Genomic DNA, 72,089 nt, shown 5'->3' with positions numbered 1-72,089 from the left:
CACAATAATGAACCTTTTATTTTTTTTGATAACAAAAGCACTGAAAAAAGAATCATAATGTTTGCTACTGCAAACAATATAACTAAACTCCAACAATGCCAAACATGGATGATGGATGGCACCTTTACAATATGCCCAAAACCATTCTACCAGCTTTACACAATACACGGTCAATATCACAACACTTCCATACCTTTAATTTATGCACTATTACCTAACAAACAAAACACAACATATAATGAAATGCTAGGAAAACTAAAACAAGAATCAAATGATTTTTACCCTCAAAGAATTATCATAGACTTTGAGCAAGCCATGATAAATTGCATTCTAAAACTGTACCCCATACAGCTATCCAAGGATGTTACTTCCATCTAAACCAATGTATATGGAGACATTTACAAAAATCTTCACTAAGTGTAGAATATGCCACAAACATAAGTTTTGCACATCAAATAAAACTTCTAACAGCCCTAGCTTATGTACCAACCACAGATGTTGCAGAACATTACAGTCTTTTATTAGAAAGTCCATTCTACAAACAAAATGAAGTAAAGTGATCTCCCCTCTTAGATTATTTTGAGGATACCTGGGTGGGGAGACTACACAGATCAGGCCATAGACGTCAGCCCAAGTTCCAAATACCTTGGTGGAATGTATATGTAAGTACACTCAACCAACAAGCCAAAACTAACCACGCCGTCGAGGGCTGGCATAATGCATTCCTAACTTCTACTGGGAGAACAACTCCAACACTACAAAAACTACTAATTGCCATACAAAAGGAACAAAGTTTCCAAGAATTAAGAATGCAACAATCTGTCCTACAATTAAAACCAAAACAATCTAGACAAACTACTCAAATGTATAATTACCTACAACAACAGGTACAGCTATACCCATCCACAAGAGGACTTGAGTACTTAAATATAATAGCTCAAACTCTCTTCTAAACCCTTTCCAAAATATTAACCCACAATTCTACTAAAACAACTATCACAACATAAATAAACCACTTTATTAAATCACATATTTAATTATGTGGTCTAAAATATATAAATAATTTATATCTACATATATTTAGACAACATTATTAAACAAACCAAGTACACAACAACAATATTAAATATATAAGATTTGCCCACCCACAATTAAAATATTTAAATAAACTTACCTGTGTAGTTGCTCCAATGGGATAATAACATTCCTTCCAAATAAATCTAGGTAGTTCAAAATCCATAGGTATCAAAAAGAAATCCAAATAAAATGGAAAAATACAACTGTTTTTCGAAAAAAACGTCTACGCCAAAAAACGACTATCCATTAACCATAAAAATCCCGAAAAATATTAAAAAGGTAAATAACCGCTCCTGGAAACCCGAACAATAAAGGAAGTGTAAAATAAAGATTAGTAAATACAACTAATCCACACTTCCTTAAAAAAAAAGGTGTTTGAAAGAGACGAAAATATCTTCTCCGTAAAACCTACAAAAGAGAAACAAACATTCCCACCCACACACAAACACACATAATGCACCTAAAAACATCACTACAAACATTATTCAAACACTATAAAACTTTAACACACCTAAATAACAAAACACTAACAAAGCCACAAACACGGAACACAACGTAAATGATAAAACCGTATACAAACTATTACTAACACCCTAACTTCTAAAACATCACTCCATACACACTTATTACAACATTACTACTTCCACAAAACACTTAAAACTATTTAATAATAAAGAAAATAACTCTTACCTTCTCAAACGCGAAACAGCTCCCGACCGCGTCCTGGATTCTACCAAAATAACCCAAAACAACAGCGAGCGGTTACTAAATAAAAGACCCAAACAAACATAACAACTAAGAAAATCCCCAAAAATGCCCTAACTATTTATTTAACATTACACATTACTTTAAAAATTAGTAAAACATTAGAATAAAATACTCAAAAAGAATACCTTTTTTTTATATATGTGAAAATTATTTAACTTATAAAAATTAATATAATAAATAAAATATATTTATTAATATAATAATCAAACTGTATATATTACCCAAAAAATGTATGAACATGATATAATTAATATATTGTATCTACAACATACCAAAACTAAAAATAAAAAGAAATATTCTAAAATGTAAATAATTTCAATATTAATTATCTAATATAAATATTAATAATTAAAATATATTTATCATATATTTCAAAACATGCAATTTCTTATAAATCCAAATAAAGTCTAAAAATATTGAGAGTACACAATATAAATTTAAAAATATTAAACAGCTATAAAAATCACAATGGTTATTTTTTTTATTATTTTGTCTGTTCATATATTAATGTCCAAAATATACATTAAACAAATATATATCCATTATAAAAAAATTATTACAATAATACAAATGTTAAATATTAATTATGTTATTACATGTTTATTTCAATAATTTAATTATTATAATATGCGTAATAATAAACAATATTTTCTCTCTAATTAATATACATTCCAACAACTATAAAACAAATCTTTTTTTCCTTTCTACTATTTTATACAAAAATTTGGAATTTGCATTCTGATATAACTTCTATCTTTTATCCAAACAAAACTAAAATCTACAGATTTGTTGTAAATTAAAACAAATTAATTTAACTGTTCCTATTCAACTCTATATTTAATTCTAATATTTGCTATTTACCAAACTTAATTAACATACTACTCCCACTACATACTGAACTTAATTAATTTACTATTCTCACTCCAACCTATATTAAATTAGAGTAGTTGCTGGACACTGAACTGAATTAATTTACTATTCCCACTCCACTCTATATTTAATTAATATAAGTGCTGTACACTGAACTTAATTAATTTACTATTCTCACTCCAACCTATATTAAATTAGAGTAGGTGCTGGACACTGAACTGAATTAATTTACTATTCCCACTCCAGTCTATATTTAATTAAGATAAGTGCTGGACACTGAACTTAATTAATTTACTATTCTCACTCCAACCTATATTAAATTAGAGTAGGTGCTGGACACTGAACTGAATTAATTTACTATTCCCACTCCAGTCTATATTTAATTAAGATAAGTGCTGGACACTGAACTTAATTAATTAACTATTCTCACTCCAACCTATAATAAATTAGAGTAGGTGCTGGACATTGAACTGAATTAATTTACTATTCCCACTCCAGTCTATATTTAATTAATATAAGTGCTGGGCACTGAACTTAATTAATTTACTATTCTCACTCCAACCTATATTAAATTAGAGTAGGTGCTGGACACTGAACTGAATTAATTTACTATTCCCACTCCAGTCTATATTTAATTAATATAAGTGCTGGACACTGAACTTAATTAATTTACTATTCTCACTCCAACCTATATTAAATTAGAGTAGGTGCTGGACATTGAACTGAATTAATTTACTATTCCCACTCCAGTCTAGATTTAATTAAGATAAGTGCTGGAAACTGAAATTAATTAATTTACTATTCTCACTCCAACCTATATTTAATTAGAGTATGTGCTGGACACTGAAATTAATTAATTTACTATTCCCACTCCAGACTATCTTTAATTAATATAAGTGCTGGACACTGAACTTAATTAATTTACTATTCTCACTCCAACCTATATTAAATTAGAGTAGGTGCTGGACACTGAACTGAATTAATTTACTATTCCCACTCCAGTCTATATTTAATCAAGATAAGTGCTGGACACTGAACTTAATTAATTTACTATTCTCACTCCAACCTATATTAAATTAGAGTAGGTGCTGGACACTGAACTGAATTAATTAACTATTCCCACTCCAGTCTATATTTAATTAAGATAAGTGCTGGACACTGAACATAATTAATTTACTAGTCTCACTCCAACCTATATTTAATTAGAGTATGTGCTGGACACTGAACTTAATTAATTTACTATTCCCACTCCAGTCTATATTTAATGAAGATAAGTGCTGGACACTGAACTTAATTAATTTACTATTCTCACTCCAATCTATATTTAATTAGGGTAGGTGCTGGACACTGAACTGAATTAATTTACTATTCCCACTCCAGTCTATATGAAATTAAGATAAGTGCTGGACACTAAACTTAATTAATTTACTATTATCACTCCAATCTATATTTAATTAGGGTAGGTGCTGGACACTGAACTGAATTAATTTACTATTCCCACTCCAGTCTATATGAAATTAAGATAAGTGCTGGACACTAAACTTAATTAATTTACTATTCGCACTCCAATCTATATTTAATTAGGGTAGGTGCTGGACACTGAACTGAATTAATTTACTATTCCCACTCCAGTCTATATTAAATTAAGATAAGTGCTGGACACTGAACTTAATTAATTTACTATTCTCACTCAAATCTATATTTAACTATGGTAGTTGCAAAACACTAAACTTAATTAATTTAGTATTCCCACTCATAAATATATTAAATTACACTAGATCATGTATACTAATCTTAATTAATTTTATATTCCCACTCCAATATGTATTTAATTACAGTAATTGCAATACAAATATATAAATATAAATATATAACAAAACAATATGTTTTAATCATTATTAATAAATTAACATAAAAAATACCCACACTTATCCTCTACAAATCCAAATCCCCAATCTAAAATTTATCCCAAAATATTATATTATAATATATTATATTTTAATATAAATTACTCAATATTACTAATTTCAAATACATTTTTAAAACACTCCCCACCCTTAACCCCTATAAGCCAACATCCCAAGCCCCAAATAAATTTAAATTTGTACAATAAAAATCAAAATTTATACATAGTTTATATACAATATTACCAACATTTTACACATTTTTATCAAACTCCACACCCTTATCCCCATAACACAACATCTCACTCCTAAAATTCAATATAACATTCGAAATTTTATTATAATTTTCTAAATTTTGTATACAAATTATTCACACATAAATCACATTTTTTAAAACACTCCCCACCCTCATCCCCTATAACCCAACATCCCACTCCTAAAAGATAATATTAAAAATATATTTTTATTCCAAATTTCAAATAAAATGTTTTAAATATTCAAAATTGAAAACATTTTTTTACAACAATTCCCACCCTTATCCCCTATAACTCAACATCCCACTCCGATAATTATAACTAAATTTCTAAATTAAATTAAAAATTACAATTTTTTTTTATAAACAATTCAAAAATATATAAACATTTGCAAAACACTTCCCACCCTTATTCCCTATAACCCAACATCCCACTCCTAAAATTATTTTTAAATTTCTAAATTAAAATAAAAATTTCTACATTATTTTTTTGAAACATTCTAAAACATATAAACATTTTTAAAACACTTCCCACCCTTATCCCCTATAACCCAACAACCCGCTCCTAAAATTATTTCTAAAATTCTAAATTTAATTTACAATTTCTAAATTATATTTTTTTTAAATGTAACAATATATAAACATTTTTAAAACACTTCCCACCCTTATCCCCTATAAACCAACATCCCGCTCCTAAAATGATTTGTAAAATTCTAAAATTAATTTACAATTTCTAAATAATTTAAAAAAATAAATAATATATAAACATTTTTAAAACACTTCCTACCCTTATCCCCTATAACCCAACATCCCGCTCCTAAAAAAAAATTTAAAAATCTAAATTTATATTAAAATTTCTAACGAAATTTTTGTAAAAATTCAAAAATATATAAACATTTTTAAAACACTTCCCACCCTTATCCCCTGTAACCCAACATCCCGCTCCTAAAATTAAATATACCTTTAAAATTTGAATTAAAATTTACTAATTAAATTTTACAATATATTTAAAAAATAATTAACTGTTTTAAAACACTCCCCACCCTTATCCCCTATAACCCAACATCCCGCCCCTAAAACAAAAAAAATATTTCTCATATTATATACATTTTAACTATTTATACAAACAACTTCAAAATATTTACTAAACACACAATAACGATATTTTCACATGTCGATATTATTACTAACGATATTACTTACATCGACATATAATAAAAATAAAAAAATCGATATTTTGCACATCGATATTATCTATTTCGATATTTTGTACAGTAGATATTTTTGACTCGATATTTATGTCCCTCGATATTTAAAAGTCGATATATAGACTGCTCACCAGCAGGATGCGCTGGGGGCCTGTGCCTGGGAATCCAGCGACAGCTGAGGAGGTTTCATCGGCACGTGGTGGGCCCTCTTACACACACTCTGGTGGCGGAAGGTGAGCAAAGAGGCTTGTTTGCGCAGCGGCGGGCGGTTACCTTTGGGAGGTGGGAGTGGATGGTGTGCAGCAGCCTGTGTGCGCAGGGGCTGGCAGACACCTCTGGGCGGTGGGAGTGGACGGTGTGCAGTAGCCTGGGTGTGCAGGAGCGGGCAGACACCTCTAGGCGGTGGGAGTGGATGGGGTGCAGCAGCATGGGTGCGCAGGGGCTGGACAGCGATGAAGGCAAGTGCAGTTGTATATACTCTACCATTACTGATTCTATACTATGTTTCAGATGAGTGAGCTTGAGGGCTGCAGTATGTCCCGGCACATGGTTGGAGATACTCTGGTGGCGGAAAGGTGAGCTGTGAGGGTTTTGTCCGGAGTGTCGGCACTTACTCTCCCTCTCCATCTCTTCCTTTCTCTCTCTCACACTCTTTCTCTCTTTCTTTCTTCCTTTCTCTCTCACTCTTTCTCTCCCTCTTTCTCTCTCTCTCACTCTTTCTCTCTTTTTCTCTCTCTCTTCTTCTCTCTCTCACTCTTTCTCTATTTGTCTCTGTCTTCCTCTCTAACTCTTCTTTCTTTCTTTCTCTCCCTCTTCCTCTCTCTCACTCTTTCTCTCTTCCTCTCTCTCTCTCCTTTGATGGGCGCATGATGCACAATCTTATCTTGCTTTTTGTCTTGCAGGCTGTTATTCACAGATTGTCGACACCCCCCGACACGGGCCTCTCCCCATGTGGCAATGACTTGAGCTCCACTGAGTTAATACCACCAGAGCTGAGCGGGTGTGCAGCCTGCGATGATGCGTGACCTCGATACACCATCCTGGCAATCAAGACCCGATTTGAATTGTGAGCTCGGCTGGACCGCGTGTATGCCACACACTCCTCGGCGCGGTGCATTGATATGTTCTCAGCCATTGCGATATCAAGACCCAGATTCAAATGTGCAACCTTCACGTCATGGGCCCTCTTTGACACACGCCAGTGGCGGAAGGTGAGCAGAGACACTTGTTTGCGCAGTGGCGGGCAGTCACCTCTGGGCGGTTGGAGTGGATGGTGTGCAGCAGCCTGGTTCCGCAGGGGCGGGCAGACACCTCTGGGCGGTGGGAGTGGATGGTGTGCAGTAGCCTGGGTGCGCTGGGGCGGGCAGACACCTCTGGCTGTTGGGAGTGCATGGTGTGCAGCAGCCTGGGTGTGCAGGGGCAAGCAGACACCTGTGGGTGGCAGGAGTGGATGGGATGCAGAAACCTGGGTGTGCAGCGGCGGCACAATGATGCAGTTGTATGTATTCTGCCATTACTAATTCTATACTATGTTGTAGATGAGTGAGCTTGAGGGCTAGAGTATGTCCTGGCACATGGTTAGAGACACACCGGTGGCGGAAAGGTGAGCTGTGAGGATTTCTTCCGTAGTGTACTCGGCACTCACTCTCCCTCTCCATCTCTTCCTTTCTCTCTCTCTCACTCTTTCTCCTTTTTTCTCTCTCTTCCTCTCTCACTCTTTCTCTCTCTCTTCCTCTCTCTCTCACTCTTTCTCTCTTTCTCTTTCTCTCTCTCTCTCTCTCTCTCTCTCCTTTGATGGGCGCATGACACACAATCTTATCTTGCTTTTTGTCTTGCAGGCTGTGATTCACAGATTATCGAGGGATGACACGCCATGGCTGTACATACATTTCTTTTGTTGTTTTTGTTTAAATAAAATGTATTATATGTAAATCCATAGATGACTTATTCTCATTTGTCCAACCTCACATGCATCCAGTATGGCCCGCCCAGAGCACGCATCATCGCAGGCTGCGCACACCCTCACTGCTTCACGTGCCAATAACTCAGTGCACCACAAGTCATCGCCCCGTAGCCTTATTAAGGCAGAATTAATTAGACAAAAGACATTGCTACCAGTGCAGCCCGCCCGGACCATGCATCATCACAGGCTGCACACACGCTGAGTGCTTCAGGTAACACTAACTGTGCAGTTCAAGTCAACGCCGTGCCTTTGGGCCCTTTCTGACTGCTGCCTCCGGCCTACACTGCGGTCAGCAATCTTGATTCATTAATTTCACAATCCAGTAGACAAATAACTATAACGTAATCCATGTACAAAAGTGAATTTGCATCAAAATAAAAGTCAATGTCCTCCAAGTGTATCAAAACAATATCCTTTTAGTATCCTTGCTTCAAGAACTGGTTTTACATCAGTTATAGCTTTAGTACACTGACCAAATTCATCTTGCAAGTCCAAAGGAACACAGAATGGCAGTCTACACTGCGGACACCAGAGCTCACAGTTCGAATTTAGTTTTGATTTATTAATTGCAGAGTGACCTGTACTCTATGTCCTCGGATTTTGTCAAGAGTAAGTGACAAAAAGCATTCCTCGATGTCTGTGCTGACTACTGCCTTCGATCTACACTGCAGACAGCAGGGCTCACAATTCAGATTGAGTCGCGATTGCAGATTACACAGTCCATTAGGCAAGACACATTGCTCCCAGTGCGGCCCTCCCGCACCACGCATCATCGCTGCCTGCGCACACGCTGAATGCTTCTGATGCTCCTACCTCAGTGCATCACAACTCATAGACCCTTTATGATAGAATCGTTTGTGTATGATTTCAGATCTGCTGCCCCTACCTCAGTGCACCACAAGTCAAAGACCCTTTACAATAGAATCTTTTGTGTGTTATTTCACATTTGGTGCCCCTACCTTAGTGCAGCACAAGTCATCGACCCTTTATGATAGAAACTATGTGCGTGATTTGATGATTACTGTTGTACTTGTTACCAGCACCAACCATTCCCTGAGGGCTGGCTTACACTCACCCCACACGCATCCAGCACAGGCATCACTAGACATGTGACCCTGCTAATAAAAAGGGGCAGAGCGTGCCCGTACTCAGTTCCACTATCTATCTAACTGTGTCTGTGTGTCCACTATGTATGCATGATGCCCCTGGACCAAAACCACATTACATTGTGCTGTGGATAGAGCACGCAACCATGTTTTCTCTGTCAGTGTGGAAAACTTTGGCTTTGTTTGTTTCGGTCATTGTATAAGTACATGTGTATAGACTGGATCATTAGAGTACTGCAAGGAGAGTACATAGTGAATTTATAAGTGCTTGGGGATTTGCGGAGTGATTGGATAAGTACATATGTTGGCGCAGCCTAACCCCCAAATACGAGCTTGGCTCTAATTGGCTGCCCTGCCCTCCATGTGCCAAAAACTGAAATTTGGACTTAATTTGCATGGCCCTGTATTGCTACAGCTGCAACACTCCACTGAATATGCAATAAACATTTATATTCACACAGATGTGTCATGTCCACGTTCTTTCATGTGTGGAAGTATGGATGAATGCAAGGTCAGTGATTCCCCATACCTTCCATGTTGGCCATGTTGTGGGACTTTGGTCACAAGGTGACACATTGACGCTTGTGGGCCGGGTGGTGGCAGCACTACAACACAGACACCCGCATCAGTTGATTCCTCATACAGCCCAGGATAGAACCACACCCATAGCTCCGGAGTTATTCTTCACAGCCTCACGCAGGACTGGCATAAGCCTGGCCAGCCCAATCCCCTTACGATTACAGGGAGGGATGACAACGCTACATGGCTCAGGTTTTCATTGCAGTCATCTGCTGGTCACAGGTCTAGTATGCCACAGCCACTCCCTCACGGCTGGTTTACACACACACCACACCCATCAAGCACAGGCGTTACAGGACACGTGACCCTGCCAATAAAAAAGACCGGGCACACGTGCTCTACTCCATTTCCATTTCTGACTTGCTGGCACTGGATGCACTGTGGCCGGCACAGGCACACTGCCACAGGACGGTGACGTTCAGTGCACTGAGGTAGGGGCACCGTAAGTGCTGAGCGGGTGTGCAGCCTGCGATGATGCCCCGTCCCGGTGGTCCGGACAGGTCAGGTCTTGTGTGCCCTGCTGGACCGCAGTGTAGGCCTGAGCCATCGAACAGAGGAGGCCTACTGCCACGTGGCCTCGCTGGTCACAGAGTTAGTGGCACCGCAAGAGCTGAGCGGGTGTGCAACCTGCGTTGATGACGGGTGCACTGGTATGTCCTATGCCATGGTAAAATCAGGATTTAGCACCAAATGTGAGACTCGGTGGCCTGCGGAGCGGGGCTCCATGATGTGGATGGTGCCCTGTCCGCCGACCCCAGGCTTGGGGCTTGCAGCAGCACATGATGGGCCCTCTTTTCTACACACAGGTGGCGAAAGGTGAGCAGTGAGGCTTGAGGGATGGTGTGCAACAGCCTGGGTGCACAGGGGCAGGACAGCGATGAAGGCATGTGCAGTTGTATGTACTCTGCCATTACTGATTCTATACTATGTTTCAGATGAGTGAGCTTGAGGGCTGCAGTATGTCCCAGCACGTGGTTGGAGACACACCGGCAGCGGAAAGGTGAGCAGTGAGGCCTGGGTGCCCAGGGGCGGGCAGACACCTCTCAGCAGTGGGAGTGGATAGTGTGCAAACAGCCTGGGTGCGCAGGGGCGGGCAGACACCCCTCGTCGGCGGGAATTGATAGTGTGCAGCAGCCTTGGTGCGCAGGGGCGGGACAGCGATGAAGGCGTGTGCAGTCGTATGTACTCTACCATTACTAATTCTATACTATGTTTCAGATGAATGAGCTTGAGGGCTGCAGTATGTCCCAGCACGTGGTTGGAGACACACCGGTGGCGGAAAGGTGAGCTGTGAGGGTTTTGTCAGGAGTGTCGGCACTCACTCTCCCTCTCTATCTCTTTCTTCCTCTCTCTCTCACACTTTCTCACTTTCCCTGTTTTTCTCTCTCTCTCTCTTTCTCTCTTTCTCTCTTCCTCTCTCTCTCACTCTTTCTGTCTTTCTCTCTCTCTTTTGATGGGCCTATAACACACAATCTTATCCTACTTTTTGTCTTGCAGGCTGTGATTCACAGATTGTCAAAGGATGACACGCCATGGCTGTACCTCCTTTTATTTTGTTGTTTTGTATAAATAAAATGTTTTATATGTAAATCCATAGATGACTATGATTCTCATTTGTCCAACCTCACATGCATCTTGATTTTTATAACCGTGCAACATCAGCTGATTTATTAAGTTCCAGATTTCGGAAGGTTGCTATCACATTTGTTTGTGGGGGGTGGACGGGGGAGTCGTGACTCAAAACTTGTTTTTTTTTAAACGTTCATTTTCAATAATTTTCATTTTTTTTTTAAAGGGAAAGGGGGCCCCCCTCCCAGGCCACTTCTGGTCACGGGGACCCCATCCCCCAGGGCCTGGTCTCTCTGTTGGGACCCGTGGGGGAGCCCCAATGTACCCACGGTCCCGCCGGCTCCTTGACTCCTGCGGAAGCCGGCATTGCTTTTGGGCAACAGGAGCTGCTAACATGCAGCTTCCCTTGCCCAAAAGCAATTCTCCTTCCTTTATTGAAGCGAGATGAAGTTTTCCTTCTCTCGCTTCAACTAAGCAAACCACAACATGCTATCACAGGGTGGAAGCCATGCTCCCGCCCTGTCATAGCAAACAACAATGTCCTGGGGGGTGCACACCCCGGGACATTGCAGGAGCCGGCCCTGGGGGGTGGCAGTCCCCAGGGCCATCAAGCGCTCCAGGAAGGGGACCACACGGCCCCCCTCCCTCTATTTTTAAAGCCCCAGAGGGTGGCGATCCCGGGGACTTGGGGTGGCCTCGGAGGCCCCTGAACAATTACAAAACAAGCCCCGGGGCTGCGGGAGGGTCGTGTGACCTCCCGCACCTAATTTACATGGGATGTGGTGGTCCCCGGGGCTGCGGAGGCCCCCGCAATATAATTATAGGGGGCTCATTTAAATGAAGTGTGGGGCCCCCGCTTCATTTTTTAAAAAATGTTTTCGTCTGGATTCGCGCACCCAGCGCTCATTCTCACATTGTTTTCATTGAAAAAATACTTTTTTGGCCTGGGGGTCCTTGTGGGACCCCCGTGAGCAGGACTAGGGGGTCAGGTTGATTCTACCCTACCCCTATTCTTCTCTTTTAATCTTTTTTCGACTGTTTTCTTGTAACTCGGTTCTACCGAGTCACAGGATGCCTGCCAATACTTCCTGGTTTGGAGTGTTGGCAGCCAATCACAGTGAAGCTCGTGATCGTGGCACCCCATCACAGTGAAGCGCACGGTCGGGAGGGTGCGTGAACCCACCACTGCCCCAGATATTGAAACTTTTATTTTTTGAATTGCTCAGCAACCACTGAACGGATTTACACCATTTAAAAAAAGACGCTTTCTAAATCAAGCACTACATTTTTGCCAAATTTGGTGTCATTCCATTCAGCAGTTCGAGCTGTAGCCTTGCCTAAAGTTTCCTAAGGAAAAATGACTTTTTGACTTTTATTTTTTGAATTTCTCAGCAACTACTGAATGGATTTACACCATTTAAAAACAGGTCACTTTCTGAACCAAGCGCTACCATTTTGCCAAATTTGGTGCAATTCCGAGCAGCAGTTCTGGCTGTAGCCTGTAATACAATTTCCTATGGAAATTAACATGGAGAAAACCCTTTTTGGGACCCCCCCTCTTTTCTCAGCCCCTGCTCGACGAATCACCCCCAAACTTTCAGGATAGGAGCTGACCATTGTTTTTGAGAATTTCTTGAACGTTCATCAAATGACGCCAAAGTTATTAGCAAATCAAAAAATGCTTTTTCTATGGAAACTAGGTTCTAACTATAACTACCTACTGGCAACCGCCAGTAGGTAATATATATTTGTGTGTGTGTGTGTGTGTGTGTGCGTGTGTACGTGTGTGTATTCACTGAAAAAACCATAGGTTTCACACATGTTATAGTTACGAATTAGCATTTAAAAAACCTTGCAAATTCACTTAAAGAACCATAGGTTTCAGACATGTTATAGTTAGCTGGACATTTCACTCGTAAAAAACCAATGAAATTCCCCCGTTATAGTTACTGCAGGCAACTATAACTCACGCGACCGCAATCCTCTGTTGATGACGTCAGATATTACATCACTGTATTTAGACACTTATTTACCCATGTCTTCTTCCATTAATCTTTAGCTATACATATATTACAAATATTTATTTTTCAGAAAGACACATATGTCATCAGTGATGTAATATCTGACGTCATCAGCAGAGGATTGCGGTCGCGTGAGTTATAGTTGCCTGCAGTAACTATAACGGGGGAATTTCATTGGTTTTTTACGAGTGAAATGTCCAGCTAACTATAACATGTGTGAAACCTATGGTTTTTTAAGTGAATTTGCAAGGTTTTTTAAATGCTAATTCGTAACTATAACGTGTGTGAAACCTATGGTTTTTTCATTGAATTTGTACGTTTTTTTAAATGCTAAGTTATGTTTTTATTATTATTATTTTTTTCAGGTTTTACACCGTGCGCGCACCGTGCTCGCTCTGTGGGCACTCGGTGCGCTTTGCGCACCGAGCGCCCACGGTTCGCAGTGCACGCAGGGTGCACGCACCTCGCATTTAAATAAAAAAAAAACGTTTTTTTTCTCCCTTGGGGGTCCTTCTGTGACCCCCTGACCAAGGCTAGGGGGTCAGGAACTGTCCACTCGGCTCCCTTTTCACGTTCTCCACCTTTGTTTTTCACCCCCTCAGACTGCGAGAGACAAAATGGCGGCCGACACTTCCTGGTTTCGACCGATTCGAATGTTTACCGACATCTAACAACCAATCAGAATTGCGCTCGCGCACGGCAGGGTGCGCGCACAGTGCGCGCACGGTGCGCGTGTATAGATATTGATATGCTTTTAAATGCTATTTTCTCAGGAAATACTGAACAAATTTACACCAGACCTGCAAAAGGCACTTCCTTGACCTTATGGCTACCTCTCCAAATTCCACGTAATTCTGTTCAGCCGTTCGGGCTGTAGCTGTGACTAAAGGTCCTATGGAAAAATGCATGGGGAAAACGCGTTTTGGGACCCCCCTTTTACTCGGCGCCCGCTTGACGAATCACCCCGAGACTTTCAGGGTAGGAGCTGAACGGAGCGCCCCATTAGTTTTGAAAATTTCGCGAGGATTCGTCAACCGGCGCCAAAGTTATTCAAAATAGAATTTTGAGATTTCCTATGGAAACTAGGTTGTAACACAGTGGCGGTCGCATCCTAATTGGCGATGCGGGACCGCCGCACCACTGGCAGCCGGTCCCAGCACCGCTACCGCCCACCATCCTAATGGACCCCATTGTCTCTATATGCAGATAATGGAGATGTTTTTGTCAAAAGTTGTTACCTGGATTCTTGTCCAAACATATTTAATTAATCAGGGACCTTCTTTTTGTATTTCAATTGCGTATCACAACAATCCCACATTTTTCAGCGGTGTACCACAAGCACTGTGGCATACAATGATGACAATCATCAACAGCTACATTTAGATCATACATATTGAGGACTTGGCAAACTACCATGATTTCGCAGAACAAGAACAACATTGTGTTGGAGAATATAGTGGAACACATATTGCAAAAGGACCACCACATGACAGGGAACCAGCCCACTGGAGTATCCTATTGCAGTACAAGTTGACTTGGTACCGGAGTAGTACACCCAAATTCTGTTCCACACATTCCCAGGAACATTCAATGTCCACTGCATATATCAAAACAGCACCATATAACTCCTGATGCCACAACTCTGAAATGTCCAAATGACGATGACATGCTGAAGGCACCTACAGCTGACCAATACAAAGGGATTAGCTAGGAAACCATACATATGACACCAATCATAGTCCACTTCTGGAGTTTGTTGTACGTGGGTAAATGTTAACCACACAAAGCAACATCAACAATGTGGGAATTTGACAAGGGTTCACTGACCGAACATCGATGCTAAAAACATAATTGTTCTGAATATCGAAAAAACAAATATCGACTACAAAAATATCGACTCCAATACCTTCACAGGTGAGTACAAAAATATTGAATTAAACATATCAAAGTTAAAAATATAGATGTAACAAATAGTGTTTTAAAAATATGCATAAAATAAAATAATATATGTTAAATATATAAAATAATTTAATCTTTAACAAAATGATTTCAATGTAATATATATTTTAACTAAATATAAAAAATACTTAACCCCTTCGCTGCTAGGCCTTTTCCCCTCCTGTGCTAAGCCCTTTTTGGGCTATTTGAGGTAGTGCGCGCTTAGGCCCCTGTAACTTTTTGACCACATTAGGTATCCACGCCAAATTTGCGTCCTTTTCTTCCAACATCTTGGGGATTCTAAAGGTACCCAGGGTTTGTGGATTCTCCTAGAGGGGTCACAGAAATTAGTCAAAATACAGCAATTTTTTTTTTTTTTTGTGAAAAATGTGAAAAACGGGCTGCAAATGAAAGCTTCTGGGTTTTTCTCTGCAAATGGTATCAAAAAAGGGTTTGTGGGGCTGAAATCACAATTTCTCCAGCTTTTAGGGAATGACAGACTTTTGTTAGAAAACCAACATTTTTTACACAGTTTTGGCATTTTTCTGGGACATACCCTATTTTTGCTATTTTTTGTGCTTTCAACCTCCTTCCAGTTAACGGTAGAAAAGGGTAACAAAACAATAATGGATCCTGGAAAGCTATACATTTTTGAAAAGTAGACAAAATTCTGAATTCAGCAAGGGGTCATTTGCGTAGATCCATCAAGGTTTCTTTATAGAAATTTACAGGCAAATATAGGAGAAATTAAAAATTTGTTGAAAAAAGCAGCCTCTTGAGTCAACGTTTTTACCTGTAACTTCTTCGAATTATGACATCTCTTTGAAAGCAATGTACCGTTACATCCGGTAGACCTTCCTGGTTGTGGGGACATATAGGACTTGTAGGTTCATCAAGAGCCCAACGAACCCAGAGTAGAAAAATGAGCAGCATTTTGTAATGTTTTTTTTTTTTGGTCCGGGTATATAGCAATTATTGTGGGAAAATGTATACTTGGAAAAATCGGTATGAAAGTCACCTATGTATTTCTGAAATGGGAACAAATTACAGAGTTCAGAAACAGTGCATATTTGCACATTTTCGAAATTGGGAATACTCATATTTGCATGACAATTATTGGTCATTTTTCAAAATGACTTTTTTTTTACACAATGTCTTTCATTTGGAAGGGAGAAATGCATCAAAAATCAACAGGTAATAACAGTTGCTTTACAAATTTGAACTACCCTAAGTCTCCCGAGAAAAATGGTACCTCACTTGTGTGGGTAGGCATAGTGCCCACGACAGGAAGTGGCTCAAAACCTAAGGTGAACACACCACATTTTCACACTGAAAATTTACACTTTTTTTGCAAAGAGTCTAGCTGTAGTTTTTGAACCCTAGCCCTGCCGGCACCTAGGGAAACCTAGCAAACCTATACATTTTTGAAAACTAGACACCCAGGGGAATCCAGGATGGGGTGACTTGACTGCCTCCCACCATGGTCTGTTACCCAGAATCCCTTGCAAACGTAAAAAATTGACAAAAAAAACACATTTTCCCCACATTTCTGTGATGGAAAGTTCTGGAATCTGCGTGGATCCACAAATTTCCACCCACCCCGCGTTCCCCAAAGTCCTACGAGAAAAATGGTACCTCACTTGTGCGGGTCGGCCTAGTGCCCGCGACAGGAAACGGCGCAAAACGCAACGTGGTTTTGGAGTGAAAAATGACCCTTTTTTTGGCAAAGTGACTAGCTGTGGATTTTGTACCCTAGCCCTGCCGGCACCTAGGGAAACCTAGCAAACCTATACATTTCTGAAAACTAGACACCCAGGGGAATCCAGGATGGGGTGACTTGACTGCCTCCCACCATGGTCTGTTACCCAGAATCCCTTGCAAACGTAAAAAATTGACAAAAAAAACACATTTTCCCCACATTTCTGTGATGGAAAGTTCTGGAATCTGCGTGGATCCACAAATTTCCACCCACCCCGCGTTCCCCAAAGTCCTACGAGAAAAATGGTACCTCACTTGTGCGGGTCGGCCTAGTGCCCGCGACAGGAAACGGCGCAAAACGCAACGTGGTTTTGGAGTGAAAAATGACCCTTTTTTTGGCAAAGTGACTAGCTGTAGATTTTGTACCCTAGCCCTGCCGGCACCTAGGGAAACCTAGCAAACCTATACATTTCTGAAAACTAGACACCCAGGGGAATCCAGGATGGGGTGACTTGACTGCCTCCCACCATGGTCTGTTACCCAGAATCCCTTGCAAACGTAAAAAATTGACAAAAAAAACACATTTTCCCCACATTTCTGTGATGGAAAGTTCTGGAATCTGCGTGGATCCACAAATTTCCACCCACCCCGCGTTCCCCAAAGTCCTACGAGAAAAATGGTACCTCACTTGTGCGGGTCGGCCTAGTGCCCGCGACAGGAAACGGCGCAAAACGCAACGTGGTTTTGGAGTGAAAAATGACCCTTTTTTTGCCAAAGTGACTAGCTGTAGATTTTGTACCTTAGCCCTGCCGGCACCTAGGGAAACCTAGCAAACCTATACATTTCTGAAAACTAGACACCCAGGGGAATCCAGGATGGGGTGACTTGACTGCCTCCCACCATGGTCTGTTACCCAGAATCCTTTGTAAACGTAAAAAATTGAAAAAAAAACACATTTTCCCCACATTTCTGTGATGGAAAGTTCTGGAACCTGCGTGGATCCACAAATTTCCACCCACCCCACGATCCCCAAAGTCCTACGAGAAAAATGGTACCTCACTTGTGCGGGTCGGCCTAGTGCCCGCGACAGGAAACGGCGCAAAACGCAACGTGGTTTTGGAGTGAAAAATGACCCTTTTTTTGGCAAAGTGACTAGCTGTAGATTTTGTACCCTAGCCCTGCCGGCACCTAGGGAAACCTAGCAAACCTATACATTTCTGAAAACTAGACACCCAGGGGAATCCAGGATGGGGTGACTTGACTGCCTCCCACCATGGTCTGTTACCCAGAATCCCTAGCAAACGTAAACAATTGACAAAAAAAACACATTTTCCCCACATTTCTGTGATGGAAAGTTCTGGAATCTGCGTGGATCCACAAATTTCCACCCACCCCGCGTTCCCCAAAGTCCTACGAGAAAAATGGTACCTCACTTGTGCGGGTCGGCCTAGTGCCCGCGACAGGAAACGGCGCAAAACGCAACGTGGTTTTGGAGTGAAAAATGACCCTTTTTTTGGCAAAGTGATTAGCTGTAGATTTTGTACCCTAGCCCTGCCGGCACCTAGGGAAACCTAGCAAACCTATACATTTTTGAAAACTAGACACCCAGGGGAATCCAGGATGGGGTGACTTGACTGCCTCCCACCATGGTCTGTTACCCAGAATCCCTTGCAAACGTAAAAAATTGACAAAAAAAACACATTTTCCCCACATTTCTGTGATGGAAAGTTCTGGAATCTGCGTGGATCCACAAATTTCCACCCACCCCGCGTTCCCCAAAGTCCTACGAGAAAAATGGTACCTCACTTGTGCGGGTTGGCCTAGTGCCCGCGACAGGAAATGGCGCAAAACGCAACGTGGTTTTGGAGTGAAAAATGACCCTTTTTTTGGCAAAGTGACTAGCTGTAGATTTTGTACCCTAGCTCTGCCGGCACCTAGGGAAACCTAGCAAACCTATACATTTTTGAAAACTAGACACCCAGGGGAATCCAGGATGGGGTGACTTGACTGCCTCCCACCATGGTCTGTTACCCAGAATCCCTTGCAAACGTAAAAAATTGAAAAAAAATAACACATTTTCCCCACATTTCTGTGATGGAAAGTTCTGGAATCTGCGTGGATCCACAAATTTCCACCCACCCCGCGATCCCCAAAGTCCTACGAGAAAAATGGTACCTCACTTGTGCGGGTCGGCCTAGTGCCCGCGACAGGAAACTGCGCAAAACGCAACGTGGTTTTGGAGTGAAAAATGACCCTTTTTTTGGCAAAGTGACTAGCTGTAGATTTTGTACCCTAGCCCTGCCGGCACCTAGGGAAACCTAGCAAACCTATACATTTCTGAAAACTAGACACCCAGGGGAATCCAGGATGGGGTGACTTGACTGCCTCCCACCATGGTCTGTTACCCAGAATCCCTTGCAAACGTAAAAAATTGACAAAAAAAACACATTTTCCCCACATTTCTGTGATGGAAAGTTCTGGAATCTGCGTGGATCCACAAATTTCCACCCACCCCGCGTTCCCCAAAGTCCTACGAGAAAAATGGTACCTCACTTGTGCGGGTCGGCCTAGTGCCCGCGACAGGAAACGGCGCAAAACGCAACGTGGTTTTGGAGTGAAAAATGACCCTTTTTTTGGCAAAGTGACTAGCTGTAGATTTTGTACCCTAGCCCTGCCGGCACCTAGGGAAACCTAGCAAACCTATACATTTCTGAAAACTAGACACCCAGGGGAATCCAGGATGGGGTGACTTGACTGCCTCCCACCATGGTCTGTTACCCAGAATCCCTTGCAAACGTAAAAAATTGACAAAAAAAACACATTTTCCCCACATTTCTGTGATGGAAAGTTCTGGAATCTGCGTGGATCCACAAATTTCCACCCACCCCGCGTTCCCCAAAGTCCTACGAGAAAAATGGTACCTCACTTGTGCGGGTCGGCCTAGTGCCCGCGACAGGAAACGGCGCAAAACGCAACGTGGTTTTGGAGTGAAAAATGACCCTTTTTTTGGCAAAGTGACTAGCTGTAGATTTTGTACCCTAGCCCTGCCGGCACCTAGGGAAACCTAGCAAACCTATACATTTCTGAAAACTAGACACCCAGGGGAATCCAGGATGGGGTGACTTGACTGCCTCCCACCATGGTCTGTTACCCAGAATCCCTTGCAAACGTAAAAAATTGACAAAAAAAACACATTTTCCCCACATTTCTGTGATGGAAAGTTCTGGAATCTGCGTGGATCCACAAATTTCCACCCACCCCGCGTTCCCCAAAGTCCTACGAGAAAAATGGTACCTCACTTGTGCGGGTCGGCCTAGTGCCCGCGACAGGAAACGGCGCAAAATGCAACGTGGTTTTGGAGTGAAAAATGACCCTTTTTTTGCCAAAGTGACTAGCTGTAGATTTTGTACCTTAGCCCTGCCGGCACCTAGGGAAACCTAGCAAACCTATACATTTCTGAAAACTAGACACCCAGGGGAATCCAGGATGGGGTGACTTGACTGCCTCCCACCATGGTCTGTTACCCAGAATCCCTTGCAAACGTAAAAAATTGACAAAAAAAACACATTTTCCCCACATTTCTGTGATGGAAAGTTCTGGAATCTGCGTGGATCCACAAATTTCCACCCACCCCGCGTTCCCCAAAGTCCTACGAGAAAAATGGTACCTCACTTGTGCGGGTCGGCCTAGCGCCCGTGACAGGAAACGGCGCAAAACGCAACGTGGTTTTGGAGTGAAAAATGACCCTTTTTTTGGCAAAGTGACTAGCTGTAGATTTTGTACCCTAGCCCTGCCGGCACCTAGGGAAACCTAGCAAACCTATACATTTCTGAAAACTAGACACCCGGCGGTTTCCAGGGAGGTATGGCTTGCGTGGATCCCCCAACGTTTCCTTACCCAGAATCCCCTGCAAATCTCAATTTTTGCCCAAAAAATCACTTTTTTCACACATTTTGGGGTGGGAAAGTAGTGGCATCACCGGGCTCACACAAATTTACCACCACCCAGCGTTCCCCCAGGTCTCCCGGTAAAAATGGTGCCTCGCTTGTGTGGGAGGCCCAAGTACCCGCGGCAGGCAAGGGCCCCAAACGTAGTGAGGCGACCTCAAGATGGCCTATCGCCAAACCACCTGGTTTTGCAAGGGGGGTCACTTTGGTTTTTGGCCCGGTGCGCGGCGGCCATCTAGGGAAACCTACCAAACCCAGGCATTTTTGAAAACTAGACACCCGGCGGCTTCCAGGGAGGTATGGCTTGCGTGGATCCCCCAACGTTTCCTTACCCAGAATCCCCTGCAAACCTCAATTTTTGCTCAAAAAATCACTTTTTTCACACATTTTGGGGTGGGAAAGTAGTGGCATCACCGGGCTCACACAAATTTACCACCACCCAGCGTTCCCCCAGGTCTCCCGGTAAAAATGGTGCCTCACTTGTGTGGGAGGCCCAAGTACCCGCGGCAGGCAAGGGCCCCAAACGTAGTGAGGCGACCTCAAGATGGCCTATCGCCAAACCACCTGGTTTTGCAAGGGGGGTCACTTTGGTTTTTGGCCCGGTGCGCGGCGGCCATCTAGGGAAACCTACCAAACCCAGGCATTTTTGAAAACTAGACACCCGGCGGCTTCCAGGGAGGTATGGCTTGCGTGGATCCCCCAACGTTTCCTTACCCAGAATCCCCTGCAAACCTCAATTTTTGCTCAAAAAATCACTTTTTTCACACATTTTGGGGTGGGAAAGTAGTGGCATCACCGGGCTCACACAAATTTACCACCACCCAGCGTTCCCCCAGGTCTCCCGGTAAAAATGGTGCCTCACTTGTGTGGGAGGCCCAAGTACCCGCGGCAGGCAAGGGCCCCAAACGTAGTGAGGCGACCTCAAGATGGCCTATCGCCAAACCACCTGGTTTTGCAAGGGGGGTCACTTTGGTTTTTGGCCCGGTGCGCGGCGGCCATCTAGGGAAACCTACCAAACCCAGGCATTTTTGAAAACTAGACACCCGGCGGCTTCCAGGGAGGTATGGCTTGCGTGGATCCCCCAACGTTTCCTTTCCCAGAATCCCCTGCAAACCTCAATTTTTGCTCAAAAAATCACTTTTTTCACACATTTTGGGGTGGGAAAGTAGTGGCATCACCGGGCTCACACAAATTTACCACCACCCAGCGTTCCCCCAGGTCTCCCGGTAAAAATGGTGCCTCACTTGTGTGGGAGGCCCAAGTACCCGCGGCAGGCAAGGGCCCCAAACGTAGTGAGGCGACCTCAAGATGGCCTATCGCCAAACCACCTGGTTTTGCAAGGGGGGTCACTTTGGTTTTTGGCCCGGTGCGCGGCGGCCATCTAGGGAAACCTACCAAACCCAGGCATTTTTGAAAACTAGACACCCGGCGGCTTCCAGGGAGGTATGGCTTGCGTGGATCCCCCAACGTTTCCTTACCCAGAATCCCCTGCAAACCTCAATTTTTGCTCAAAAAATCACTTTTTTCACACATTTTGGGGTGGGAAAGTAGTGGCATCACCGGGCTCACACAAATTTACCACCACCCAGCGTTCCCCCAGGTCTCCCGGTAAAAATGGTGCCTCACTTGTGTGGGAGGCCCAAGTACCCGCGGCAGGCAAGGGCCCCAAACGTAGTGAGGCGACCTCAAGATGGCCTATCGCCAAACCACCTGGTTTTGCAAGGGGGGTCACTTTGGTTTTTGGCCCGGTGCGCGGCGGCCATCTAGGGAAACCTACCAAACCCAGGCATTTTTGAAAACTAGACATCCGGCGGCTTCCAGGGAGGTATGGCTTGCGTGGATCCCCCAACGTTTCCTTACCCAGAATCCCCTGCAAACCTCAATTTTTGCTCAAAAAATCACTTTTTTCACACATTTTGGGGTGGGAAAGTAGTGGCATCACCGGGCTCACACAAATTTACCACCACCCAGCGTTCCCCCAGGTCTCCCGGTAAAAATGGTGCCTGACTTGTGTGGGAGGCCCAAGTACCCGCGGCAGGCAAGGACAACAAACGTAGTGAGGCAACATCAACATTGCCTATCCCAAATGTCGCCTCACTACGTTTGGGGCCCTTGCCTGCCGCGGGTACTTGGGCCTCCCACACAAGTGAGGCACCATTTTTACCGGGAGACCTGGGGGAACGCTGGGTGGTGGTAAATTTGTGTGAGCCCGGTGATGCCACTACTTTCCCACCCCAAAATGTGTGAAAAAAGTGATTTTTTTGAGCAAAAATTGAGGTTTGCAGGGGATTCTGGGTAAGGAAACGTTGGGGGATCCACGCAAGCCATACCTCCCTGGAAGCCGCCGGATGTCTAGTTTTCAAAAATGCCTGGGTTTGGTAGGTTTCCCTAGATGGCCGCCGCGCACCGGGCCAAAAACCAAAGTGACCCCCCTTGCAAAACCAGGTGGTTTGGCGATAGGCCATCTTGAGGTCGCCTCACTACGTTTGGGGCCCTTGCCTGCCGCGGGTACTTGGGCCTCCCACACAAGTGAGGCACCATTTTTACCGGGAGACCTGGGGGAACGCTGGGTGGTGGTAAATTTGTGTGAGCCCGGTGATGCCACTACTTTCCCACCCCAAAATGTGTGAAAAAAGTGATTTTTTGAGCAAAAATTGAGGTTTGCAGGGGATTCTGGGTAAGGAAACGTTGGGGGATCCACGCAAGCCATACCTCCCTGGAAGCCGCCGGGTGTCTAGTTTTCAAAAATGCCTGGGTTTGGTAGGTTTCCCTAGATGGCCGCCGCGCACCGGGCCAAAAACCAAAGGGACCCCCCTTGCAAAACCAGGTGGTTTGGCGATAGGCCATCTTGAGGTCGCCTCACTACGTTTGGGGCCCTTGCCTGCCGCGGGTACTTGGGCCTCCCACACAAGTGAGGCACCATTTTTACCGGGAGACCTGGGGGAACGCTGGGTGGTGGTAAATTTGTGTGAGCCCGGTGATGCCACTACTTTCCCACCCCAAAATGTGTGAAAAAAGTGATTTTTTGAGCAAAAATTGAGGTTTGCAGGGGATTCTGGGTAAGGAAACGTTGGGGGATCCACGCAAGCCATACCTCCCTGGAAGCCGCCGGGTGTCTAGTTTTCAAAAATGCCTGGGTTTGGTAGGTTTCCCTAGATGGCCGCCGCGCACCGGGCCAAAAACCAAAGTGACCCCCCTTGCAAAACCAGGTGGTTTGGCGATAGGCCATCTTGAGGTCGCCTCACTACGTTTGGGGCCCTTGCCTGCCGCGGGTACTTGGGCCTCCCACACAAGTGAGGCACCATTTTTACCGGGAGACCTGGGGGAACGCTGGGTGGTGGTAAATTTGTGTGAGCCCGGTGATGCCACTACTTTCCCACCCCAAAATGTGTGAAAAAAGTGATTTTTTGAGCAAAAATTGAGGTTTGCAGGGGATTCTGGGTAAGGAAACGTTGGGGGATCCACGCAAGCCATACCTCCCTGGAAGCCGCCGGGTGTCTAGTTTTCAAAAATGCCTGGGTTTGGTAGGTTTCCCTAGATGGCCGCCGCGCACCGGGCCAAAAACCAAAGTGACCCCCCTTGCAAAACCAGGTGGTTTGGCGATAGGCCATCTTGAGGTCGCCTCACTACGTTTGGGGCCCTTGCCTGCCGCGGGTACTTGGGCCTCCCACACAAGTGAGGCACCATTTTTACCGGGAGACCTGGGGGAACGCTGGGTGGTGGTAAATTTGTGTGAGCCCGGTGATGCCACTACTTTCCCACCCCAAAATGTGTGAAAAAAGTGATTTTTTGAGCAAAAATTGAGGTTTGCAGGGGATTCTGGGTAAGGAAACGTTGGGGGATCCACGCAAGCCATACCTCCCTGGAAGCCGCCGGGTGTCTACTTTTCAGATATGCGTGGGTTGGAAAGGTTTCCCTAGATGGCCGCCGAGCCCTGGGCAAAAAACCAAAGTAACCCCCCTTGCAAAACCAGATTACCTATTGTTACTACAGCGTGAGAATTTGGGAATAATACTGCAAAGAAAATGTGGCAGACAATTTGAGGTTTACAGGACAATGGGGATAAAAAAAAATTCTCAAATCACTAGAGAGACATCACCATGAACTCCCAAAGGTTTTCGACAATATCTACAGTTGGTGGGTTATTCTTACATGGAAAGTGTACCTTGGCAGAGAAACAAAAAACAAAGATTCCTGCACAACCATCTATTCCTCAAACACACACACATACTGGTTGGATTTGGCACGAGGGCAAGTCATGGTTCAGTGTATTAAATTTTATTAACAAGAGATTTCACAAAAATGAAATGCACTGTCAATAATTAAATTCACAAAAAACCAAACCAATGACTTGCAGCTCGTGAGCTGTAAAGCCACGTCAAGGCACCAACCGCTTTACAGGCCATTCACACAACTTTCATACGTGATACAAACAAGACCATTCGCACCACCAGGTACAAAAGCAACACAGTACAAAAATCACCAAAAAGGGACAAGGTACACCCTGCTTCAGAAAGACAAATATTACTGCACAGTCATCTAACCCGCAAGCACACACACATACTGGTTGGATTTGGCACGAGGGTGAGTGATGGTTCAGTAGATAAAATTGTATTACCAAGTGATTTCACAAAACATGAAATGCACTGGTAATAATTGAAAGGGCAAGAAACTGAACCATTGACTCACAGCTCGTGAGCTGTAAAGCCACGACAAGGCACCAACCTCTTTACAGGCCATTCATACACCTTTCATACGTGTGAGACATACAAAACCATTCACACCGCCAGCCGCGGGCCCATCACATAACAAAACTCACACCAGCACACAGCGCCATTCAAGGGCCCATCACTTTCACACGCCCACAATCCAGACACAGCAACTACACAGGCTGAAGGATTGCGTGGAGTGGCACTCAGCTAGCAGTGTGTGTAGTGACCAGCAGAAAGTCACTACTCACACACAGCCAGCCAAGCACCAGTCGACACACACCGCTAGCCAAACGCCAGTCCACGCACACCGCTAGCCAAGCGCCAGTCCAGGCACACCGCCATCCAATCGCCAGTCCAGGCACACCGGCAGCCAATCGCCAATCCACCTACACCGCCAGCCAAGCTCCAGTCCACGGACACCACCAGACAAGCACCATTCCACGCACACCGCCAGCCAAGCTCCAGTCCACACACACCACCAGACAAGCTCCAGTCCACGGACACCACCAGCCAAGCTCCAGTCCACGGACACCACCAGCCAAACACCAGTCCGCACACACCACCAGTCCACACACACTGCCAGCCAAGTACCAGTCCACGCACAGCGCCAGCCAAGCACCATTCCACGCACACCACCAGCCAAGCACCATTCCACGCACACCGCCAGCCAAGCACCATTCCACGCACACCACCAGCCACACACCAGTCCACGCACACCGCCAGCCAAGCACCATTCCACGCACACCACCAGCCACGCACCAGTCCACGCACACCGCCAGTCCATGCACACCGCCAGTCCATGCACACCGTCAGCCAAGCACCATTCCACGCACACCACCAACCAAGTGCCAGTCCACACACACCAACAGCCAAGCGCAAGCCTACACACACCGCCATCACATTTTGGATTTTTTTAAAAAAAATAAAAACACAAACAAATTGCAAATAGATACAAATCTTCTAACAGAAAATCAGCAACTAAATACATTGCACTAACACCAACATTGAAACAGAATCAAATTATCCAAAGAATACAGACCAGGCAGTTCACTTTACCACTCAAGAATCCTCCCAAAAATTCTTTCGCGTGTGGTACGCTCTAAAACAAGCAGAGAGACACAGTGCAGGATGAGAGGGACAATCGGGGCAGTACATACGACTCTCCTTCCGCAAACCTCTTCGCCAACAGACTCTACATCTCCTACTGGGAAAATCTTTTGCGGGTGTGGGAGGAATGTGATCTGGAAAGTGGCGTTCTTTCAATCTAGCAACATCCTCCACCAGTCCAACTCTAGGAACACTTGCCTGTTCCACTACAACAAGGCTGCCTATTACAGACTCCTGAAACTTAACAAAAGTCATCTTTGACTCAGGGCAAGAATCCTGGAACACAACAAAAGCATTAAACATTGCCAAGTGGAAAAGATGGATAGCCAACTTCTTGTACCAAATGTAAGCCTTACGAAGAGCAGTGTAAGGTTCCAACCTCTGATCTACTCTGTCAACACCACCCATGTACCTATTATAGTCTAAAACACATACAGGTTTGCGCGCTTCAGCGACCTGACCCCAAACAGTCACAGGTGCAGTGCTTTCATCATGGATGGAAGTCAGCATGTAGACATCTCTCCTGTCTGTAAACTTCACAGCAAGAAGCTCCTGGCAACGCACCGCACTGCACTGTCCCCGCACAAGCTTTTGACAAACAAGTTCTTTCGGAAAACCTTTACGGTTACAGCGGACTGTGCCACAAGCAAAAGTGTCCACTTTGGCCAATTCCCTGAACAACCGTACACCAGTGTAGAAGTTATCTACATATAAATGGTGGCCTTTGTTAAAAAATCCTCTTCCAAGTTCCCAAACAATTTTCTCAGTCACTCCAAAAGTGGACGGACAACCAGGGAGGTTAAACCTAGATTCCTTACCGGTGTACACCCTGAAATTAGAGACATATCCAGTCCTACTGTCACACAGCATATACAGCTTTATTCCATAGCGTGCCCTCTTACTAGGAATGTATTGCCTAAAAACCAAGCGGCCCTTGAACAACACCAAAGACTCATCCACTGCAATTTCTCTACCAGGGGCATAAATCTCAGAAAATCGATCAACAAAGTGATCAAGGACAGGCCTAATCTTAAAAAGACGGTCACAATCAGGGTGATCTCGTGGCAACGCTAAACCATTATCTACAAAGTGCATCATCCGAAGCAGAAGCAAATACCTGTCACGAGTCATGACTGCCGGAAAAATAGACGTTGCCATCAAGGGACTGCTAGACCAATATGAAGCCAATGATGGCTTCCTTAGCAAGCCCATCAAAAAAGTTAAACCCAAGAACTTCTTCATCTCTTCAACATTTGTGGGAGTCCACCGGGTAGCTCTAGAGTGTGGCTTAAGACTGGCACTGTTGTCCCTCAAAAACTGTTCGGCATACAAATTAGTCTGCTCAACAATCTCTGCCAAAAACACATCGTCCATAAACAACTGAAAAAAATTTACAGGCAAAAAGTTCTCGGTATTCACTCTAGACCCTGGAACACCAGTAAACTCAGGAAATTCCGGCTGCACCATGCCAGGGGCAACCCAGAGGTCATCACTTTCAACGGGAAGACTTGCAGCCCCAGCCTGCAGCCCAGATGTCTCTTGCCGCACTACACCAACGGAAAGGCTTGCAGCCCCAGCCTGCAGCCCAGATGCCTCTTGCCGCACTACACCAACGGGAAGCCTTGCAGTCCCAGCCTGCAGCCCAGATGTCTCTTGCCGCACTACACCAACGGGAAGCCTTGCAGCCGCAGGCTGCAGCCCAGATGCCTCTTGCCGCACTATCGGCACATCAGTCTCCTCCTCTAACACAGGCACTTCATCCGCACTAAGAGTATCTTCATCATCCGATGACCCCATACGGAGAGAAAACTCACTGCCAGAATCGTCCCCTGCCCCCTCTCCCTCAGAAGCAGAGTCAGTCTCTGACCCAATATCAGAGGAAGACTCAAACAGCAAACCAACAACCTGCTGAGCAGTCATCCTGCGGCTATCCATTATACCTACTAAGATGGAAGACTGCACAAACAAGTCAACAACAACCAACAATGTGCAAACCAAGTAAGTAAAGAAATGTGTACCTTATATCAATAAGATCAATGTACTCAAAAACTATACAATCCAAAATCAAAAGAGACAGCTACACTCACCAGAAACAAACTCTGCAGTGACACAGCAAAGACCAACGATATCAAACTAGAAAGAAGAAAAAAAAACAAATTACTCACAAGACAACAAAATACACATCGTGCACCAATGCAAAAAGTTTTTGAAACTCAAAAACCAAACATACTGCTATTATTACACCATTTGCAAAAAAAAACAGGCAGAGAAATCAAACACATTTGCATTGTACAAAAAAACAGTCTCTTACCAAACTACACAAACAGCAAAACCACCAGAACCAAAACGTCACCGTGAACAGAAGAAAAGCCTTCACCTAGAACAAAAAAGTAAACAAAAAAAACATTACAATTGGAAATCTCAAAAAATATAACAATAAACATTATAACATGCCATGTCACTACCCAAATGGTCAATCGGTTTGTGTGCCAGGTCAGGCAGAAAACAGCAGGAAAAAAAAGGCTATTCAGTCCCGGGGCAGGTGAGCCAAATACATATAACAAATTGCACCCTGGAAGCGAGGGGTCACTTCTATTTCTAATTGAACTAATTCCCTGGTGTCTAGTGGGCTTTTCTGCCTCCAATGGGAGCAGAAACGGCAAAAAAATAAAACCGATCTGCCCACAGAGGGGGCAGAAAAGTCATCAAAACATTTAGGGGCCCAAGGAAGCGACCCTTGCCCAAGGGGTCGCTTCCTACAATAATATTTATATCCCTGGTGTCTAGTGGGCTTTTCTGCCCCCCCCCCAAGGAGCAGAAACGGACAGAAAGACAACCAATCTGCCCCCAGGGGGGGGCAGAAAAGTATTCTAAAAAATTAGGCCGCAAAGGAAGCGACCCTTGCCCAAGGGGTCGCTTCCTACATAAAGAAAAAGACATCCCTGGTGTCTAGTGGGCTTTTCTGCCCCCCCTGGGGGCAGAAACGGGCAGAAAGACGACCGATCTGCCCCCAGGGGGGGCAGAAAAGTCTCCTAATCACTTTACCACCCTAGGAAGCGACCCTTGCCCAAGGGGTCGCTTCCTACATAACGAAATAGACATCCCTGGTGTCTAGTGGGCTTTTCTGCCCCCCCTAGGGGCAGAAACGGGCAGAAAGAAGACCGATCTGCCCCCAGGGGGGGCAGAAAAGTCTTCAAATTATTTGGCCCCCCAAGGAAGCGACCCTTGCCTAAGGGGTCGCTTCCTACATAGCATAAACAATATCCCTGGTGTCTAGTGGGCTTTTCTGCCCCCCCTGGGGGCAGAAACGCGCAGAAAGCGGACCGATCTGCCCCCAGGGGGGGCAGAAAAGACTTCCACAAATTTTGCCCCCAAGGAAGCGACCCTTGCCCAAGGGGTCGCTTCCTACATAGTAAAAACAACATCCCTGGTGTCTAGTGGGCTTTTCTGCCCCCCCTGGGGGCAGAAACGCGCCGAAAGCGGGCCGATCTGCCCCCAGGGGGGGCAGAAAAGACTTTGCCAAATTTTCGTCCCCAAGGAAGCGACCCTTGCCTAAGGGGTCGCTTCCCAAACTCAAAATACAAAATCCCTGGTGTCTAGTGGGGCATCCCTACTCCACGATCGCGACGCTGTGCGCGATCGTGGAGCAGGAATGCCCTGTATTGAGACATCGGGGGAGAGGAAATACTCTTTCCTCTCCCCCGATGCCTCAATACTAGAGATTTCACCGCCGCGGCCCCCACCAGACGCCAAACACCTACCTCTGCTCCCCTTGGACGCGCTGGAAGAAATGGATTCCAGCGCGTCCAACGCTTCCTGATGACGCCGGCGCGCGCAGTGCGCGCTGACGTCATCAGAAAGCGTGGGGGGGCTCGGGGGGGGTCGGGGGTGGCAGCGGAAGCTCTTCCGCTGCCACCCCCGTAAAGGGGGGCAAGATCGAGGCACAAGGGGGGGAGCGCCAGCGCTTCCCCCGGGGGCTGTCCTCATGACGGAACGGTTCCGTCATGAGCACAGCCCAACCGATGCTCATGACGGAACCGTTCCGTCATGAGCATCGAAGGGGTTAATTAAAAAAATGTAAACACTCAAACATAATAATGTATACATATACATATATTTACTTTAACCCCTTCGATGTTCATGACGGAGCGGTTCCGTCATGAGCATCGGTTGGGCTGTGCTTATGACGGAACCCCTCTGTCATGAGCACAGCCCCTGGAGGAAGCGCTGGCGCTCCCCCCCTGGGGCATTGATTTTGCCCCCACAGAGGGGGATGGCACCGGAAGAGTTTCCGCTGCCACCCCCGAGCCCCCCCACGCTTCCCCATGACGTCAGCGCGCACAGTGCGCGCTGATGTCATCAGGAAGCGCTGGGACGCCTGGAAGCCATTTGCTTCCATGCGTCCCAGCGAGGAGCAGGTGAGTTTTCTTCTCTGCTGGGGCCACGGGGGCATGTTTGCACGTATTGAGGCATCGGGGGAAAGGAAAGAGTATTTCCTCTCCCCTGATGTCTCAATGCTGGGCATTCCTGCTTCACGATCGCGCACAGCGTCGCGATCGTGGAGCAGGGATGCCACACTAGACACCAGGGATGTCTTTTTCAGCAGTAAGGAAGTGACCCCTTGGGCAAGGGTCGCTTTCTGGGGGCAAAATAAATGTTAAGACTTTTCCGCCCCCCCCTGGGGGCAGATCGGTCGTGTTTGTATCCGTTTCTGCTCCCAGGGGGGGCAGAAAAGCCCACTAGACACCAGGGATGTCGGTTTCAGCATTAGGAAGCGACCCCTTGGGCAAGGGTCGCTTCCTTGGGGGCAAAATAAATGTTAAGACTTTTCTGCCCCCCCCCTGGGGGCAGATCGGTCGTCTTTCTACCCGTTTCTGCTCCCAGGGGGGGCAGAAAAGCCCACTAGATACCAGGGATGTCTGTTTTTAGAATTAAGGAAGCGATCCCTTGGGCAAGGGTCGCTTCCTGGGGGGCAAAATAAATATTAAGACTTTTCTGACCCCCCTGGGGGCAGATCGGTCGTCTTTGTATCCGTCTGCTCCCAGGGGGGGGCAGAAAAGCCCACTAGACACCAGGGATGTCTGTTTTCGCATTAAGGAAGCGACCCCTGGGGGCCCACATTTTTATTAAGACTTTTCTGCCCCCCCGGGGGCAGATCGGTCTTTTGTGTAGCCGTTTCTGGTCCCAGGGGGGGGGCAGAAAAGCCCACTAGACACCAGGAATTAGTTTAAATAAAAATGGAAGTGACCCCTTGGGCAAGGGCCGCTTCCAGGGGGCAATTTTTTAAAATATGTATTTTGCCCCCCCGCCCCGGGACAGATTAGCCTGTTTTTTTTCCCTGCTGTTTTCTGCCCCACCTGGCACACAACCCGATTTACAATTTGGGTAGTAACATAGCATGTTATAATGTTCATTGTTATATTTTTTGTGAATTGCAATTGTAATTTGTTTTTTTAAAAACTTTTTTGTTCTAGGTGAAGGCTTTTGCTCTTTCCAGTTTGCGGTTTCGTTACTGGTGGTTCTGTTGTTTGGTAAGAGACTTTTTTTTGTACCATGTAAATGTGTTTGATTTCTTTGCATGAATTTTTTTTGCAAATGGTGTAATAATAGCAGTATGTTTGGTTTTTGTGTGTCAAAAACTGTTTGCATTTGTGCTCGATGTGTATTTTGTTGTCGTGTGAGTAATTTTTTTTTTCTTCTTTCTAGTTGGATATCGTTGGTTTTTGCTGTGTCACTGCAGAGTAGGTTCTGGTGAGTGTAGCTGTCTCTTGTAATTGAATTCTATAGTTTTTGAGTACATTGATCTTTGTGATAAAGGTACACATTTCTTTACTTACTTGGTTTGCACATTGTTGGTTGTTGTTGACTTGTTTGTGCAGTCTTCTATCTTAGTAAGTATAATGGCTAGCCGCAGGATTACTGCTCAGCAGGTTCTTGGTTTGCTTTTTTAGTCTTCCTCTGACCATGGTTCAGAGACTGACTCTGCATCTGAGGCAGAGGAGGCAGGGGACGATTCTGGCAGTGAGTTTTCTCTCCATATGGAGTCATCGGATGATGAAGATACTCTTAGTGCGGATGAAGTGCCTGTGTTAGAGGAGGAGACTGATGTGCCGATAGTGCGGCAAGAGGCATCTGGGCTGCAGCCTGAGGCTGCAAGGCTTCCCGTTGGTGTAGTGCGGCAAGAGGCTTCTGGGCTGCAGCCTGTGGCTGCAAGGCTTCCCGTTGGTGTAGTGCGGCAAGAGGCATCTGGGCTGCAGGCTGGGGCTGCAAGGTTTCCTTTTGAAAGTGATGACCTCTGGGTTGCCCCTGGCATGGTGCAGCCGGCATTGCCAGACTTTACTGGTGTTCCAGAGGGTAAAGTGAATACTGACATTTTTTTGCCGATACATTTTTTTCAGTTGTTTATGGACGATGTGTTTTTGGCAGAGATTGTTGAGCAGACTCATTTGTATGCCGAACAGTTTTTGAGGGACAACTGTGCCAGTCTTATCCCACACTCTAGAGCTACCCGGTGGACTCCCGCAAATCTTGAAGAGATGAAGAAGTTCTTGGGTTTAACTTTATTGATGGGCTTGCTAAGGAAGCCATCAATGTCTTCATATTGGTCTACTAGTGCCTTGATGGCAACTGCTATTTTTCCGGCAGTCATGAGTCGTGACAGGTATTTGCTTCTGCTTCGGATGATGCATTTTGTTGATAATGGTTTAGCGTTGCCACGAGATCACCCTGAGTGTGACCGTCTTTTTAAGATTAGGCCAGTCCTTGATCACTTTGTTGATCGATTTTCTGAGATCTATGCTCCTGGGAAAGAAATTGCAGTGGATGAGTCTTTGGTGTTGTTCAAGGGCCGCTTGGTTTTTAGGCAATACATTCCTAGTAAGAGGGCACGCTATGGAATTAAGCTGTATATGCTGTGTGACAGTAGGACTGGATATGTCTCTAATTTCAGGGTGTACACCGGTAAGGAATCCAGGATTAACCCCCCTGGTTGTCTGTCCACTTTTGGAGTGACTGAAAAATTGTTTGGGAACTTGGTAGAGCATTTTGTAACAAAGGCCACCATTTATATGTAGATAACTTCTACACTGGTGTGCGGTTGTTCAGGGAATTGGCCAAAGTGGACACTGTTGCTTGTGGCACAATCCGCTCTAACCTTAAAGGTTTCCCAAAAGGACTTGTTTGTCAAAAGCTTGTGCGGGGACAGTGCAGTGCATTGCGTTGCGAGGAGCTTCTTGCTGTGAAGTTTTCAGACAGGAGAGATGTCTACATACTGACTACCATCCATGATGAAAGCACTGCACCTGTGACTGTTTGGGGTCAGGTCGCTGAAGTGCGCAAACCTGTGTGCATTTTAGACTATAATAGGCACATGGGTGGTGTTGACAGAGTAGTTCAGAGGTTGGAACCTTAGGCTGCTCTTCGTAAGGCTTACATTTGGTACAAGAAGTTGGCTATCCATCTTTTCCACTTGCCAATCTTTAATGCTTTTGTTGTGTTCCAGGATTCTTGCCCTGAGTCAAAGATGTATTTTGCTAAGTTTCAAGAGTCTGTAATAGGCAGTCTTGTTGTAGTGGAACAGGCAAGTGTTCCTAGAGTTGGAGTGGTGGAGGATGTTGCTAGATTGAGAGATCTCCACTTTCCTGATCACATTCCTCCCACACCCTCAAAAGATTTTCCCAGTAGGAGATGTAGAGTCTGTTGGCGAAGAGGTACGCGGAAGGAGATTCGTATGTACTGCCCCGACTGTCCTTCTAAACCCATACATTTCTGAAAACTAGACACCCGTCGGCCACGCTAGCCATACCTCCCTGGAAGCCGCCGGGTGTCTAGTTTTCAGAAATGTATAGGTTTGGTAGGTTTCCCTAGATAGCCGCCGAGCACCGGGCCAAAAACCCAAGTGACCCCCCTTGCAAAACCAGATGGTTTTGCGATAGGCCATTTTGATGTCGCCTCACTACGTTTTGGGCCCTTGCCTGTTGTGGGTACTTGGGCCTCCCACACAAGTGAGGCACCATTTTTACCGGGAGACCTGGGGGAACGCTGGGTGGTGGTAAATTTGTGTGATCCCGGTGATGCCACAACTTTCCCACACCAAAATGTGTGAAAAAAGTGATTTTTTCAGCAACAATTGAGGTTTGCAGGGGATTCTGGGTAAGGAAACGTTGGGGGATCCACGCAAGCCATACCTCCCTGGAAGCCGCCAGGTGTCTAGTTTTCAGAAATGTATGGGTTTGGTAGGTTTCCATAGATGGCCGCCGAGCACCGGGCCAAAAACCCAAGTGACCCCCCTTGCAAAACCAGGTGGCTTTGCGATAGGCCATTTTGATGTCGCCTCACTCACTACGTTTTAGGCCCTTGCCTGCCGCAGGTACTTGGGCCTCCCACACAAGTGAGGCACCATTTTTACCGGGAGACCTGGGGGAATGCTGGGCGGTGGTAAATTTGTGTGAGCCCGGTGATGCCACAACTTTCCCACACCAAAATGTGTGAAAAAATTGATTTTTTCAGCAAAAATTGAGGTTTGCAGGGGATTCTGGGTAAGGAAACGTTGGGGGATCCACGCAAGCCATACCTCCCTGAAAGTCGCCGGGTGTCTAGTTTTCAGAAATGTATGGGTTTGGTAGGTTTCCCTAGATGGCCGCCGAGCACCGAGCCAAAAACTCAAGTGACCCCCCTTGCAAAACCAGGTGGTTTTGCCACAGGCCATTTTGATGTCGCCTCACTACGTTTTGGGCCCTTGCCTGCCACGGGTACTTGGGCCTCCCACACAAGTGAGGTACCATTTTTACCGGGAAACCTGGGGGAATGCTGGGTGGTGGTAAATTTGTGTGAGCCCGGTGATGCCACAACTTTCCCACACCAAAATGTGTGAAAAAAGTGATTTTTTCAGCTAAAATTGAGGTTTGCAGGGGATTCTGGGTAAGGAAACGTTGGGGGATCCACACAAGCCAGATCTCCCTGGAAGCCGCCGGGTGTCTAGTTTTCAGAAATGTATGGGTTTGGTAGGTTTCCCTATGTGCCGGCAGAACTAGGGTTCAAAAACTACAGCTAGTCACTTTGCCAAAAAAGGGTCATTTTTCACTGCAAAATTGAGGTGTGACCACGTTGCGTTTTGTGCCGTTTCCTGTCACGGGCACTAGGCCGACACGCACAAGTGAGGTACCATTTTTCTTGTAGGACTTTGGGGAATGCGGGGTGGGTGGAAATTTGTGGATCCACGCAGATTCCAGAACTTTCCATCACCGAAATGTGGGTAAAATGTGTTTTTTTGTCATTTTTTTATGTTTGCAAGGGATTCTGGGTAACAGACCCTGGTGGGAGGAACTCAAGTCACCCCCTCCTGGATTCCCCTGGGTGTCTAGTTTTCAAACATATATAGGTTTGCTAGGTTTCCCTAGGTTCCGGCAGGGCTAGGGTTCAAAAACTACAGCTAGTCACTTTGCCAAAAAAGGGTCATTTTTCACTGCAAAATTGAGGTGTGACCACGTTGCGTTTTGTGCCGTTTCCTGTCGTGGGCACTAGGCTGACCCGCACAAGTGAGGTACCATTTTTCTCGTAGGGCTTTGGGGAATGCGGGGTGGGTGGAACTTTGTGGATCCACGCAGATTCCAGAACTTTCCATCACAGAAATGTGGGGAAAATGTGTTTTTATTGTAAATTTTTTAGGTTTGCAAGGGATTCTGGGTAACAGACCCTGGTGGGAAGCACTCAAGTCACCCCATCCTGGATTCCCCTGTGTGTCTAGTTTTCAAAAATATATAGGTTTGCTAGGTTTCCTTAGGTGCCGGCAGAGCTAGGGTTAAAAAACTACAGCTAGGCACTTTGCCAAAAAAGGGTCATTTTTCACTGCAAAATTGAGGTGTGACCACGTTGCGTTTTGCGCTGTTTCCTCTCGCGGGCACTATGCCGACCCGCACAGGTGAGGTACCATTTTTCTCGTAGGACTTTGGGGAACACGGGGTGGGTGGAAATTTGTGGATCCACGCAGATTCCAGAACTTTCCATCACAGAAATGTGGGGAAAATGTGGTTTTTTTGTCAATATTTTACATTTGCAAGGGATTCTGGGTAACAGACCCTGGTGGGAGGCACTCAAGTCACCCCATCCTGGATTTCCCTGGGTGTCTAGTTTTCAAAAATATATAGGTTTGCTAGGTTTCCTTAGGTGCCGGCAGAGCTAGGGTTAAAAAACTACAGCGAGGCACTTTGCCAAAAAAGGGTCATTTTTCACTGCAAAATTAAGGTGTGGCCACGTTGCGTTTTGCGCTGTTTCCTGTCACGGGCACTAGGCCGACCCGCACAAGTGAGGTACCATTTTTCTCCTAGGACTTTGGGGAACGCGAGTGGGTGAAAATTTGTGAATCCACACAGAGTCCAGAACTTTACATCACAGAAATGTGGGGAAAATGTGTTTTTTTGTCAATTTTTTACAATTGCAAGGGATTCTGGGTAACAGTCCCTGGTGGGAGGCAGTCAAGTCACCCCATCCTGGATTCCCCTGGGTGTCTAGTTTTCAAAAATATATAGGTTTGCTAGGTTTCCTTAGGTGCCGGCAGAGCTAGGGTTAAAAAAACTACAGCTAGGCACTTTGCTAAAAAATGGTCATTTTTCACTGCAAAATTGAGGTGTAACCACGTTGCGTTTTGCGCCGTTTCCTGTCGCGGGCACTAGGCCGACCCGCACAAGTGAGGTACCATTTTTCTTTTAGGACTTTGGGGAACACGGGGTGGTTGGAAATTTGTGGATCCACGCAGATTCCAGAACTTTCCATCACAGAAATGTGGGGAAAATGTGTTTTTGTGGTCAATTTTTAGATTTGCAAGGGATTCTGGGTAACAGATCATGGTGGGAGGCAGTCAAGTCACCCCATCCTGGATTCCCCTGTATAGGTTTGCTAGGTTTCCCTAGGTGCCGGCAGAGCTAGGGTTCAAAAACTACAGCTAGATTCTTCGCAAAAAATGTGTAAATTTTCAGTGTGAAAATGTGGTGTGTTCACCTTAGGTTTTGAGCCACTTCCTGTCGTGGGCACTATGCCTACCCACACAAGTGAGCTACCATTTTTATCGGGAGACTTAGGGTAGTTCAGATTTGTAAAGCAACTGTTATTACCTATTGATTTTTGATGCATTTCTCCCTTCCAAATGAAAGACATTGGTGCCGATTACGATCCGGCAAAAACCGGGTACGAACCGTCGGACGGAGGCTTTTTTCCGTCCGACTCGTACCCGGTCGTAAAACTTTACAAACATGCAAGTACGATTCGCACGGAAACACCATTTCCGTACAAAACACCGACCGACGAAAAGATACATACAAATGGGATCCGGGGAATGCGCCGACGTGACGTCGGGACGCTTTCAGGCCGCGTTTCACGACCCAGGAATTACGATTCGAACCGACAGCAGTCCGGACGGCAATATTTTTACGGCACCCAAAAAGTGCCGGAAAAGCGAAGTACGGCGCGAAACGACCAGAGTAGGTGGCCCGGTAAGCGCCGTACCCCCCCAGCCCCCGCATGTACGCGCCGTACCCCCCCAGCCCCCGCATGTACGCGCCGTACCCCCCCTGCCCCCGCATGTACGTGCCGTACCCCCCCCAGCCCCCGCATGTACGCGCCGTACCCCCCCCAGCCCCCGCATGTACGCGCCGTACCCCCCCCAGCCCCCGCATGTACGTGTCGAACCCCCCCGTGTATGTACACCCGAGTACGTGTCGAACCCCCCGTGTATGTACACCCGAGTACGTGTCGAACCCCCGTGTATGTACACCCGAGTACGTGTCGAACCCCCGTGTATGTACACCCGAGTACGTGTCGAACCCCCCCGTGTTTGTACACCCGTGTACGTTCGAGTCGTACCCCCACCCGTGTATGTACGGTGCATACCCCCAGTGCTACACGGGGGGGTTCGACACGTACTCGGGTGTACATACACGGGGGGGTTCGACACGTACTCGGGTGTACATACACGGGGGTACGGCGCGTACATGCGGGGGCTGGGGGGGTACGGCGCGTACATGCGGGGGCTGGGGGGGTACGGCGCGTACATGCGGGGGCTGGGGGGGTACGGCGCGTACATGCGGGGGCTGGGGGGGGTACGGCGCGTACATGTGGGGGCTGGGGGGGGTACGGCGCGTACATGCGGGGGCTGGGGGGAGGTACGGCGCGTACATGCGGGGCTGGGGGGGGGTACGGCACGTACCGGGCACCTGTTTGGACGTCTCCATGGTTGCTATTGGAGTTCGGTGCGGACGGTCTTTTAACCATACGGTTGTACATTCGGACGCCCGGGACGGATCGTGATTCCCCGGTCGGACTTCGCTTTTCACGTTTGTACGGTAAATCGGCCGAGGACGTGTCGGACACATTTTCCGACCCGAGGACGTGTGGGGAATAATTCCCAAGGCGGTTCGTATGGACTTTTTACCATGCGAATCGTGATTGCCAGTTTGTACGGCACTTGTACGATTCGTACGGTAAAAAGACCGGATACGAGTCGTACGGGAATTTTTTTTACCGGATCGTAATTGGCACCATTGTGTAAAAAAAAAGTCATTTTGAAAAATGACCAATAATTCTCATGCTAGTATGAGTATTCCCAATTTTGAAAATGTGCAAATATGCACTGTTTCTAAACTCTGTAATTTGTTCCCATTTCAGAAATACATAGGTGTCTTTCATACCAATTTTTCCCTGTATACATTTTCCCACAATAATTGCTATATACCCGGAACAAAAAGAAAAACCATTACAAAATGCTGCTCAGTTTTTTACTCTGGGTTCGTTGGGCTCTTGATGAACCTACAAGTCCTATATATCCCCACAACCAGGAAGGTCCAGCGGATGTAACGGTATATTGCTTTCAAAGAGATGTCATAATTAGAAGAAGTTACAGGTGAAAAACACAAAAGGCTGCTTTTTTCAACTAATTTTTAATTTTTCCTATATTTAACTGTTAGTTTCTATAAAGAAACCTTGATGGATCTACACAAATGACCCCTTGCTGAATTCAGAATTGTGTCTACATTTCAAAAATGTATAGCTTTCCAGGATCCATTATTACTTTTGTACCCATTTCAACCAATAACTGGAAGGCCGTTGATAGCTCAAAAAATAGGAAAAATAGGGTATGTCCCAGAAAAATGTCAAAACTGTGTAAAAAATGTTGGATTTCTGACAGAAATCTGTCATTCCCTAAAAGCTGCAGAAATGGTGATTTCAGCCCCACAAACCCTTTTTTGACATCATTTGCAGAGAAAAACCCAGACGCTTTCATTTGCAGCCAGTTTTTCCCATTTTTCACAAAAAAACCCAACATTTTTCTGTATTTTGACTAATTTCTGGGAACCCTCTAGGAGAATCCACAAACCCTGGGTACCTTTATAATCCCCATGATGTTGGAAGAAAAGGACGCAAATTTGGCGTGGATACCTAATGTGGTCAAAAAGTTACAGGGGCCTAAGCGCGCACTACCCCATATAGCCCAAAAAAGGCTTAGCACAGGAGGGGAAAAGGCCTAGCAGCGAAGGGGTTAAAATAATTTATTAATTATTATCTTTATTTCTATAATAAACTTTTAAATTATATAGAAATAAAATATATACATATATCAATAATTTAAAATAAAAAAATAACCATTCTATAAATAATTGAAACATTTAACTATTAAAAAAATTAAAATGTACATTTTTCAATACAATAAATACAGCAATAGGGAAAATGTTGGATAGCGGAATAATTAATTTACTATTCTAACTTCAGTGAGTGCAAAAGAAGGCAAAGTGTTGGATAGCGAAGGGGTAAAAATTACTATTCCTACTTCATTGAGTGCAACAGTAAGGAAAGTATTGGATAGCAGAGGGGTAAAAATTACTATTCCAACTGCAGTGAGTACAAGAGTAGGGAAAGTGCTGGATAGTGGAGGTGTAAAGATTACTATTCCTACTCCAGTGAGTGCAATAGTAGGGAAAGTATTGGATAGCGGAGGGGTAACAATTACTATTCCCACTCCGAAGAGTGAAACAGTAGGGAATATTTTGGATAGTGGAGGGGTAAAAATTACTATTCCCACTCCAATGAGGGCAACAGTGGGAAAAGTGCTGAATAGCGGAGGGGTAAAAATTACTATTCCCACTCCTGTGAGTGCAACAGTAGGGAAAGTGTTGGATAGCAGAGAAAATAAATTGCTAATAACATTTAAACAATTTATTTCCATAATTGACATAATTAACAGTGAATTTAAAAAATATTATTAATAAAAATAAATAATAAACATTAATTTAATACATTCTTTAACACTATAATATACACAACACACACCTGAAATAAATTACACAATCACCATAATTAATTACTAATTAATTAATTTAAGTTAATTAACATTAATTAACAACTAATTAATTCACCAATTAAAAATAAATTACTTCCCACCCTTCCCGTCATTTATGCTTATGAACTCTACAACACACACCTGAAATTAATTACACAATTACCATCTTTAATTACTAAATAATTAATTAAAATTAATTAAAACTAATTTATTCATCAATTACAAATAAATTACTTCCCACTCTTCTCACACCATTTTAACCTATAAACACCACAACACACACCTACAATTAATTACACAATTAGCATAATTAATTGCCAACTAATTAATTAAAATTAATTAACAACTAATTATTAAATAATTAATAATACAATTATTTACACATTTAACACTATAACATCTCAATTCAACTACCAATAATAAATACAAAATATTCAATACATTTAATATAAATTACTTCCCACCCTTTTCCCCTATAAACCCACAACCCACTACGGAACTAAAAATGTAAAATTCAAATTAAAAAAATAATAACTATTAAAAATAATAAATACATTTCATATAACTAAATTACTTCCCACCATATTCCCCTATAAACCCACAATCCGCTACGGAACTAAAAATGCAAAATGCAAATAAAAAAAAATAATAACGACTACAATTTTTACACATATAATAAAAATATAAACAATTCTTATACAAAAAATACATATATCACACACATATAAAATATACACTAAAATACATAACATTAATAAAAAATTGATATTTTTAACATCTATATTTTTGCAAACGATATTAAACACTTTGATATTTTTTAAATCGATATTACATACTTAAAATCGATATTCTTGACCACGAGAATTTGTCTGTCGATATTCTTGACCCATGATATTTTTGACATGATATTTGTGCAATTCGTTATTTTTAAACTCAATATTCTGTCTCTGCACCTTTGACAAGACCTTCCTCCACAAACAGCCATGCAGAGTTTCACACAGCTCTACATACCTAACAAGTATCCAGGAACGTCCTCCTCCCAGCATCACAGCAACAGTCACTGTAACGGTCAAAGCCATGACATCTCGCAGCATACTTACACTTATTAGAATAAGTTGTTAATGAGCTCTTAACGCATACCAAATCATTCCTTTTTACCACTTTCATCATCACTTGACATTTCAGGATCCTCACCCGGTGGCTCCTGCTGGTCTCTATCCTCTGCGATGAGAGGGATGTTCTGTCTCAGTGCAAGATTGTGCAGCATGCAGCAGGTGACAGTGATCTGACACACCTTCCTGGGTAAGTAGAGGAGGGCTCCCCCAGTCATGTCCAGACATCTGAATATGGCCTTCAGGAGCCCAAAAGCCAGCTCCACTGCCCTCCTTCTGCTACCATGGGTCTCAGTGAAGCAGACTCCCTGTGGCATTATTGGATTCCTCAGCGGTGTCCACAACCATGGGCGGTTGGGATACACTGAGTCTCCTACATGGAAAACACACATATGTGCAATAATGAATAACACATTTGCAGAAGATGTGACCAAACATCACATCTACAAAGGTTGAACACATCATACTCACCAACAAGCCAGGCCCTCTCCAGTAGTAGTTGTGACATCAACTGGGCTATGGTGCTGTTCACATAACAAGATTAATGAGAAGATCCTGGGAATCTGGCGTATATGTATGAGATCAATAAATCTGCTAAACATACCTCTCGCACGTTGATAGAATGGAAGTGCTTCCTGTTTCTATAGACCTGTTCACTGATTTGCGGTGGTATTAAGGCAATACGTGTGCCATCAGTAGCTCCAACAACATGTGGGATTCAACCTAATACATAAAAGTAACCCTTAACATTGGCCAAATCTTCACGTCAGGGGAACAGAATGTAGCTGTCCATGTTGTCTCATCAGTGCTAAAAGCACATCACGTACCACCCCACTGAACATAGGTTGTGACATTCCAGCAGATACAGCCACAATGTGCTTTAAAGAACCAGTGACTAAGAAATTCAGTGCTGCCACAAGTTTCACTGTTGGTGTCAGAGATGTGGGATAGTTACTTCGGGAATGTAAATGAGGCTCTAATTGGTCACAAAGATCTTGTATTGTCTGCCTATTGAGACAGAACTTCCTGATGATGTCTCTTTCTTCTATAATTTGTAGGTCTGGAAATGGCTGGAATACTAGTCTGTCATCTCCTCCCTCTGCCAGGGTACCTATGTGTGGAGTATAGACACATATGGATTTTGGTCACAGTGTCAACACTAACATATTCCAAGACACAGTAAAAAATCATGTGAACAAACAGTACTGCATGTCTGAGCAAGACACAGCATTTCACATTATAATTGCATGAAAGACAAATTCATACATAGCAACTTATGTAAGAGGAAAGTGGAAAAGATGCCTGAAGATTATCTGAGTCATGCATTTCCCCCATTGATCATTGTTGTGGGAGAGCCCATTCCTGGCAGAAGACAGCCTAGAGAATGACATTGACATACCTGATATCTAAAGAAGCCACCCGGGTGAATCTGATCCATTCCCATCATTACAAGTTCTACCTATCATCACCAAACTGGACTCAACATGTGTCTGTCACAGCACTGTGCACATAATACAAACTTAATTTGTATGGTGGGAATCATGATGTTGTGGAGTCTGCACTGCACATATAACTACCATCACCGCCAGTGTGCACTGCACCACGGTAGTCGTGTGTTCATGCACAGTCATGTACAACACTGACATTTGAATTATGCTATAGGCAGAGGAGTGTTGTCACATGTCAGGTGATATGTTCCAACATATATATGTAGTGGAGGAGCCACAAGTAGAATTTTGCTTTACAGTGTGATTATCAACACTGACATGGTGGATGCCTGACCACACATATGGGACATGCAGGATCGCTAACCTCCAGCAGATTCAAACCTGGCGCTAGGCAGCATCAACCATAGTGGTCATAGCCATAGGCTAAAATTGAAAAATGCGAGCGTCACAGTTCAATTACAGTGGCTGTCTACACAGAAGACTGCCTATGTGGATGCCTGACCTCACTCATGGGACATGCTCATTTCCCAACCACCGGCTGATTTGAACCACGCAGTAGGCAGATTTTACCACGTCTGTCACAGCCATAGGCTAAATTTCTAAAATGCGGCTGTTGTGGTTTAATGGTTGTGGCCGTCCACACAGAAGACTGTCTATGTGAATGGCTGACCTCACTTATGGAACATGCTCATTCGCCGATTGCTCGCTAATTTCAATCACGTGGTAGGTGGATTCAACCAAGGAGGAAACAGCCATAGGCCAAAGTTGGAAAATATGACTGCCATGGTCCAATGGCTGCGGCTGCCTACACAGAATATCACCTATGTGATGTATTTGTACATTGCGGTTTGGAAATTAGATCACTTACCTCCAGACACTGCTGCTTACAACACCGCCTCATTTTCAGCTACTGTTTACCACCTCTGTGAGCTGTCTTATCACGCTCCAAAAGGAGCAGAGCCCCTGCCTATACTTCAGAGGAGCTGGAGACCCTGGTGAACCAGGTCATTCTCCTGTATCGCCAGCTCTATGGTTCACCAGAGGAGCAGATGAGTACTGCTAATACAGTATATACTCTACAACATTTGTCCTATCCAAACCCATGGGCCTCAATGTGGCTCAGAGTTCCAGACTGTCATCAGAGTTTTGTAACTCAGATAGTGTTGCCTCAACATAGGACAATTATGTCATGTTTCATGTGGTACTGTACTCTGCGCAATGACATCATCATGGTGATGTGTATACAATCCTTAATCCTACACCTGTTGTATGCACATATCTATACATGGATCAATCTACTGTTGCCAATGACGATTTTGCAAGTCATTTTCTGGCAGATGTGCTAACAAATGTATAGGCCTTACACCCTAACTTGTGTATGTTTCCTGTGAGTAGCACATGAGGATGATGTGAGAGATATGCACGGTCCCAAAATTCATTCAACACAAATGAGGCTTCACTATCCTGTTGTCAGTGAGATATCATCACCTCACAGACCCCTTCACAGTGAACCACAACGTAATGTCATATATAGGATGCCCACTAGATGTACGTTTATATATTGAAAATGTGGGCATATGAATGGTAATGTGGTCACAGTATGCTCAGCATGCAGAGTCCAAAAGCTGTCAATGATTTGTACCCTGCATGGTCCATGGCCCAGGCTGTAGCAGTTTTGTTGCCAATGTAACAGATGCACATAGTACTCTCCCTGTATCTCTTCTTATCTTCAGATGTGGCCTGAATCAGTTTAACAGGACCATGAGCTGGCCTATGTGCAGCTATTATTTCTACATATGGTATGATGAATGGTGAGACCTCCAGACCCAAGAATACTGTCCGTAGACACATGTTGTCAGTGTGTAATATTGTCTTGGGACATGTCTCTTACTCCCACATGTCTGCTATGTTTCTGTTATAGGAGTGATGCTACCAATGTACAGGAACATTGCTCATGTGATACATGTTAACTGCAGATAGTTGAGAACATCTGCAGTGTATTTATGAAGTGAATCACCTGCAGTGCAATAGAGTGCAATCATGCAGTATCTACAACGGCATGTTGATGCTGTCCCATACATACTATCACATATGGCATACAATGTGTACCGTGATGCTTGGACTTGCCACACAAACACATGCAGACTTAGTATGATGTCCAAATGAGTAAATTACATGTCCACTGATCCTCAAAGTAGGAGTTATCAGTTACACACATAGCAGCTGTTTGATTGTGACCTCAACATTTGAATGCGGCCAATGCAATTGTAGCAGTGATGTGCTGGACTGTTGGAATCAAGAAATTTGTCCAGACTGCTCAGGTTTCTGTCCAGTGCTGCACTATTACAGCAGCTTTCAGGAAGACACAATGGTGTGCTGTGTTACATGGTGACACCTTTCAGAGCATATGTGGTGTGTGCCAGGGCTATGTGATGCCAGTGGTGTGGCATAGTCAGTATGGGCATGATAAGTATGGAGGGTAGAACTTAGAGGACTTTAACAGTGTACTGTTATGGTTATTCTAGTGCTCAGAATGTGTGCTTCAAACATGTAATGTGTCTACGTTTGTTGGATGGTATGCTAGGTCTGTACTACATCTATATCACCCTAGCAGATGACCTATATTTTGCATGTTCACCAAGTCTCTTCATCTATTGCATTCATACAGGTCAATGCCCATCAGAAGGTGTCCTTATGGAAAGCCATCTCCCGGAAGGTACAGCCCCTGTTGGTCTCTTGTTTGTGCCGTGTTTACCGCAGGAAAAGGTGGGAGGACCTGAGAGGCTGGACCTGGAAGATCTTGGAGGTCCACCTGGGGCTGTCCTCCCAACACAGAAGGGTCACACACCGTACCATAACCCCCTAATAGCCCATATACTCGCAGTGGCATACCTGAACTTTGGTGAGCAGTTGAGAGCCCAACAGCAGGTAGGCAGGGATGAGCATTGGCTTGAGTGAGTTATTCTGCATGAGAATCAATCATTTGTTACAGGCAGCTTTTCCCCCATCAAGCTTGAAGGTGACTCATGTCCCACACAATGGGAGAGTTGTTGCATGTGTAGGTCTGGCAGTAGGTGCATGGTGATAACCGTTGACTATTGTCCATGTGGGCCAGAACTAAGCAGGGTCCTGTCAAATGCCAGTTTCCAGAGTTGAACAGCCATATGGCTGCCTAATGTCACAGATGACCTACATTATCTTTTGCTGTCATGTGTGACAGTGGTGCCAAACATGCCACTTGTCATCCTTGTATCTGGAGCGATGCTTCTTCACTACTGTGTCTCATGTGATGGTGGATCACTTACTTGTGGCATGGCACACAATGCACCCTGGATACAGACACTGAGCACTACTTCCCCCAAGTGGGGAATGTACAGTATTATGAGGTGGCAAACTTTTTTTGCCTACATGCTGGCATGTATACTTTTTCGTGTTGTACTCTCACATGTACAACTATTCTAAACTTGATCTAAGGGTCTACAAGGTTTTTAATATGCATCCATCATATTTGTATATATTGGCCACTGTGTGCACATGACAATATAATTCTGTGATGGGTATACAGAGTAGGTGTAACCACAAACTGGGATGTGTATATATGTGTAGGTGAGTCACACATTCCCAGTGACATTGATGGATGTCATTAGCCAGGTCACAATGGTGAGGCAAGGACACACATGGTTGGAACTCTTCCACTACTTTCAGGCAATGTGACTTTGCATGCCATTGAGAAGGCTGTTTTCAGTCAGGTGGGATGCACATGTGCATTTGTGGAGGGTCATTCTATGGCTGGTGATATGCACCAAGGAGTGATATGCTGACATGTTGTGTTCATATGTGTCTGTCAGCACTGAGTACTACATTGTTATTTGTGTTTGCGAAACATGGAAAGTACAGTGGATTCCCTTCCCTTGTTGACAGGATTAAAACCTCTTTATGGACTGGATATCTTCGTAGTCTCATATACTTACAGTGTTCTAATGGCTTTGAGATTTGCAATGTAAAATATGTGTGCTCACGTGAACCAATTTTGATTGGGGATGTTCCTAGGCAGACACATGTCTATATGTTATTTGTGTTGAAATTGCACCCCAGTTGGAGCAACATTGTCTTCATTCTACTCTTCTGTACTACATGTGACACCTACCTAAGCCACTCATGCGCAGCTTTCAACTGTTATTTGGCAGTGGACAGATTTGAAAGTGTCACTTGGGAAGTGTGTACAGTGTGGAATGGGCACATCAATGTCACATTCTCCTTGACAATCACATATTGGTGCAACTCAACTGTAGCAGGTGCTTAGCAGTTCTACATGTTGTTGGTTAGGGGTACCTGACCATTTACTGATTGCATGGCCTTGCGTGGATAGGTTGTAAAACATTCCATGTGGACATCCAATTTGCTGACAACAGGTAACTCTGGAATGCTACAGGGCCTAGGTTGACAGGGTGATGATATATTCTGCTACACAGATGAGGGTGGATGTGGGACAAGGTCACACATGCAGTTGTAGCAGACTGTGGTTAGAACACCAATGTGTGTGACTGTGCACAGGTCATGTCACTTTCATACATTGGCTTATGTCATCCTTGTACATTTTGTGATTGGTGCGATTGTGTAAAGTGTTGCCCAGTGTGTTCACTCAATTGCAATGACCCTATTTCTACAATTCTTTCAGCATCAACCGAGGGGAATGAAGGAGACAGGGCTGAGACCATTGGGGAAGCAACTGGCCACAGTGGTTCCCGTTGCACCAGTGACACAGAGGAAATTAGTAGCACAGAGGTTGATGAGAGTGCCATGGAGGAGCCAGACGACTATTAGACATCTTCCTCAACGGAGTCAAGCTCCAGTGGTCACTCCCTGGTGGTGGTGGACTCCCCTGGGCCTGTGTCCACAACATCCATGTCTGCCACCCCGGTTCCATCTCCATCCTCTCTGGGGCTCCACATCCAGTTGTCTAGGTCTGCTCCCCTAAGATGGGGTAGTCTCCTTTGCCCAAGGCACCTCACCCTCTGCCCCTGTCTTCCCTGCTGCCCTAAGTGTGGAAGCAATTCCCTGTAACTAACGGGCAGTTTATCCTACCTGGCATTGCTGTTTCCTGGTTGCTCTTCTGGATTCACGCTAGTGCTCGCTACCTCCAGCGTCTCTCTGCCGCCGCCGCACTTCCAGCCCTCGCGGCCGCTGTGTGCACCGAGACTACAGCCCCCAGGAACCCTTGCGGGGGAATCCCGCCAACGTCATCGCTATTGCGCACAGAGGCGCATAAATCAACAGCTAGCCTCGGCAGAGCGGGTGTTCCCTGTAACTAACGGGCAGTTTATCCTACCTGGCATTGCTGTTTCCTGGTTGCTCTTCTGGATTCACGCTAGTGCTCGCTACCTCCAGCGTCTCTCTGCCGCCGCCGCACTTCCAGCCCTCGCGGCCGCTGTGTGCACCGAGACTACAGCCCCCAGGAACCCTTGCGGGGGAATCCCGCCAACGTCATCGCTATTGCGCACAGAGGCGCATAAATCAACAGCTAGCCTCGGCAGAGCGGGTGTTCCCTGTAACTAACGGGCAGTTTATCCTACCTGGCATTGCTGTTTCCTGGTTGCTCTTCTGGATTCACGCTAGTGCTCGCTACCTCCAGCGTCTCTCTGCCGCCGCCGCACTTCCAGCCCTCGTGGCCGCTGTGTGCACCGAGACTACAGCCCCCAGGAACCCTTGCGGGGGAATCCCGCCAACGTCATCGCTATTGCGCACAGAGGCGCATAAATCAACAGCTAGCCCACGCGTCGCGGGATCGCGCGCGGGTCGGCGCCGGGCGAAGCCCGGGCAAAGGGCGGGCCCTCTGTGGCCCTCAGTGGCCGAGGTCGGCCGGGCAGGGCCCTGTTATTTTCAAATTGATGTTGTATCGTATGTACACTTCGGACAGCTACTGAAGGCAAGAAACCGGTGAGAGTGATACAACTACTGACTGGTCGCATATATATTCTACTCTGACTGTTGATTCTCAGTATATCGTTGGCTTATTTATTCGTTTATTGGTAGTTCTTGTTTTATTCTTTTATCCTTATATAAAATGACAGCAAAAAAACTACGCTCTGGAAGAGTCTTAGGGGGGAGGTCATGCATCAAAACTAGATCCAACCCCATGAGGAATAAATGTGTACATAGCTTACAATTGAAGGGACAGATGCAGCTGTTTAAATTATGGGAAAAACCAGAGAACAAACATAAGGAAGTTCCAGTTATCAATGACAATGAAATAATAACTATGACGGAACCGCCGTTAGAGGTAGTTTCCGATACTAACTTTATGTTAACAACAGAAAAAGTCTCTTCCACCCCATTCCTGACTAAAGATGTAGACATCCCAGTATGTTTCTCTAAAGAAGACAATTCACTCCCTATGAAAGCAGATTCGAATGGTTCTCAGTTTAACACTCTTAAGGATACAGAAGATCAGGTGGAGGATATAAAAGAAATCTCTATCCCGTCTAGTATTGATCTAGAGTTGTGTGGTCGCTATATGAGTGAGAGAATTTTGAAACAGCCTGATCCTAGTATTTCCTTAAATGGAGCAACACCTTCAGGATTACAATTATATAGTAGTACTCCTTCTATTACATCTAATGACATTCTTTCATTGCAGAGTGATTTGAAATCTCCGCAATTTAATCTATCAGGTATTTGCTCTCTCACTGCACCCGAATATATAAAAAATGAAAAGCCAATCTCTCACTCCCTGATAGCACTTGAACATTTACTGACCTCTATATTAGGTTTATTGGGTAAATTTGTTGGGAGTACTGACTGTATTTTGAACTCAGTTACTGAAATATTGAAAGTACTAACTGTTAAAAATGCTGTGAACGGGTCTATTTTCCCTATTTTCCCTATCGAACCCGTTGTCCAGAATACTCTCGATAGTAACATTCCATTAAAAAAAAAATGTGTACCAGTGGGGATGTCAGTAAAAGTAGACATTCATGAGCCCTCAACGACTTCTCCACCACTCTCTTCAAATTTGAGGAAAGAGTTGAAACCGACTCTGAAGGAAGAACAATTGGCAGTAGTTAATTCAACCCCTGGAAACGAACTTTTTCCAATTTTTATTCAGGATAAAAAAGAACCTGAAGGCACCGTAGTGATTACGGGGACAGTAATAGAAAAAAGCAGAAAGAATAAAGGGAAAAATAGGAAACCAGTTCGCAAATATAAGAAGAAAAGACAGAGGCAAATTATTTTTCAAAAGCATGAAAATACAGAAGTCCTTGATGTTATAAAAACTCCAGAAAGTTTATTATTGGAGACTTCCTCTATAGAGGTTGCTGGTGGTCTCACTAACCCTATACTCGATGGTCACCTTGATATCAGCACTAGGGATGGGGGAGTCCTATGTTCCGAGGTTGGTGGCATAGAGCCTTCTGTACTAAGGGATGAAGTTATAAATAACATACCTACGGTAATAAGGGTACTTAATCCATCGGCATCTATTTTCTGCCCTTTAGCGAATGTGACCACAAATTTAACTACTGTATCACTAAAAACTTCTAACCAATGTGTGGATACCTTGTCACTGGAGTTTCTCCCCTTATTTGACTCAGACCTTAATATGAACAGATCATGGTTGCTGAATTCCTTTAAGGACATTGAAAGCTTAAAACTTATTTTGTCAAGCGATATTGATTTGGTTTCAATAATAGGGTTTGAAAATGGTCCGCGCATAAGGGTAAAATTTTGTTAAAAAATAATAGCGAATCTTGTCCTTCAACAAGCGGAAACATTCCAACGTAGAGGGATTGATGTGTTACCCTTTTTTAATAACGGAAGGCATACGTTTTTTAGAAAAGGAGTTTCAGAGCTGGGTTGTCGGCAAGAAGACCCGACCATCCATATTAAAGAGCTAAAGATACGGGTCTCTAGAGGAAAGCGTACGGTCTCTCAGGTACTTCCTCCCCCTGAAAGTTTTGTTACTTCCTTAACAGAAGATAATCAACACTGGAACTGGCTCCCAGGAATTCTTTCTAGTAATACAGCGAATAATTTAAGACCGCTTCTATATCTTTAACAGACAATTAAAAATCATATCCTGGAATGCAGCAGGATTACATAATTCTTCTCAGAAGTTTGATTTTCTATTCTCTTTGAATGCAGATGTGTTATGTATTCAGGAAACATGGTGCAAAGATTCCCTTTATGGAGGGAAAGATTATTTTGTATTTGAGGCCGCCGCCTTACCTTCAAAAAAAGGGCATGCGAAGGGAAGAATAGCCTGTTTTTTATCAAATTCATTACAATGGCAATTTTCCCATTATAAGGATAATAGTAATCTTTTTCAAGCAATAACTATTAACAATCTTGCATCCACAGGTAGACGGACTTCTCTCGTAATTTTAAATGCATATATTCCACCTGAAGATATCTTTAATCCCGTTTTGAAGCAAATGTTTTCTTATGTAAAACAATTACTAGAGTTGGATCACCCCCCATATATTTTACTTATGGGTGACCTAAATAGTAAAGTGTCCACCTCTAGTATAGATATGTTTAGAAGTAAATTTAAGGAAGAAGCATATAACATACCCCAAGCAATCTTTCCTAGTAAAATAAAAACTAATAAAAGAGGAAAGATATTACTTGAAGAACTCAGTCTTTTTGAGGGGTTAATTGTAAATGGTAGGATGCCTTCTGACACCCCAGCTAAGTTTACACACAGTTCTTATAGGGGTGAATCTATCTTGGACTATGTAATCACAGATTATGATTCATTTTCTTATGTTCAGGACTTGATGATCTCTCAATCCTGCTTGAGCGATCATAATGTGATTAATATAATAGTCTCATTACAACCCCCAGATACTGAATCCTGGTCTATAATTAATAAAGGTGTTTCTATTCATTGTAAGTCTGGAAGGTGTTTCTGGGACCCTTCCTCTATGAAAGATGTACAAAAAATTCTTGCCCAAACCTTACTCGATTTAGATGATTGGCAGGGTAGGGAATTTTTGTATTTTGACATTTTTAAGGAAAAGCTTACGAGAACTAGGAAAGTAAGAAAACCTAAGAAGTTACACCTCCCTTCTAGTTTATTACTTCCCCTAAATAAGGAAATAAACAAACTTGTAAGGCAACAGTACCATAGTAGAACTAAGGAAAAAGACCATAAGATAGCCCTATTAAGAAGAAGGAGAGCTAGACTTAGAATGAAATTAAAAAGAGAAAAAGAAGACTCTCTCTGGATTAGGTTAAGAGAGGCATCGGCCTTCAATAATTCTAGAGAATTTTGGTCCCTAATAGGGAAAGGATGTGGGGTAAGAACTTCCCCTATCTCTATTGCTGAAGATGTCTGGACATCATTTTTACTTAGTTTGTATGCTCCTAACAGCGTAGAGGGTGACAGCTGGGTCCCAGCCCTGAATAGTCAGCCTGATATAGAGCTTCCGACTGAGAAAACCATTGCTTCAGTGATAAAGAGTATGAGTGCTTCTGGAGCTATGGGTCCGGATGAGCTGCCCATGTCTATAATAAAGCAAGACGTTACTTCCTGGAGTAAGATTCTCCTTCCAGTATTTCATGCCTGCTTTCTTTCGAGATCAGTCCCTAATTCTTGGAGGGGAAGTATATTAATCCCGATTTTCAAAAAGGGAGAGAGGGAAAATCCGGGGAATTATCGTCTAATAGCTCTATTGGACTCTATAGGGAAAATTTTTGCTAAATGTCTTTTGATTTTAATTTCTGAATGGATGGAACTAAATGATATCTTACCCTTGGAACAAACTGGTTTCCGTAAAGAGCATGGTACACTTGATAATTTAACAGCATTACAGGTGATTGTAGACAAATACGTACGTGTTCGTGGTGGTGGAATATATGCGGCATTCATTGATTTCTCCACAGCGTTCGATAAGGTGGACCGTCCAACGCTGTGGAGAAAGCTCGCTACTTTAGGCATGCCGTTACAATTACTTGAACTTGTAAAATCCCTTCACTCGAACACGTGGTGTAAGGTACTACAAGGCGGAGAAAGAGGTTTGTCTCAACCCATTCCTTCTCCTAATGGGCTGAAACAAGGGTGCATACTGGCCCCTATATTGTTTTCTCTTTATACGGCAGACCTTCCTTCTTCCATCTCAGTGTGCGATGGGATAGCCCCGATGATTGGAGGATCATCAGTATCAATGCTAATGTACGCAGATGATATCCTCATACTAGACTTAACCCCGAAGGGCTTATCTAACCGCTTACATGCATTAAATCAATTCGCAGAAGCAAATTACATGAAGATTAACGCTTCGAAAAGTAAAATCATGTGCATTTTTGGAAAGAAAAAATGTAGGTCTGAAAATTATAGATGGGCCATAGGCGGACATAGTTTAGAGGTGGTTAAAACCTATACCTTCTTAGGTAAAATAATCTCCGCAAACCTCAGTGAGAAACCCCATACAGACCATAATGCGCGTAAAGCATTGGCTCATGGTATGGGGCTTTGCTCCTTGTATAAGGCTACAGGGAAGAGACATTTTACATTATTTTTGGAGGTATTTAGGGCAAAGATTCCCGCAACCCTACTGTGCGGGTTAGAATTAGTGGAGTTAAAACATTGGGGATTTTTACATAGAATGGAAGGAAAGATATTAAGAAGAATTACTTCTATTAACACAGCTTGTTCTATATCCTCATGTAGACTGGAATTCGGACTCCGAAGTTGTTGGGTACAGGGGCTGATTGCCCTTGTAAGGTGGGTAGCTTGCTTAGCTAGAGGTAAAAAGAATTCCTTACGGGAAGCCATTAAAAATGAGCTTCTGGGCAATTTTAACGAGTTTTCCCTGTTAATAAAAAACTTTAGAAAAGCAGTAACTCTGTTAGAGCTGGATGTAAGCACTTTGTTCTTACTTACTCCCTCTGAACTAAAGTCTAAATTAAAAAGTGCATCTTGGGAACTCAGTTATAAATTGGATATGATTGCCCAACAAGGAAAAACGGAAAGGCAATTTCTTTTAAATTCATACTTACCAAAGCTGGCACAACAATACCTTACATGGAATATCCCCCACAGAGTCCGTAGGTTATGGTACCTTTTAAGACATGATTTGCTCCCACTAAATACCCTTTTAGCTAAATGGTACGCGGTATCATCGATGTGTAATCTTTGTCATAATGCGATACAGGATCGTAACCACGTATTGTTTATTTGTCCCGCTTTACGCTCTTTGCGTTATAAATGGTTGAAACCTATTTGTTTACAATTAGGAATTTTAAATGTAAATACCTTCTTCCATGCACTTTATTGTCCGCCAAATGAAATGTTCTGTTTTAAAGTTTTTAACGTTTTTAAAGGTTTCTTAGATATTTATTAAATGATATATAGAGAAATATTAGACAATTGTTTGACCAGTGAATATGATGTATTACTCTCTAATCCGTTCTCTTGTGATTTTATTGTAAGGATTGTTGTATAATTGTGTGTTTATTTTATGTGGCCCTCTTAAGAGAGCCAAAACATAATAAACTTAAAACTTGAACTTGTGGAAGCAATTGTCATCCTGAGGCAGGATGTGGCTCAGGCTGCAGTGCTGAATGCCATCCAGTTGCAAAGCCCCCAGCTTATGCAGGTGGTATCGTACCTCGAAGGCATTCAGTCTGACATGGCTGCCCTAAAGAGATCTTTTCAGGCTCTGGCTTCCACAATCATGGCAGCCTTCCAACAGTTCCACCTTTCTACCCCACTTACTGCCTCTTTCCCATCTACAACCAGGGGTGGGTGGAGCATGTGGAGCTGAACCCTTGTGGAATTCTGCGGAGTTATAAAATTGGTACATGTTAATGAATGCTGAGAGTAAACGTAGATTGAACTGTGGTTTTTAGCAAAAGAGAACATTGGGGAGAGCATGTGAAGCAGCAATGGTGATAGCTGGTGGCTGCGGGGTTCTACTCTGAAGGCCGGCAGCTGAGCTGAGCAGATATTTTTGCAGCAAGCGCTAACAATCATTAATGCTTACCAAATAAATTATTACATTAGTGCAGCGGCACGGTTTCTCCAGGCAGACTTTTCCGCACTGGGACAGATTATGGGGCAAGCAGGCTGATAAAATGAAAAGACTCAGAGTCATATTTACTTTATTCGGCTAATTGTAGCCAATCAAAGTACATAAAACAAACAAAACAGATCAAATCTGCAATCGATAAAAACCATAAAATGATTATTATCATTCTTCATAGAGTCCTGCTCCACTCAAAATTCATTATCCACAATAGGACAAAAGAACACTCCTTCAAATAATGCCACAGTTCATACAAAAATGGAAATACAGACCACTAACACATAATTAGGCCTGGGAATAAATAAATAAATAGAATAAATACATAAAACGCAGTTAGCCCAGCATTAGTCTTATCCAACATTACATATAAAAAAGCATAAAAATACATTTTTACGTAACAGGATTCAAAGCCCTGTCCACAGGGAGATTCATAGCTAGCCTATTCCTACACCTGATTGCACCTATTATAAAACTTGCTACCCCAAAACAGACCATAGGTGAGGCCAGCATTTGTAAATATACCAACGTCGGCCTAACTTGCTCAAAGTTACATCCCCTAAGCAAGGGAATAATACATTTTCTGCGCAAGGAGTTGTAATATGCGCAGAAAAATATAATATGAAGAGTATTCTGGTCTGAGAAATTGTTGCAAGGACAAGGATTTAATGTTCCTTCTTTGAAATACCCTTTGTGGAATGCAAGGATCCAGCGAACCATGTTCATCCTAAATCTTATCAAAATAAAAAGATGGTATGGTTTATTTATATAGGATAAATATGGTTGTGTCTGCCGACCCAGGCTCAATATAGCAAAACTTCTCACCATGGGTTTTTTCAGCTCATTCTCCTCCCTTAGTACTCTTCGTCTATCTAAGAACTCCTGCTTAAAGTCTCTAATGGCCGGTTTACTCAGAGCCGGAGGACTCAAAAATAAGTCGGGACGGCCAAGAATTTCCATCTGGTCCTTAATGTATCTAAGCCACGGAATGTCTAACATCTTTTCCAGGGTAAGACAATCTCCAATGACTAATTGATTAAGAGTTGGGGTAGCTTGTGCCCAAATTCTCAGCCAACGCAATAACGGGGCAATCGCAATTTGGTCAGAAATAAAATCTGCTCCTAATTCCTCGTATATATTAAAAACTGGCGTAGAAGCAGGGATCGAAAGCAATCTACGGAAGAAAATATTTTCGACCCCCTGAATTTCTCTGACATCTGTATAACCCCAGCTGTCACTCCCATAAGTCGCCATAGGGAGACACTTAGCATTATAGATTTTTATAAGCGCGGGGATTGGTTTTGAGCCTATTCTTTTTGCAAAGTCTAGAGTGGCCCCAGATGCTCTGGCTAATGCATTCTTCGTGTGTGCACGCTGCCTGCACCATGAGCGCTGGTCATCAGAAAGCACCCCTAGGTATGGAAACACGGGGACTTTTACTAGCTCAAGACCCTTGTAATAGAATTTAACCTTCCTTGCCCTTTTTGACCCTATGGACATAGCATGTGATTTTTTTAAATTGGTAATTAAATCTAAAGACTCCATAAAATTTGTAAAACAGTTTAAAAGGGTTTGCAGACCCCTTGCAGTCCTGGCCACCAACACCGCGTCATCAGCATACAGGAATGCGGGGAGCATTTTGGAGCCGGCTCTGGGGATATCTTTACAGCAGGAAATTAGGGAATCTTCTAGAAAAGACTCACTTTAGCACTGCTTTCTTCTTAGAGCAGATCAGTCCCCCGGTGCTCTCCCCATGGCCTGTGCTATCGATCACAGCCTCAGAGACACCAGTGACACTGCCTCCCTGCGTCTCACATTATTCACGGCTCATGCCATTCTCCCTTGTCCCACTCACCCGTTCCTCACTCTCTCACCTTGAAGATGGCATACCTCATGGAGACAGCACCGTGGGGAGAGAGAGAACCGGTGCTTCCACGTAATGCTCACTGAGCCCTGTGGAGCACATGAGCTTTCGTCTGGGGTGGTAGTTACGATGCCACCTATGGGGGAATCATTGTCCAGGGTTAGCCCAGATGCCATTCCAGAACCCAGAATCCTGCTACCTCACCGTCACTCAGCAACCTTGCGAGTCTCTCTCCAGCTGCACCTCGAGAAGGGAGGTTGACATCACTACCGTATGCAGTCGCGATGAGCGAGAAAAGAAAGGAAACATAGAGTGACATGATAGAATTTAACTCGTGGCCCCATAGTTTACATGTTGGATGTAGGCAAATGTCATGGACATACTTTCTAGACTGGTAAAAAAAACACCCCCACACCGGTAAACTCCACCACGCAGCGGAGTTGGAGTTTTTTGCTGAACTCAGCGCTCCAAATGGAGCGCAGAGTGGGCAAACTCTGCTAACTCCGCCCAAGGAGTGGAGTTTACTGCCCAGGGTTATCCACAACCCCTATTCCCATACCTGCCAAAGTACACACAAACATAAGCATGCCTCCACCACAACATCCACACACAGCATACAACAACATAAACTTAAGAAATAAGACAGGCACACACCCGCTCACCAGGCACTCTACCCCATCACCACTGCATCAAGTGGCATACACCCAGGCACCACACCCACAACAGCAGACACAGCCACTATAGGCAGACATCCCATACCCTGGCACCACACCCGTACCACCAGACACAGCCACTACAGACATCCAATATCCAGGCACTGCACCCACACCAACAGATACAGCTGCCACACACATCGCACACCCAGGCACCACACCCACACCACCAGACACATGCACTACAGACATCACACACCCAGGCACCAGACACACACTACCAGAAACAGCCACTACAGACTTCACACACCCAGGCACTACATCCACACCACCAACATCACAACCTTCTACCTCCAACAACTAATCACTTTCCTTACCTCCTCCCCAGTCTTCCAAAGAATTTACCCTTTTTGCCCTTGAGCTCTTCATTGCCAGTGCTGCTCCCATCCCAAACCCAAAAGATCTTCTTTCTCACCCTTGCCCTACGCGTTCCTTTCCATGTGCTCCTCAAAAACACCTGCCCTCACATTAAACCCCTTCCTACCACACAAGGCCGAAAAAAAGGAAAATCATCAATCCAGAAACACACCCACCGCCTCCCAAGACCCAAAGGACCTCTTCTCCACCCCACTACAGATCTTCCAAGGACACCAAAAACCCTTAAAAACCAGCTATCCCCTCCTTATGCCCATCACTACTCTTCTTGTGTACCATATCCCCTGTATGATGAAACCCAGCCCTCCCATTGACCATCCCAACCCTCCCAATCCTGAGCCCAGCTCTCTCAAGGTTCAACCCAGCCCTCCTGATCCCAACCCCAGCCCACCCAAATTACATCATTGAGGTGCCTAGACTGCCCACTAGAAGCCCTTCCCTGGGGATGTTTTCCTGTTAGTGTTCTGGTTGGCAAGTGTGCTGGACTACATCCTTGAATATAGACTGGCCATTGGCCTTTGTTTTTAGATCACAAGGTGGACTTCATACTAATCAACTTGCTTTGTTTAGAAACGTTTGTCCGCCCATTGCTACTGATGCTACTTGCTGTTATGGGCTAATTTGGGATGTGTGACTACAGTTGTGTTTGTTTGACCATGATAATTGTCCCATTAGCAGTTGTAAGTGTTGTCAGACAAGTAATTGTGTTACAGAGGATGAGGGGAAATGTTCAAGTGATGTATATGTGGGATGAATTCCAATCGGGGCTGACATTGCATTTATAGGACCTGCTATGGTAGGTTTTGCAACTTGACTTGGCAAATGTCCATGTCTTTTGGCTTGCTGTAGTACCTGAGATGTAGAGTGGATATGTGTTTAAAGTGTGTCAAGTAAGTGTTTTGTTTCTCCACACATGGGGGTGTTGTACTGTCATACCTATTTTGTACTTCGGATGCACGTGTACCCTTATTCATGTGTGTACTTTCCACATACTTTGTGACAACTGCGGTCGCTGCAGTTTTTTCTTTAAGGACTTGCACTTACACATTAGCCACTTGTGCATTTCACTTTGTGACAATATTGTTGGTCCCTGATATACCTCATGCCACAGGTCCAATGCACATGGAAACATTTAAAAAGGTGCAATTTGTAGTGTGTCCTTGGCCTGTTGCCTTCCAGGAATTCACCTGGTTTGGGCATCCAAATGTGCAGGTAATCATTACATTGTGGCCTTAAAATGTATCTGAGCATGGTTTGTGGGAATCCCATGTATCTGACTTTCCTTTTCATGTGGCTGATGTGTGAATGCCCACTAGAGTTCTTTGGCAGTGGAGGTATGTTTTCTTTTTCTGAGACGTCCTTACTGATATTGTTGTGTGTAGATTTAGATTCCATATATAGGTTTCCTGATTTATGCCCTTATATAGGTAAAATTCATATTGCCCTTATTTAGGCATAGAAAATCCAGCCCTTATTTAGGCATTGTCCATGCTAACCAAATACAGGCATGGTCTCCTACATCCGTCCATCCACGACACAATGAGTTCTTGGAAAACCAGACTCTTAAGCCTTTAGGAATTTCCCCTGCTTGGATATTAATTTCTCCAAGAACTGGAACAGGAACAGGAACAGGACTTGGTCATATTGCAACATGGTCAGTCTCAGCTACGTTCTATCATGCTATTAGGCTGGACGCTTCAAAACCTGCGTTCTGGCAATGTGCCTTGGCATTTAATCAATACTACGTCACTGTTTGCAGAATTCAATCTCACTGATAGACAGATCAAACTGGCACAAAGGGGAGCAGACTATACGGTGCTGAGCTTTGAAAAACTGGAAACATTACCATTCACAGTGGCAGAAAAACCAGCTACTGAGTGGATCATACATGGTAAAATTACTCTACCTGTTATGACTTTCCATTTTCAGTATTGCCTAAAAAATATTCCAGCAGGCAAATATGAAAGGTTGGGTAAAGAATACATCAAGACATCCTGGGATTTACCTTATACACACAGATGTTGGAGTAGGGGACGTGAAGTGTTTCTTAGCGGTGAAAACTGTGGACACGCACTAAGTGGTTCTCTCCTTTGTCAGGGTATTAACTTACATGGGGCCTGTGATGGTTCCACTACATACTTATCCTGCCACCTGCACGGTTCACCGGCAGCAGTGATTAATCCAATCTTTGGTCAACTTTCAAATGGGAGTTACATTATGTTTGAATGATCACAGCTGCTGTGGCATGCTGCCAGGAATCCCATATTTAGTAACGGTTACATCCAGGGTCACTTGCTGTATGCAAGTCTTGTTTCCTCAAATAGACATAGTCAGGGAGTCGCCTTTATGGTCTTCACTGAATATCTTTTCTATACGAGTTGATACTCTAAGCAGAATGAAAGCCATTCTTTTACAAAAAACTGTGACTTTGACCTCAGCCAAAGAAACCTTTGATCTCCAAGTCACAAGGACTTCTGCGGAGATACATACCCTTTTGTATACAAACTGCCCTGTACATTTCTCGAAACTGCTAGGTCGTATCTTAAACATGTCTGATACGAGCGGTATTGTACATGTATTTAAGAACGTGTGTGCAGTACTGTTAGCACCTTTTCAAGCAGTCCTTGGAATTTTTCCAAACTTTGTGAACTCTGTGTTTGGCGGACTGCCTCTCCTTTTAGCAGTCGTTGCAGGGATACTATTTTTGCTCCTACTGGTACGATATGGCAAGCCAAATCACCAGCGACACCCAGTTCACCATGGAAAGAACTCTATTGGAGATGGAGTGCCGTGAGTGCATCGTCCAAATTCTGGGTTTACCTCGTCTACGAGAATTAAACACCACTTGGTTTCTGTCATTCAGACCAATCTGGCAAGTTTGAATCATACCTGTTCTACGCTCCCTGCTATGCGGTGAAGAATGCGTGCTGGACATTTGTCTGACACTCCCATCAGTCATGCCTACAGATATTGATACTCTGCTCGACCCGATAACAGCCCATGCTATGTGTCGTCCCCAGCGGCTACCAATCCTGATGGCAGCATTCATTGAGATCTCACAGACACAACATGCTACTGCTGAGGTACAAAAGGAAACACCAGGCGTGCAGGTAACATCCAATATGGACATTGCCGATGCTTCTCATGCTGAAGGCGATAGTTCGCATCTATGTGCTGTTGATCTTCTACACGAGGTATTCCAACTCTCACTCACAACGGTAGACGACTTGTTGTCTACAGGATTAGAAAATGTCATGTTTTCTCCATCTCCACACACTGACTTTTGATTCAAGCACACAGTGTTCCGGAGAGACTCTGAATTTGGCCTTCATTCTTTTTCAAACGTAATACTGACTTTGGATCTTTTTCTATGATTATATATATTTTTTTCATCCCGTCCCAAAATTGTATTTTTCATTTTTTGGCACAGTAATCTGCTTATAGTAGAACTATTCATAGAGAACAGAATTATTTGATAACACTTCCAGGGACAGTATGCCACCTGGTGATGAATAACAATTTGGCTTGTGTAACCTGATATGAAATGGTTTCGGCCCTTTTTTTTTCTTCTTCTGTATTAACGAGCCATTTCATCACATATTTTGGTTCATTCATTTAGCATTCCAATATGATCCTATGCTTAGTATTGGAACATTGCCTTTAATAATTAATATGTACAACATTTTATGCATAGCAATGGTTTTTTAATGTATTTTTAGGACATATGTTTTAGATATGTTTTCAGCTTATTTTAACAAAACCATGCGATACTCTGTTTTAAGATATGTTTAGAACATTTAGGATTCAGTAACGTCGTTCATACGAATCTGAAGTAGGTGTTGTGTGCAGATTTAGATTCCGTATATAGGTTTCCTGATTTATGCCCTTATATAGGTACAATTCACATTGCCCTTATTTGGACATAGAAAACCGGCCCTTATTTAGACATTGTCCGTACAAAACAAATACAAGCATGGCCACCTACATCCGTCCATCCAGGTCACAACGAATTCTTGGAAAACCAGACCCTTAAGCCTTTAGGAATTTCCCTCAGCTTGAATATTGATTTCTCCAAGAACTCATTAAGTATGCATGAGCAACTATTCCTTAGGGGTTCATTCATGACGTTCCTCTGCCCGACTTTTACGTCAATACTGGCTTTCCTAGACACCTTCAAGGTATAAATATACCAGCACTTGCCCTGGCAAATTGCGGTTCCCGGAGAATTTGATCCAACCCAGACTACGCGGTTCGCCACGCCAAGTTCGGAAGGAGATCGAGTTCCAGCCTGATGCACTGACCTGACGCTGCCATTCTCTTCGCAGAGAATCCAGCTCCAGTGCTCTCTGACTTCCCTTGCGGGGGGTTAGACTATTGAGTCCAGAAAAGAGATTCCAGCCTCTCTCATTCTAAGGTATGGAGCTGACTAGAACTTAGAGAAACTTTTGGCAACTCTTGGCTATATTAAAATATAGCTAGCTATACTTTAGAAATGGCACCTACTTCAAACCTCGTACTGCACTTAGGTTAGGTACACTGGGGTAGAACAATTTAGAAGCATCAGATGAGTATCACATTTTAGCTTATGTTATTTATGTATGTATTTTGATTAATAAATGTCATAGCTTCAAACCATGCTATTGCAGTATTATTTTATCTTACTGCTAATCTCATACATATTGTACTTTGCAGTCTGTTTTACGATTGTAGCAATTCATATCTCTTGCATTAGAAATAAGACTGTTCAATAAACCATTTCATTGAAACGCCCGTCTCTCTATTTCTGTGCAACTCTGTAGAAACGAAGCATGGACGATTGACTGAGTGAAACTGTTATCTATTGTTTCCACAATTCTGAGACTGTTCCGATTCTAAAAGGAAACAAAGTTGTCATGTTTATGCAGTTGTCAGAGACTAATCCCTTCTTATATATTCGAGAAGTTTCTAGTGACCTCTGAGTTAGCTGGCACACACAAGTAATAAAGTTTAATATACTCAATAGAGAAATACTGACCTTAGTCCTATGTCAAATCTATTGTGTATGTTATTCCAATGTACAGAGACTATCATGGATATAGGAACTACACTACACTACTGTTTCTCATTATGTATGCATCATGTGCTGATCCTGGGAAACGTGCACAGACGTGAGATTGTCATGTCAGGCAGACATCCCACCAGGGCATTTATGGAGTGAAAATGCTTACGATTCCTGTATGTTTGTTCATTTGCCTGCGGTGGGACCAAAGCCACATGTGTACCATCACTGGAGCCAGTGATTTGTGGCATTCTTCCCAAAGCATAAAAGTCACTCTTGATTTCAGCAAATTGTTGTGGTGTTGGGAATTTGATGTGTAGGTTCACAAAACATAACATTGCCTCCAAAAAATCACAAAGCACATGGCTAAACATTGTCTCTGATATCGCACCAGCAGTAGCCACAGTATACTGGAAGGATCCCGTGGCAAAGAAATGTAGGGCTGCCATCACCTTCACCTTGGGGGTCAGGGCAGATGGATATAGGCATCCAGGTAGCAAATGTGGGCCCAACTGCTCTGCCAACTCCTCAATGAGTGGTCTGGTGAAGCGGTAACGTCTGATGCTGTGAAGTTCTACCATGGTCTCTAGATCACGGAAGGGTCTGTGGACAGCTGGTCTCCTGCGGTACATAGGTGTCAAAGAAACATTGTCAATTCACTTTCAAATGTGGCAAGTAACATGCAAGACATCATTTGCAACATCAAAGCAAGACTCAATGAAGTCAGGTGTGTAATGTTGAACATTGACACAAAGGCCAGCTATGTGACCCTCACAGAACATTTCATGTCATGATGGTTTTACAACAAGTGCACTGCTGTGCTGTGACCAATCAATGGTGTCTGTCACAGTCCATGTTAACAAACATCACATACTAAACACACACCTAAGAAACTATCAAAGATAGAAGTTTGGAACAACTGACACATGGCTGAAAGGTACACACACAGGGATCATGTAATGCCACCTGGACATTGTCATGATGTAATGTCTGACATACATGTACCATCACACACATAAAACACCCATGATATGTATCACATTTAGTTTGCCAAACAAACAGGTATATCTGTGACACAAAGACACTACAGCAACTCACATGCCAAATTCAGATTGATGTTTAAAGTGAATATCATCAACAACCTCAACAATAGAGTGTGTGCGTGGTACAATACTCAGATACTGTGGATTCACTCAAAAAAACTGCATCCAAAGCACTTTGTAATACACAGTCCAATACAGCAGTTATTCTGGGTGTATGTAACCTGTGGTAACACAATGAGCCCCTGAGACTGTGCCCAGGCCTAGGAGAGTGATCTGTAAAGTTGTCACTCACAGTTGTGATGTTCATCACAAACAATGTATTTGGTGCTCATGAGGGATGGCTCATCATGGGAGTGTGAGCTATGAAGAGCTCTGTCCAGTATGACATGTTAATCACTGTACTCACAGATGTCATAAAGCAGAAAATGAAGATTTTCTATACTGTCTGACATGCTGATTGATTAGTGTAGGGCACCTGAGCCTCAGCCAAAACAGTGTGGTTTGCATCCTTTGGCCATTGACTGTAATGGGGACAGACGTGGGTGAGAATTCAAAAGACACGTCGTACACTACAAAACCAAGCCGGACCCACACATTGGCTGTTGACTGTAATGGGGACAGACGCGGGTGACAATTCAAAAGACGTGTCCTACACTTCAGAACCAAGCCGGACCCACACATTGCCTGTTGACTGTAATGGGGACAGACGCAGGTGAGTATTCAAAAGACGCGTCCTACACTTCAGAACTAAGCCGGACCCACACATTGCCTGTTGACTGTAATGGGGACAGATGCGGGTGTCAATTCAAAAGACGCGTCATACACTTCATTATTAAGCCGGACCCACACATTGTCTATTGGTCATCATGGGGACAGACACGGGTGACAAATCAAAAGATGCGTCGTACACTTCAGAACCAAGCCGGACCCACAAGTTGGCTGTTGACTGTAATGGGGACAGACGCGGGTGAGAATTCAAAAGAGGCGTCCTACGCTTCAGAACCAAGCTGAACCCACACATTAGCTGTTGACTGTAATGGGGACAGACGTGGGTGACAATACAAAAGACTCATCGTACACTTCAGAACCAAGCCGGACGCACACATTGGCTATTGGTCGTCATGAGGGCAGACGTGGGTGAGTATTCAAAACACGTGTTGGACACATCCGAACAGAGGTGGATGCACACATTGGCTATTGGTCGTCATGAGGACAGACACAGTTTTGCTTCGTGTACCAATCACGTGCAAACATATTCTGTTGTTTTACAACTACAATGTATCAAACTCAATAGTGTTATGATGCGGAATATTTGAACAACGTGTTAGGCGTGTCAGATGCGTACAATGTCATGGATTGGCCCAATTTGGATAATGCGAACGACTAGTACCTTTCGCTTTGGACGCATGGAACAGAATCCGCCTCTGCTGCACAGATATAACTCTGTCTGTTCCCGAAGGACTTCACTTGCCTGCACTCCATGCTGTTGTACTACATTTCTGGCTACCACTGCTGCTGTCTCTTTATCCTCTGGGATCTGCAATTGCACGTACTGTGGAGAGGGCACCAGCTTTCACAGAGGAGGAGAACCAGGCCCTGCTGGACAGCCTCCTTCTAAAGTACAGCAAGCTGTATGGAAAACCAGTGGAGAAGGTGAGTGTTGTTTACACTTCCTTTTCAAATGACCATTTTTAAAAACAGGCACTACTGGCATTGTGATCCCCAAGGGAAAGTATGCACACATAGTTATTGTAAGTCTTACAGTGTGTAGATTAATGGTCAGGACAGGTACAGTGATGTAAAAGTGTATTTTGTGGGAGCGTCCATCTGCGGGGGGCTGGGGGTACGGCGCGTACATCCACGGGGGGGGGCTGGGGGTACGGCGCGTACATCCGCGGGGGGGCTGGGGGTATGGCGCGTACATCCACGGGGGGGCTGGGGGGGTACGGCATGTACATCCGCGGGGCTGGGGGGACAGCGCGTACATCCGCAGGGCTGGGGGGGGGACGGCGCGTACATCCGCGGGGCTGGGGGGGGATGGCGCGTACATACGCGGGACTGCTTGTTCCGGCAATTAGAGTTTTGCTATTTTAAAAAGGTCTGGTTCAAGACACTTATATACGCTTTTAGATTATGGACTAGTGTCAGAAAAAAACTCTGGGTTGGTCGGTTCAGTTTCTACACTCCCCTTTATGATAATCCTCTCTTACCGGATATATTTCATGATCCGTATATTAAGCGATAGAGGACAAATCTTGGTCCAAATATTTTTGGGGATTTCTTTACTGATAAGAGTTTCACAACCTTTGAAAATATGGGGAGTAAATTCCTTTTAGGGAATAACAAATTCTTTAAATTTCTACAAATTAGGGATTTCATAGGGAAGAAAAGGGGGCGCGGGAGGGGTTCAACAGCAGTCAACTTCTGGATTTACTAGCCAGGCACACAGCTTCGATTGGAGATATTTACAAACTATTAAACGATAGGGTGGGGGATGATATTGAGAAACATGCTGATTGATGGGCAAGGTCACTACAATCAACAAAGGAAGACACCCTCTCCTCCTTAGAATTAGCCCGGTCAATACTTATATCTGCCAACCTACAGATCCAACATTATAAGACTTGGTCGAATCTATATATAACTCCGGCTAAAATTTGTAAATGGGGGGAGTCTCTGGTACAAACTGTCCACGGTGTCAGGAAACTGGGGCAGATTTGTTGCATATGCTCGCGGAGTGTCCGGGTCTAGGGAATCTGAGAAGGGAGATATCTCATGTTTTTTTAGGTACAATTAAACCTGCGGATCAAGGTTACCTCCCAATTGATTTTGTTAGGAGTCCAGGAGCAGGAGGTCTTTCCTTTGGCTCTTCCGTGACTCCTTTTTCTTTTTTTTATTTCTAGCCATGGCGGTACTTAGACTGTGCTTGGCAACAGCTTGGCTCGACCCGACACCTCCGTCATATAATCACTGGTTGGTTCGATTAATCTCAATTTATCATATTAAAAGGGCCTTTATGCACACAAAAGTAACCAAGCTCGGAAAAGGGGGCCTCAAATTTGGACCCCTTTGAGGGATTGGCTTATATCACAATGACCGGAATGAACTCCTGTTATGGTATGTTTTATTTTTGATGTGTTGTGATCAAGGGGAGGTATATGTTGTTATTATATATATATAGTCTTACCATATCCCTTGGCCATTCACTCAACCTGTATCTGTTTATCTGTTTCTGTTGTTTTGTGTTTGCTTGGATGGGGTGTAGGAGGAAAATTTGATGCTATGAACAATGCAATAACGTTTAAAAAATAAAAATAAAAGAACTCGCTGGAATCAAGGAACCTGCCAAGAAGAAGAGCTGGAAGAGCTGCCAGGAGGAGTACTGCCCCTTTGCTGTGTTGTTGCTTTATTGGGTTGGCCTGCAGTTGCTGCTTATGCCTTGGGCAGTGAAAGAACTGGACCAAAATTTCTTTACTTGTGCTGAGTGTCTCCAAGAGTATTCAGACAGAACATCGAGTTGAAAATGTCGACTAACACAAATATCGAGTTGGAAATATTGTGACCCAGAAATATCGACAGCAAAAAAATCGTGGTCAAGAATCTCAAATTTAAAGTAAAAAATATTGTTTTTAAGAATATAGTAGTCATTAATATCGTTTGAAAAATAAAGTTGTTTAAAATATTGATTTTTTAATAGTGTTATATTTTTCAGTTTATATTTTAAATGTATGTGATGTATGTTTTTGTACAAGTATTGCTTATGTTTTTTAATATATATGTCAAATTTTTAGTAGTTATCAATTATACTTTAATTTTATTTTGCATTTTTTAATTCCGTAGCGGGTTGTGGGTTTATAGGGAAATAGGGTGGGAAGTAATTTAATTATAATAAATTAATGATTAGTTTTTTCTTTAATAATATTTATTTATTTGAGCTTTTATGGTCTTAATAGTGGGAAGTAATTTATTAGTAATTAATTATTAATTGGTTGTTAATTAAAATTAATTAGCTAGTTGGTGATTAATTATGGTAATTGCGTGATTTGTTTTACGCGCAGGTTGTGGGATTTATAGGGGTAAAGGGTGGGAAGTAATTTATTTGTAATTATTTATTAATTAGTTTTTAATTGATGTTCATTAATCAATTGGTAATTAATCATGGTAATTGTGTAATTTGTTTTAGGTATGGGTTGTGGGGTTTATAGGGGTAAAAGGTGGGAAGTAATTTTTGATTAATTATTAATTAGTTGTTAATGTATATTAATTAAATGATTGAAAAATAATTGTGGAAATTGTGTTATTTATTTTAGGTGTGGGTTGTGGGGTTTATAGAGGTAAAGGGTGGGAAGTAATTTATGTTTAATTAATTAAACATTAATTGATCATTTATATTAATTAATTTATTGTAAATTAATTATGGAACTTGTGTAATTCATTCTAGGTGTAGGTGTTGGGTTTATAGGGGTAAAGGGTGGGAAGTAATTTATTTTTAATTAATTAATAATACGTTGATCATTAATAATATTTAATTATTCATATTTAATTTGGATATTTATTTATATTTTTTTGTGTGTGGGTTTTACTGTTATAAAAGAACAGTGTGGGGAGTAAATTGATTTTACCTACTGTATAATTAGTTGGTAAATACTATTAGTTTTTTTTATTGAAAATAAGTTTTAATTGTGTAAATATTTTATTGCAGTTTAATTTTAGCTGTGCTAGCTGTGCGTTGTGGGAATTCTAGTGGTAAAGTGTGGAAAGTCAATTAATTTTTATGAGTTTTAATTAGTTTTTTGTTATTGTTATATGCATGTGTAGCGCGCGCAGCTACTCCAGAGAGTGTCCCGGCGCGAAACCTGAAATAAATCGTAATTCTGAGGATTAAAACAGGAAGGTTTTCAGCTTTTTCTTGAAAGTCCGGGAATCTTGAATGCTACGTATAGCCAAAGGCAGTGCGTTCCAACCAAGAGCCGCCTTCCGATCAAGGGAGCAACCGCCCAGCCTTTGGCGGGCAAAATGAGGGATCTGAACCAACAATTGTGAGGCAGAACGTAACTGTCTTGATGGCGTATAAAAAGAGAACCTCTTCTGCAAGTAGCTGGGTCTCCTACCATACAAGGCAGAATGGTCAATTGACAAGACCTTAAATTTAGTCCGCACCTCCATAGGAAGCCAATGTAGGGTGCGCAAATGAAGGCGCACACTACTCCTTCTGGGGAGATCTAGGAGGAGGCGGGTCGTAGAATTCTGCACCACCTGGAGCTTCTTTACCAAATAGCCGGGGACCCAACATACAGTGCATTAGCATAGTCCATGCGAGAAAGAATCAGCGCCCGGACCACAGTTTCCCTTGCATACTTTGGGAGAAGAGGTAGAAACTTCCTGAAGGTTTTCAAAATGCCAAAACAAGACCCTGCCAATTTCTTAATCTGGGTAGCAAAGGTTAGGTTCTCCTCAAACCAAACGCCCAGATTTTTTACAGCAGTGTCCAACATACAGGGCAGGGGAAACCCTGCCGGCCATAATAACTCTCTAAAGTTAGGCGGAAATTTACCATAAAGAAGTAATTTGGATTTCTCCTCATTACACTTCAGGTGGGCCTGAGCCAACCAGCGAAATATCAAAAGCAGGCAGTGCTGGGCGGAGCCGACCTCTGTATCATCGCCCTCCCAGGTAAAGCTGAGTGTCGTCCGCATGGCAATCACCTTAGCCCCAAGCTCCTCCGCTAAATTTATCAGCGGGGTAACATAGACGTTAAAGAGCAAGGGGCTAGGGGATGAACCCTGCAAAATGCCTGTAACTACTGGCTGGGATGCTGAAACACATGGTGGAAGCCAAACCTGCTGCGACCGGTCGGACAAGAAAGTAGTGAGCCAGTCTAATGCGAAACCAGCAATACCGATCTCCGAAAGTCGTGCAAGAAGGGAGTGAGGCACCGTGTCGAATGTCGCAGAGAGGTCCAGCATAATCAAAGCTGCCCTCCCGCCGGCATCCAGACACTCTTGGATGGCTTCCGAAACCTCTGTCAGTGCAGTCTCTGTCCTATAGGTGGCTCGAAAGCCCAACTGCACTGGTTGCAGCACGCCAGCATCTTCAACAAAGACAGTAAGTTGGCTCGTGACCAGCTTCTCACATACTTTTTCCAAACTTGGCAGAAGAGAGATTGGGCAGTAATTTGCCGGGGACGAAGGGTCAAGTGAAGGCTTTTTTAGAAGAGGAAGAATCATAGCCTGCTTCCAAGTAACATGCACCCGACCCTCTGACAGGGACATATTAACAATGTTGTTGACCTCAAGATTAATGATGTCAGCAGCTGAGGCTAGCAGCCTAGCGGCACACAGATCAGCAGGCGAGCCCGATTTCAGACCCTTAAGAATTCCAAGGGTACAAGGCAGCTCTGCTGAAGAAAAAGCAAATAGTTTATGAATAGGGCCAACTAATGATCCAGAGGGAGTAGAGGGAACAAAAGGTACCTGAAAACAGGTGGAAAAAGCCGCCTGGATAGCCTGAATCTTATCTAGGAAGAACTTAGCAAGAACATTGCACCAACTTTCAGAGATTGGTGCCGAACAAACTGGGCACGGGGAGCCACAAAGCTTTGTACTATTGAAAACATTTATTTCGGGTTATTATTCACCTGATCAATGCGCAAAGAAAAGTAACAATTTTTTGCTTCAATAATCGCCCGGTAATAGTTCTTTTGTTTGGTTCTAAGCACATGTTTCACCAATGGACAGTAGTTATTGGTTCGCCAAAGTCTCTCCAATACCTTACAGTCATGTTTCAGTAATCGGAGTTCAGGCGAGAACCAGGGTTGGGAGGGGGAGTCTCTAGCGAGCCTAAATGTACGCAAAAGAGAAACCGCGGTCACTGTATTAGAGATCCATTCGGTGAACCCCAACAAGCACCCTTCCAGGTCCTGCTGACAAATGGGCCGCGAGGAAGCTAAAGCACTGTTAAACTGCTGAGGATCAATTTTACAAAACATTGGGGGTGTGTTGGACCCTAATGGCACCGTCTGCTGCGGGACATCCCAAGAAAAGCAGATGAGAAAGTGGTCTGACCAAGAGACCGTCAGGGGCTGGTTGACCTGAATATGGAAATTAGAGTAGATGGGGTCTAATAAATGGCCACCCTGATGCGTGGGAAGGCGGACCCATTGTGAGAGTTGAGCCAACTTAAGCGAATCCAAAAAGTCACTGGAATCCCTAGTCTCAGGCTGATCGAGATGGAGATTAACATCTCCTAAGACCAGGTAAGGTGAAAATCAAAGCGCCCACTCCGCCACGGCATCACTAAAAGTGTTGAGAAAAGTGCGAGCCGGGCCTGGGGGACGATAAATAAGAGAGCCTTCAAGCGTAAAGTGCGCAGAAAGACGTAGACTAAAGTCCAGCACTTCACTGTCACCCCACACATTGATGTCC

This window comes from Triturus cristatus, chromosome 10 (genome assembly GCF_964204655.1).
Source record: "Triturus cristatus chromosome 10, aTriCri1.1, whole genome shotgun sequence".
NCBI classification, from domain to species: domain Eukaryota; kingdom Metazoa; phylum Chordata; class Amphibia; order Caudata; family Salamandridae; genus Triturus; species Triturus cristatus.
Note: the sequence above shows the minus strand (reverse complement) of the source record.